The 72089-nt window shown below is 31.7% G+C and overlaps 2 protein-coding genes across 2 annotated transcripts; both read left to right on the top strand.

The window, feature by feature from the left end:
• The first annotated feature begins 3105 nt into the window (after window positions 1-3105).
• Window positions 3106-5306, top strand: LOC134721690 (uncharacterized). Its single transcript, XM_063584852.1, has 2 exons — window positions 3106-3866; window positions 4314-5306. Exons 1-2 carry the CDS (start codon window positions 3544-3546, stop codon window positions 5287-5289), a joined length of 1299 nt encoding a protein of 432 aa, XP_063440922.1. The 5' UTR covers window positions 3106-3543; the 3' UTR covers window positions 5290-5306.
• A 26885-nt stretch (window positions 5307-32191) lies between these two features.
• On the top strand, window positions 32192-50577 carry LOC134722920 (uncharacterized). The gene is made up of 9 exons (XM_063586553.1): window positions 32192-32489; window positions 33394-33705; window positions 34848-35126; window positions 39073-39186; window positions 39771-39810; window positions 40485-40561; window positions 41419-41443; window positions 43166-43231; window positions 50360-50577. Exons 1-9 carry the CDS (start codon window positions 32192-32194, stop codon window positions 50391-50393), a joined length of 1245 nt encoding a protein of 414 aa, XP_063442623.1. The 3' UTR covers window positions 50394-50577.
• The last annotated feature ends 21512 nt before the right edge of the window (window positions 50578-72089 follow it).

The raw sequence follows: 72089 nt of genomic DNA, 5'->3' as shown, positions 1-72089 counted from the left end.
TGTGTAACATAAAGAATCACACAGTGTGATTAGAAGTTGATGTATATAGATATGAAATATGTAAATATCTAAAGAAGTTTAATGTTTATCTGATTAAGATACATGTACATGTATATATGAAGTTTTGATTGTTTTCTTCTATTTACAGAATTAATGAAAACAGTTTGAGAAATTATCCAACGATTCAAGATTTGCAAAAGATTTGCCTGCATTACCATCTATTGCGGAAGCATCCGGTTCAGTATGTCGTATTTGACGTTCCGATTGTCGACTTGAAATTGATACCGGTCCAGTTTAGTGGTTAAAGATTTATCTTCAATTAGTAATATCTTAAAAGAATTTTTAATGTCGGCATCTTATTCTGAACTATTTCATTTCCTTTGTTTCGATGTTACTGCGAGCAACTTATCCTATATCTGTGTTTGTCTTGTTTATAGCTTATTGAATTGAGAGATTAAGGTGGTATGGGAGTCTTAAATAAAAATGATAGAATTTGTTCATACTTTGCCAAAACGTAGTATCTATTGATATATGTTGAAATATATAATAAAAATGATAGGTCACCGCGCATTTTCGCAAGCTACAGGAGGCGGGAAAATGACAAAATTTGTAAGGATTATACAGGAAAAAACACCATTTTTAGGTTACAAACTAAACAAAATGATAGAATTGTTAAATACTTAGGGAAAAGATAGCTTTCAGACAATGTTTTGAGAATTTAAAAGAAAAGATAGGGTCACCGTGAGTTTTTTCCGGTTAAAATACAAAATAGGAAAATTCCATGTAGAATCCTTCAGAAAATGCACTATTTTAGAGTTACCTCCTCTTAAAAAAGCAATCTAAAAAAAACCAAACAAACAAAAATAATAAATATTTGTAAAAATATTAATATTTATAAGTTATATTCTTATAAATTGGGTCTTTTAATTGAGAATTCATATTAAATATCCGCATACCTGCATCAAATTTTGCAAACTTGATAGAAAGTATGGACCTTTGGTTCAATGTTTTTTACAATCCAAGAAGGAGGAAGACACCCATACCACCTTAAATACTTTAAATTCGGACGAGCAGGGCGAGGGAGAACTTAAATGTATTTTATTTCGTTTGAAATAGGGTTTTTCCCATTAGGTATTTGTAGTTATTATTTATAGATGGGAACTAGTATAACTAGTTCGGATACTGGTTTTGTAACAATATGTACTATTTATAAGTTTGATGTTAGGTGCAGAAGGCAAAAGTTTTGGCGGTTTTTATGGGTGGGGTTTAATGGTACTATATAAAGTTTGGCATTTAAATATATTAGTATCAAAGGTGCCCGCAGTTACGTCGAATTGAAGTTGACCACATAGGTATATGCGCAGTTGCTGCTGTGTTTATTCTACATACAGGCGTTGGATGTATTAGCCGGGGGAAAAAACGATGCGAAAAAGGAACAATGGTATATGTCATGTATTTATATATTGTTTCAATCGAAGAAATATGTACAATAAAGTAAAATAAAATATTGTATCACAAGTGAAAATAATATGTTACTGCGAGCAACTAATCCTATATCTGTGTTTGTCTTGCTTATAGCCTATTGAATTTAGAGATTAAATACTTTAAATTCGGACGAGCAGGGCGAGGGAGAATTTAATTGATTTTCAAGTGATCACGTAGATCTATTTGGGTCTAAAAATTCACAATCTAAACATTTGAATAGATAATAATATTTCAGCGTATTCACAAATGGATTTACATTTATACCTAACCTTCTCCAGTCAAATTAAAATCAATTTTTTTCCCCCTTTTTTTAACAGTCATGAATAGACCAACACTAACTTTTAGAGCATTACGAGAAGCTCTTGTAGCCTTTGTTACATAATTTATTTACTGTAAAATCAGAGCACACAATTTTCTTACTTCATTAAATAGAATATCCATGTTATAACAAATTATAGTTGATCAAAAATTTATAATAAAAAAGACGAAACAAAGAATTCAACATCATAAATAATAGTTTTCTTCATCCTCAAAACAGGGTTAACATTTTTTTAAACAGTAAACGTAGTTCAGCATGCGCAAAATCCTCAGCTAGGGATACATACTTCTTGATTCCAGCGCTGTACTTTTTTTTAAATACGCCTCTAGTACCCATTCATATCATCATGTTTTGAGAATACGTTTAGTGCACTTTTCCTGCAAAGACATCCGAAAAAATTAAATGTTTGAACTGATCATAATTGCTGCATTGTTAAGTCTTCCCTTGGCTGAAAAGCTTACAGCCTTGAGTTAAGTAGAAAAATCACTACTTCGCTAATAATGTTCGATACTTCTGTTTCTAAAAAATTAAGATGTTAGGATGAAACCATTCATTATTATTGCAAACAGAACACATTTAGATGTACAATGAATATGCATAATTGGGCAACACCGCTTTTTTATTCTACAGAATCATGACCTCTTTCAGAGACCAGGTAGTTATTCAAAAGGTATATAATATCAGTTCATGTGGTAATGTTGCATGCAAAACAACTCTATTTTTTCACTGGCCAACTTTGTTCATATGATGAAATCATAATCTTTCAGTCAGTTTAAATGAAGCCTGGAGCTGGCATGTCAGTTAACTGCTAGTAGTCTGTTGTTATTTATGTATTATTGTCATTTTGTTTATTTTCTTTGGTTACATCTATTGACATCAGACTCGGACTTTTTTAACTGAATTTTAAGGTGCGTATTGTTATGCATTTACTTTTCTACATCGGGGGAGGGTTGATATCTCGCAAACATGTGTAACCCCGCCGCATTTTTGTGCCTGTCCCAAGTCAGGAGCATCTGGCCTTTGTTAGTCTGGTATTATTTTAATTTTAGTTTCTTGTGTACAATTTGGAAATAAGAATGGCGTTCATTATCACTGAACTAGTATGTATTTGTTTAGGGGCCAGCTGACGGCCTCCTCCGGTGCGAGAATTTCTCGCTACATTGAAGACCTGTTGGTGACCTTCTACTGTTGTTTTTCTATGGTCGGGTTGTTGTCTCTTTGACACATTCCCCATTTCCATTCTCAATTTTATTTAATTTCAAACTTTCTTCAAAAATTTATTTTTTGTATCTAGTTAATACCCCCTTCACATACACGAATGTTTCTTACGAATGCTAACGAATCACCAAAATTTACAAGATTCGTTAAACTTTAACGAATCTTTTGCGAATAAACCACTTTTACGAGTGATTTGCGAGTGCTTTACGATTGGTTACGATTTACTAAGAATGAATGCGATGCTTTTACGATAACAGTAGACGATTCATTGCGAATAGATACGAGCAATTAACGAATGCATACGAGTGTTTTGCGAGCACAATACGAATGGTAACGATCTGATCCAAGTTTTTACGATTGGTTAACGAATAGTTTACGATAGCCCACGAACATTTGCGATTGAGTTACGAGTGTTTTACGAATGTTTATTTTTTTTTGCAATGGGAAATGCATGCACTCATATAGATAGTAGGCCATACAGTCTCATTTATTATCCATGTAAACATTCGGAGTAACAAGACATGTCTTACGAGAGAAATAAATTATTACTCTTCCATAACTTCCTTCGACTTCTTCTTCCACTGGCACAGAGGGCAGAGGAAGAAAATCAACAACTGTTTCCTCTTTGTTTTAGGAGGAGGAGGAGGCGGACTCAACGTAGATTTTGGTGCAGGCCATGGCTCATCAGAAGAACTTTGTTTGGACAATATGACCAACTCCTGCATGAGCTTAACCGGGAAGATGCGTCTGGTTACAGAAACTTTTTAAGAGTTGATGCCGACTTGTTTGGGGAGATACTTGACAGAATTACCCCTGCAATCAGAAAAAGCTCTACCTCTTTCAGGTAAGTACTTCAATTTTCAAGCAAAATAAAACAGAAATGTACATTAAGTATAATAGTTAGTTTTATTTTGTATGCTGACTATATCATATGAATATCCGACGGTGCCGAAGGACGAGGCTTGGATTTTCCGCATGATATAGTCAGTTTAGAAAACCATACTAACTGTTTTTTCAGAAATTCATATCTAAGTAAAAAGGTCAGCAAAACAATCTTTTAAAAAATTTTCCTTAAGCACTTTGCTTCTAAATAATTCAATTTAATACAAAGTGAACAAAGTACGTGTTAGTAACGCCCCAAATAACGTTCGTATTCATATGGAAGTGGGTATATTAAACTGTCTTGTCTTTTGTTATTCTAATGTATGACACATTTCCAGTTTACCTTTTATGCGACAAAAAATATTCTTTTAATTGCATTGTAAGTTTAGATACATATTTCTCGTTACAGGGAACCACTTGAACCAGGACTGAAGTTAGCCGTTACACTCAGACATTTGGCTACCGGTTCCACGTATGCTGATCTTATGTATGCCTTTCGTGTTGCCCGGAACTCCATATCACTCTTTGTGCCTAAAGTCTGCGAAGCAATTTACTTAGCATACAAAGATGAAGTCATGCCGGATGAGATTACGACGGAAGATTGGATGCGTATAGCATCTGACTTTGAAAGAATATGGAACCTCCCACACGCTTGTGGTGCTTTGGATGGGAAGCACATTAGAATAAGAAAACCGCCTAACTCGGGGTCGTTATTTTTTAACTACAAACATTTCTTCTCTACAGTGATGATGGCTCTAGTTGATGCAGATTATAAGTTTATTTGGCTGAGTGTGGGCTCATACGGAAGTGCATCTGATAGCCAGATATTTAGGGACTCGGAACTACGACCAATGTTAGAAGATGGAACTTTGGATCTTCCGCCTCCCTTCCCTCTTCCAAATGGTGAAACAGATATTCCTTATTTTCTTATTGGCGATGACGCATTTCCTCTCCGATCATGGATGATGAAACCCTATTCAAGAAAACGTTTCGACCACGATGAGCGCATCTTTAACTATAGGTTGTCCCGTGCACGTAGAATTGTGGAGAATGCTTTTGGCATTCTTGCCATGAGATTTCAGATTTTGATTGGAACTATGCAACAACTGCCAGAAACAGTAGATTTAATCGTACTGTCTTGTACTACTCTTCATAACTTACTTCGGATAAGGAAACGTGCTGATCTACAACTGTTTGCTGACGAAGAAGACAACAATCATAATTTAATAGAGGGACAATGGCGACAAGGTGCGCAACTTACCGACGGAGACCAAGGGTATCAGAGAAATTTTGGTAACGCTGCTGGAATTGATCAAAGGAACTATCTTAAAAATTACTTCAACTCGGAAGCAGGCGCCGTAGATTGGCAAGAGAACATGATTTGACTGGTTCAGAAACATTGATTGTTTTCAATGCATCAGTATTGTGTTAATTGATGTAATGTTTAGAAATAAAAATTTAGATATAGATAGGACTATAAAAAATCTCAGAATGAGGTTCTATCATAATGAATAATTCACTCCAACTTTGTTTGACATACACTTTATAATACAAATTTGTTGCAATACTAGTACTTGGAATGGTATTTAAGGGATAGAATATGAGTGAAGACGGGGAATGTGTCAAAGAGGCAACGACCCAACACGCGCAAAAAAGAATAGGTTGAGTTTAAACACAAACTTTGATAAGCATCAATAAATGAGTTTCAGAATGATTTTGACATTTAAGCTAAACGACGGTTGTCACACTTGAAGCAGGAGCTACTAACCCTTCCAGGGTACTTGAGTTCACCACATTTTGTTTTTGTTTGGGGTCCATATTGCTTTGTTTTTAGTTTTTGTTATGTTGTTATTTGTGTTGCCTGTTGTGTATTTGCCATGGCATTGTCTTCTTTGTGGTTTATGATTATTGATTGCTCCTTAGTGTGTTCGAATTTGATTTACAACTAAATGTACATTGAAAAGGGCACAGGCGCCAAGTAATGGCAAAAGATTCCGTTTGCATATTACACTTTTCAGCGATGTCATTTTTTATTGGTTTTGTTTAAAAATTTTGGTTCCTAAAATAAACAACATAAACAAATGTGGATTAACCTATTTCTTTTCATTCTCAAAAAAAGCTACAAATTTTCTACAATCTACAAATAGTTATACATTTAAAGGTTCTCTATTCAAGATTTTCCTAAATCTTTTCTAAATGAAAATAAACAGTCATTCACGTCGAAGATCTATATGAAAGGTGTTTCTGGGTTTATTGTCTCATAAGCATCCGTCAGTACTGATGTTGTATCTGTCGCAGTTGATTCAATAGCACTTGGTGTCTGACTTGTAGTGTGAGTTGAGTATACTGTCTGTTGCTGTTGACCCATTAAGATAGGTTGCAAGTTAGTCGGTTGCAGTTCTGCCCATTGGTATCGACCATATTGTTGAAGGACGTCAGCTGGCGGATTCGAAGCTGCTAAGTTGCGTGCAATGATATAGTCGCGATCAGTAGACATTTGTTGCGGCTGACGATGCCTGAACGACATGGATGATGTTGTCGGTCTAATTGAAGGCCTGTTATTTCCTACTGCAGTTTGCTGTTGAGGTTGTAATTGGGTAAATTGAGGTAATGTTTGGCGATTTACTTGCTGGGAAGGGTCTGTGAATGTAGATGAAAGCTGGGATGGCTGTATAAAATCATCCCTTGGCGGTTGTTGTGTTTGACGCTGTTCCTGTTTAGACTGTTTAACATACTCCATTGCCTTGAAGATAGTTTCATTCGTAAAATCCTCCAGACAGGAAGGGGTCATCTTTGCCATTAGCGTACTAAGGAAATCGCAGGTCTTCTCTATGTCACTCTTTGGGACTGCTAACTGCTGAGAAACTTTTTCTAGGCAGTCAGATATCTTTGTTGTAGTTGACGATGTTGTCACTGACTGTGGTGTACTTTCCATGGTCGTTATTGATGGAACTGATGACTCACTGCAGTCTGAGTACCGGTCAGGTTTCTTGATCTGTGACCCCTTGGTTCCTCTTGCCTGACAGACAAAGGGTTTTACAAACTCGAATTTCTCCAACAACCAGCTAGTTCTAGATGTTAGCAAACCATCTCCGACACCGGCTCCGGATCGTGTGGTGTTTTCTCTTTTCTTTACTTCTTTCACATACGTGGTTCTTAAGGACGTATACCATCTTTGAAGATCACCGGGATTCACCTTCATCCTCTGTTCCATTTCATGCCATGTTCGCTCTTTTTTATCGCGATTTTTGTATCAATACTTGTCTTGTCGTATAGAAAACGATTTGACTTTAACCACTCAAGTACTTCGTCTTTCTCTTCGATCGTCAGTATTCTCGCACTTTTAGTTTTGGGTTTATTCTTCTTGCGAGTCTGAAAATACACAATGTCCATTTTCGTGATAACTATCAACGACTTTACTATAAAATACACTCATAAATATTTTTATAATGACCGGTCTTTCAAGAAGTTCATATGCTGATTGCAATTGTTTGAAAAGTATCATAAACATTGTTATCTTTTTTAATTACATTTTTTCCAATACGTTCAACAACAGTTATACACTGGCCTCTGGATATAGATTCCGTGTTATAATTATTTTAACTTTAATCTTATTATATTGCTATTCTGTCCAACTAATCTGATTTAAATAATGCAGATTTTCTTTGCATGTATCGTATTTTGATGATTTATTTGAAAAAAACGCAGTTCCTCAATTGCCAATTTCACTAAATATCTGTCTATGAAACTCATACATTTTTTATGTGCTTTATAAAGGTGATTTTCAAAGACATTGAATAAGCAAATCTCACTTACTGCTGCACTGGTTGTGGCAGTGGCTATCAAATCGTCCTCATCTGAGGCAAAGTTTGAGCCGGCTGTATCAACATTGTCAGTATCTGAAAGTTGCTGCTCAGGATATTCGATACCAACGGTTGGTGGGTTTGCCTCTGGTGGTGGTAATTCGGCGGGGTTTGGTGTTTCGGGCGATGGTGGTGGTGGTGTAGGGAATCTAGGTGAAGCAGGATTTGTCTTCCTTTTCCTTGCAGCAGGTCTTCTCTTTGGAGCCATGATTCAATAGTAAAATGCGACTTCCTTCTTCCACGATTTTATAACAACTGAAACGAACTATTAGAATAAAAACAAAACCCCAATTTTATCGTCAAATCATTTGTTAAATATTCCTATTTGTAAAACATTCGCAAAGCACTCGCAAAGCAGTCGCAAAGTATTCGTATACATTCGTAAAGCAATCGGATATATTCGTAAAGCACTCGCGTGAATTCGTATCAATTCGTTAATCCATCGCAAAGCGATCGTAAACTGCTCGCAACTATTCGTAAATGAATCGTTAAACATTCTTAAATCAAACTGTTCACGATTTCTTGCGAATGATTTACGAGTTGTTGCGATCGGTTAACGATGCATTAACGAATTGTTGCGAGTGATTTGCGAGCTCTTTACGAATGAAATGATTCGTGGACATTCGTGTAAAATTTTTGGCATGTCCAAAAATTTCCAAATAGTTTTACGAATCGATACGATTGTCTGCGAATGTCTACGATTTGTTTAAGAGTGGTTTACGATTGCTTGCGAGTGATTTACGATTGCTTGCGAATGGTTTACGATTGCTTGCGAATGCTTGCATTTGATAAAACAAAAACATTCGTAAGGAATCGTAAGACACATTCGTGTATGTGAAGGGGGTATAATACAGACTGATTGATGTGAGGTATCTAAGAAAAAAGCTTAAACCGTGATAATTAAAACAATGATTTTTACTGCGATTAAAACTTATTTCTTAAGTCAAATCAATTGATCTTTGTTGAGTAGATGAAAACTCTAGTTTACACTAAAAGTACAACGAATAAAACGAATATAGCATGCCAGTGTTACAGTTTTACCTTCACCAGGAACTAGAGAGACCAAATAATGTTGAATCCCAAAGAAATATAGAGAAAGCAGGTTTAATCCACCATTTTCTACATTTGAAAATGCCTGTACCAAGTCAGGAATATAACAGTTCTTGTCAATTCGATTTTTTAGTGCTTGCCATGTGATTATGGACTTTCCATTAGATTTCCCTCTGAGTTCAGTATTTTTGTGATATTACTTTTTGATAACATTAGTAACATTCCTGGTAACGTACTTTGTTATTGTCGCTACAAACAGTTTCGTTTTATCACATAAGGAGGAATGCATTTAAAATATGAAAAAAAGTGGAATTGTTTTACAGTGTGTTTTCCGCTAGAGTCTGATATGATAAGTCTTTATGATCATGTAGCTAGCAAGTATATGTTTTGACGATTATTATTTTAAATCAATGATTCTCACCTTCATTCATAAAATCTTCATCTTTAAAACTATTTCCGATTAATTTTTAGATAATTTGAGAAATTTGTAATTTTTGTGATCAAAATAATTGTGTATAAAAAAATATTCGTTGTACAAAGTTGCTTTTTTATTTGAAAATTTATCCTGTCAGCTTATTGTTTGGCTTTCTGACACAAGAGAAAAGGTATAGTTTTTTTTAAACCAGAAACAACAAGTTGATGCGATGTAAAAAGTAAAGTTTTATAAGCAAGAAACCTTAGTTTCGAGAATATTTTCTTGAGCTCAAATTACCAAAATTTTTTAAAAATAAAAATGAAATATCTTACTCTTTATGTGAGTCTTTTGAATCGTTTACTACAAAACGATATAATGACGTATGTCAGATATTATAAAGACTTACAAAAGTTCAATCACTGAAAAGAAAATAAGAAAAATACTGAACTCCTAGGAAAATTCAAAAGGTTTTACATAGTAGTGGGATCCCAACCCTCACCTAACCTTGGACAGTGGCGAACAGTAAAACATACGCACATGCTATTAAAGTCAGTCTTAAAAGGCTTAACTCATTTGATGGGAACTAAAAGAAATACATCTAAATAAAACAGAGTGAACGTGGCCGGGTACTGGTACATCCCAGCAACACACATGCCGTTTTATCATTCGATCAGAAATTTATGTTTATTTTTTATTGTATTTATACCTTTTCTTTTCAGAAATCAAGCGGAAGCGACCTTTTAACACAATGAAGATGTACACATAAAACGTCGTAAAACAGCATACTTACTTTCATGTGAAAATTATGATTTGTGATCTTTGTTGGTCCTATTTTAATGTCAGTTTCTTTACAATTGATCCTCCTTTAGAAATATTTAGAGGATAAAATCAGATAAAACATACAAACCCCACCCCTTTCTCGACATAGGAGAACGGAAATTAACAATACAATCCATCTATTTATTTTATATTGCTATCTTTAAAATGTTGGGGATATCCAATTTAACTTGATAATTTTATGACTTATCAAATGAAGTATATTTCACTTGTATGAAATAGACAAAGAGTCATTATTTTTTTTCTTCCGCTTACACTTAAGCATCTTAAACTTAATCAAATTTGTACATTAAACTTATTTCGTAACAGAAATTAAATAAAATCTCATGTTTGTGATACAAATGTCTCTCTTGTCTGTAGATAGTCAAACCACATACACGACATGCAATTTTATTTTGGGGAAACAGGACTTACAGAAACCTGTAAGTACTTCTACTTCTCTCAGATATGTGTGCTGTTTTATTTTTGTTATAATTTGTGTGTTTTGTTTAGAATCGCTGTATATAGGTCAAACCCTTCCCATTAAAAAACCCCAACGATACCTTACAACTTATTCAGTTTATTATTTTTTTATACTGAAACACTTTTGTTCGAGGTAAGAGAGTTGATATTAAATATGGATCAGAAATATTTATGACCCCGCATGATCCTTCAATGTGTCAGGAGCATGCCATCATAGTATCTAGCGTCGCTGACCTTCTGAAATATCTTTTTCATTATCTGTCGTTATTGCTTATATAAAAAAGAACATGTGGTTAATTGCCACAACATAAAAAACTAAAACATAAGTAACACAAAACCCATCAAAAAATGTAAAAACATGTATATCAGAATACCATCATTATACATCTTTAGACATGCAAATTAACGTTATAATTAATAAGTAAAAAAGTACAATTCAACTTGTATGAAACTGACGTATATTGAAAATAAAGTGTTTTTTTCCGTTTGCCCTTAAAAATCTTGAGCTGAAACAGATATGATTTTTAACATTTATCTCTAACAGGAAGTATTCTTAATTTTGAATATTTACATATATGAATGGAAAGGCATTGATTGCCTGTACATATTCAAATCTTATCACTGTCAACCATGCACTATATATGGTCACTTTCATGGAAAAAAAGCTTTAACATGTTTATAGGTTTGAGGTTAACTTGCTATTTATTTATATCTAGCTATCAAACTAAAAAAAGTTAAGTAGTTTGCTATTCGACCATTGTTTTGGTCATATGTTTAAAACTATAACATATATAAGGAACAGAGACAAAAGTCAAAATGGCAGCTATCGTCAAAACACAAGTACATAGTTATGAATTTTTGCCCGTTATTGACGAATTGTAACGTTTTGGGCATATTAAACTGACGGACTTTAAAAACGTTACACCATTCCTTTCAATTCTCATTTTCAAATAATTCGTTCTTGTAAAAAAAAAATATACATTTTGATCATAACTGTAAAAAGAATTGCAGTTGGAAAACTGATTACGTCATGTTTAATGTTCAAATAGTATATGTGAGCGTTAATTTCCTTAAAAAACTATTTTTTTACGTTTTATTTGGCATTTTGTGCAGAAATTATAGAAGATAGACAGAAAATATAAGCCGCTAAATTATAAGCACCATCAATTACCAAATAGGGGAAACCGAAACACAAGAATTGTTAATATACTTTTTGTATGTTCTGAATTAACTGCCTTTGAATGATGATTTGTACCTATTTTTGTGTTTATACTAAAATTTATTATAGATAAAGTTTAACCAAACAGAGGTATGTGTAGTGATTCACATTAATCTAGTCTATAGTGTTGTAGGGTGGACATTGTTGGAGATGCACACATATCCAGGAGAGAACCATATGCTCGTAAGAGCATATATTTTTATTTTTTCATTCTAGCCAAAATTCTGTTTGCGAAAAAATACATTGGTTCAAAATGGCCACCTGGCTTTTGAAAAAAAACAACAGAACACATATTTTGTGAACCAAAGACATTCTTGTTTTTTTATAAGTATGTTGAAAATCGTTATGTGAAGAAGAAACTGAAACTGTTTACATCCTGTCGATATTCAGGACATGAACACTTTTGTTTGATTGAAGTGTATTAATAGTGTTTCACTTGGTATTCATAAATCATAACTATGTTTGCAAGGTTTCATGATTGGTCGCCTTATAATTGATAAATTAACATAAAATCATATGTTATAGTTATAAGGAAATGTATTATGAAAGGACAAAAAGACTACTATTTACCAAAATTTAAATGAAAAGAATCTATGCAACTATAGCCTGCTGCTATTAAAATCTGTTTGCAACAATTCAATTAAATTTTAGAATTTAATCTATAATAAAGCAACAATTTCTGAAAATAAAAAAATATTTCAGACATACCACTGAGCTACAACTACGACAACTACTATACTACAGGGTTTCAATAGTTTGCTGAAGCGATATCCGCTCTTAACTAGGGACAGTGTTGTTTCTGATCTACATTAGAACAAATTAAAAAAAATCAGTTAGAAACGACTTCACTCATCAGGTTAATACAAAGCAGTAAACAGTTTACGAAAACATCTAACAACAATAACGACACTCATTAAATATTTGAGACTTCTAGCAGTTACTGAAACCTAGATAAAAGTTAATAGCAACTGTCAAAAACTATGTATCTTAGACCTTATTTGAATTTTGTTAATTTTCTTTAAATTGTTTTAAATACTATTGAATGTCTTTATTACGTCGTTTCAATGAGTGACCTCCAATTCGTTCATTGTTTAAAAAAGAAAGTTTAAAGTATGATTAAAAATGTGAAGCTTTGTCCTATAAATTCATGTTACATCCGATATATAATTATCTAAAGATGCAAGAAGAATTTGATTTAAGTATAAACTGTCTCAATTAATTACCAGTAAACACAATGTTTTTATATTCTTGACCTTTAAGTTTCAAGTACCTAGCTAGCTGTAGTTATATTTAGTATCGAATTTATAATGATAGTAGGAAGTCGGCAATTAGTATGCATTATAAATGTTAAGTTGAAGTCTAGTTACAAATTTTCTACTTATATTAGATGAAAGAATGTACATTATGAAAGGTGAATGAACCGATGGTGTGTTAAATAGAATAATCTGCAGCTCTTGCATTGTATTGATTGCTACTAATTCAGAGTTTGTGCCGAATAAGTGCATGTTAACCATTGGTTTATATTATTTGCATATAAGATAATCAAAATGCTTTTCTATTCTCTAAAACCATGGAATTTTTATGAATATGAATCATTTGTCTACACAAATCTACAGCATCATTATTTACAAGTATACGAAATATTGCTGATCATATGATATTACACGATTATAAACGATTACATGCATACAAGTTGTTTCTTACATAATGAATGCAAATAGTTTTTATCCTTTGAGCTGACATATCGAACTTTGTTTTCAATGAGTAATAACCAGCAGGTTTTAGAGAAAAAAAACATACTCGGAATACCTGTGTTACATTAGAATGATATGAATTTGCTTACAATTCTCAATCATTATATATAAATAATCTGCCTACACGGTGTATGTCCATCAGGACTTGTTCGTGCTTTCACACATACATTTTTTTTGCAGATTGCATGAACATTTTAATCAATGTTTTGTGTCAGCAACGTGTCGGACGGCTTTGAAAATTTTGTACCTATCAAAACAGTTGAATTGGTAGTGCAAGTCAAAAGCATAAGCAGTTGAATATATTTGATCATATTTCAAAAATAGTAACCTAGATGATTCATTATGATGAGTTTGTTTTACCAACACACTATGCTTGCACATTTATTCAGCACACAAAAGTGTTTCTAAAGTAGAGACTTTGGAAAGCAATGTGTATATCGTTTTTTTATATTTTTTTCTCGACATTATTATAATTAAATTCACTGATTATATCCAGTTGTCTAAATATATCTGCGTTTTTAATTGCAAATGTGAACAACAGGTTAACGTAAAGATCCGGAATTATCTGAGTGACGACGGATTATGCAATGATATTACGAATAAACGAAAGCAGTTGATAATCTTTTCATAATATCCCGCTGAGGACCATTTTTGGAAAGTATGAAGATTACGTGAATTGCATGTGGTACCAAACTGTAAAAGTGAACGTTATTAAAATTCAGACGCATCAAAAAAAGATAAACATTTTCCATTTAACTTCGGTGATATTCAATCAGCCTTAAATTTCTGTTGTAAGATAACATTAATATCAGTCTTATTTAACCACTTCATACTGAATAAATCATCCCTTGTATTACAACCTATTCTAGAAGTACCAAAGTTTTTTTTATGAACAACTTTTTTGTTGTATCCTTTTTTGGGGAAAACAATATTTACTTGAATACTGATGCTAAATGTTGTTCTTATTTTTATGCATTCTGGGAATAGTTAATAGCTATTATAGTTATAAAATTTGAATTTTCCTTTATTAAGCCTGTAAGCACCACTAAAGAGATATTATTATATCCTGCAATTGGGTTTTATGGTTGAATATACATACATACATATTTTAAAGCACCACGATGTTGTCGTCTTAGAATTAGCATTACATCTATAATCATTATCCTAATTTATCAATCAAGTTCAACGTATTATTTTTTGACTTCTTGGTGTTTCTTTTCACAATTAACGCAGATAATGACTCAACCAAGTTAAGGTTAAGGAAAGTAAATGGACTATGTCACAGATTTTGCTATAATGTTGCATACAAGTTTTTGCTCGTTGAACTAAATCTGAAAATTGGAACAGTAATGCATTTATCTCTTTTTTTATGTTAAATTTGACTTATTGGGTTCTTTATAAGGCGATGACCATTTGTATAGAAAGCTCATATAGTCGGCGAAACAACTTTAAAATCATTGAATATCTCGTTTCTAATACGTAGATTTAAAAAAAACAAACAAAAAAACAAACTATATAATATGTTTTTGATATACACATTTCAATTTATGGATAGATATACTTATAGGGTCAATGTTTTATTTATTTTGTTTAATATTAATCTGTTACCTTGCTTGTCGTGTTTTACGTCACACATCCACGTTTCACGGCCAATAACGCGATGAAGTCACAATTCATTTGACGTTTTGTTGTATTTCTGTTACATAAAACATCACTTTATATGATGTTTATTTAAGGAATAACTGTAATATTTTGTTCTGTCTATGATTAAATAACATCATAAATGTGCTGCACATAAATAAGTTACGTAGCGGGTTTTTACATAGTGTGCACCACATTTTTTTAAAATGTTTTTTCGAATAGTATGAAAAAATATTGCAGTCATTCCTTATTATTTAATTCTTAAATATATGAGCTGATAGACAAAACGCTGTCAGTCAAATAGAAGACGCGTTTCATCCACAATTAAATTATTGTAAAATTGAAGTCCGTGACCCTTTCATTGTTTTACATTCTCAAAAAGGAAATGTTTGCATCAACAACATAATTTTTTTTATTTTTTTCAATTTAAAGTTTTTGTATACCTCAAAATTTTCAATATTAAAATGTAAAACTGCCATAATTGTTACAAATCGATATGACAGAGCAATGACTCATACAAAGAGTCTTTTTGATGATATCAATCACCACATCTAAAATAACAGTTCACCTCGGTGTTGACATGAATATCAATATTGTGGTATTTTTTTTATAAATTTCCATGTATACACATTTTTTTTTTAAACTAAGGATTTTCTGATTCCAGGCATAGTTAACCTTAGCCGTATTTGGCACAACTTTTTTTTCGAATTTCGGATCCTCAATGGTCTTCAACTTTGTACTTGTTTGGCTTTTTAATATTTTGATTTGTAACTGATGAGACTTATGTAGACGAAACGCGCTTCTGGCGTACTAAATTATAATCCTGGTGTTTTGATAATTATTTTCAACAGGACGAAGCCAAAAAGGATAAAAATGACATCAATAATGGGTCGTCTGACACGTTGAAATTGTTACAGTTGATAGGTTGGTCTCAACATTTTAAACATTGTTGTCTCACCACAGCGACAAAGCGCTGATTATCAAAATCAATATTAATGGATACTCATCTGAAGATACCAATCATCATATGTTTTAAGCACGTTTTCGATAAAAAAAAAACAAAAAAAATGAGCTGATAATTTAAGTTTGAATATATATGAATTATCTTCAGTTTTCTGTGCTTCCTTTTGTATATAAAGTTTTTGTCTTTGTTTTTAATTTAGTACCTGTTTGGTTGTGCTTTAAAAACCGGTCTTCATCGATATAGATCGATCAACCTTTTTTTCAATAAAATAAAAATGAACAATGATATCAAGAATATACCGTTTGTAAACATCTGTTGGGAAATCAAAATTCAAATTATTACACGTACAAATTGGACATTTGCCAAGGCAATTGTGAACTTTGTTTTACATCAAAACACCTCCTCATGAAATCAAACGAAGAAGGAAGTAATCTTTACGAGGAAAATATTCGTGATAAAATCATTAAAACATTACATAAATGAGAGTTTTGATAATTAATCTGCATTTTGTACATGCCCTCCAAAAAGATTAACTCTGTGCGGCACATGTATCTATGAAAATATAGACAGCTAGTGTTTATCAAGGACACAATGGAGTTAATTTATGTTTTGATAATTCTGAGGGTTGATTTTTCGTATATTATGCTTGCGACTGGTAAGCATGGTAAGTACATTTTTTAATTTGCAAATAATTATCTTTAGATAGATGCTGCAGATCTTTCATTTCGATTGAGAATAGAAAAATACAATTAACAAACAAACACTGAGAGAATCGCCATATATTCAAATTATCCAAACCAAACAAAAATGTCGTTAAAAATGCACCATCAGTTCTATTTTCTTGTGTATAAATCAGTTTGTGTCAAGTTTTAATTCGTTCTTGTTTAAAACTAATGCCATTCACACACGTGCTTCACGCATTTAAAACAATCACCAATTGGAATTATTTTTTTTACTTTTTACGCATTTATGTATTAACATGCTGAATGACATGAATGATAAATAATTACAGTTCAATGTACAATGTATGCATTTAACTTAAAACAATATAAATGGTCTAGTGGTTAATATGTTTACCAACTTGACTGGAGGAATACAAATCCTGATCCACTTTGACTTTTGTTCTGAAATAAACAGCATGTCTTTAAAAGCTTGGCAATCTGGGATAGCAAAAAGCTTGTTGTGTCTTTAGTAAACTTATTTTGATTTGAAGAGGTAAGTTTGATCAACATAGTTGGTTAAAGACAAAACAAGAAAAATTATCAGGTCAATATGCAGAACTGAAATGACTACAAACACATTTCCTGAACAGATCTGAATAAACAACAGTACATAGGTATAACTATTAACTGAAAAGCATAACAAGACTACTTGCCGAACTTTTTTCACTTCCAGACGATCATTCAAAAGTGTAATGTTTATCTAATAATCGATGTTTTTAATTAACATATACGAATGCATTTTAGACTGATAATCTAAGTTGAACAAAAATATTGATTTAAAAAGAAAGTTATGATTTATACGATAATGATAATATCGGCAATTAAATGCAATAAAGAAGAAATATACAGAAAAGTAATTCTAGTGAATATATTGATATACCTTAAATTTGGGTGCTATAATATATATACATAAAGGGGCCTATTTACAAAGGAAACAATCAAAAATATTATCTCGGGAGAAACTGACAACGGCATGGCAAAAAAAAAAGGAAAACACCAAAAAAAGACTCTTATGTTTACATAAATTGCGTTGCAATTGCTTGGGAAGGATATATCTACTTAAATATGATACTTGAGTATACATCTATAATTACACTAAGTAGCAGGACCACGATGTTTAATTTGCAAATTTGCATATCATGTTTAGTATTTGAATGAGAGTTATGATAATTAATCTGCATTTTGTACATGCCCTCCAAAAAGATTAACTCTGAGTGGCACATGTATCTATGAAAAAATAGACAGCTAGTGTTTATCAAGGTCACAATGGAGTAAATTTATGTTTTCATATGAAAACGTTTATTATGCTTGCGACTGGTGAGTACATTTTTTAATTTGCAAATAATTAACTTTATTTGTATAATTAATCGATGTCTGAAGCTAAATGAATAATTATCGTATCACTAATAATTGTTTTCGAAACCCATATCTGGTTAAGATTTAAATATTTGTTCGGCATATAGTTGAATCAGGATCCCTAATGGACCTTGAGATGAGGAACTCAGATGACGTAATGAAAAAAATCTATCAGTCCGCCATACAATTGTGGATGCTGTGATTTTAAAAATAGACATAAATGAACAATTAGAGCTAATGCGATAAGAAAAGAAATATGTAGATTTGACCTAAAATAGATTATTAGAAAGGACCATTTTTTTTATTGAATTTTATGAACAGAATTTTGGGATTATTTCATGAGGAGAGTGACATTTTTCACCATCTTCCGGGGTCCAGCAATTTGCGAAAGAAGTAATCTCACGTGCCACCCCGAAAATTTAACCAGACATGTATAAATGCATCAGCTTCGATATGAGTCATTAAATATGTTCAAGTAAACGATATGGACTGAGCAACGAAGGAAAACGTTATCATTACCGCCTATGGAGAATTAACTGTAAAATTTAATGTTCTCCCAGTTGTTACACAGTACATAATTTATCAGACATGAAGATGACATTGATTGCATATTTGCAGCGTAAAGCAATTTGAGATAGAAGTTTAAAACGATAAATTTAACGAATCTTATGATGATTAAAACCAACAAATAAAATTGAGAATGGAAATGGGGAATGCGTCAAAGAGACAACAACCCGACCAAATAAATAAACACAACAGCAGAAGGTCACCGACAAGCTTAGTATGTTTATATGCAATAACATGCATTTGTACAGCGTAAAAGAATCCTCAACGGACCCTCTTTACCAATAGAACAGTTGATTTTGTAACGTAAGATGCATTTGCGTAGACATGTTTGTGTTACGCAATAATTAATTTTTTTTTGTATAAGAAGCAACACTTACTTCGTAAATTGCAGTTGCCAAAAAAAAAAGTCTTGAAACAATTTTAACTATCTCGGTAATGAATTTACCAATGTATAAACAAATGTTCCAATAGAATTGACAACGCGACATATTAACTTTCATGAGTACAACGTAAATTCCTCGTCATGATCGCAATAAAGCATTGCTTCCATTTCCTCATAGTCAATATAAAACACAATATCAAAATAAGTAAATAAACAATTCCGTTAATATCCTTATTGCAAATTAATGCACACAAATATCAGAAAAATATAAGATCCTGAAATTTATCTCATGCAGTATTGTATAATATAATGTACAATTGAATTCAAATATAATGATATTTATAAGAACATACATGTACATACTGCAATAAAATATTGTAATTCCAAACACATGCAGTATATTTCTATAGTTCAACATGTTATAAAATGTAAAAAGCGATATAGTTACACATTGCTTCTGACTACTTCAACTGATATTCAGTTTGACAATTACAGTTAAATCGACAGAGTGACGGATAAGTTGGAAACACACGACGTATTTTGTTTAACTTCGAAAGACGGATAAGGGTTGTAACAGTGCTTTCTACTTAGAAATTAGTAAATCGTATTATATTCCGAATTTGTTTTCTAGTTCACAAATATTTTCATGCTAATGTCTATTACGAATTCCGATTATTCGTAAAGTGCCAATATCGTACATAAGAACATATTATTCTAAATAAGAAAAAAGCAAGAGAAATCAAACCGTGAATGCAAGCAGTCGCTCAAAATATAATTTCCCTAAATTTATGTTTATTCGTTTTGAAAAATCCGAATCAAGTGACCAGTATTCTTAAAAACAATAAAGGATAAGTTATGCGTGCACGTCATCGTACATCTGCCCCATCTCTTGGCCACACACATTGCAGATGAAACCTAAGTTCATAGATGATTTAAAGTTCAAGTTGGTGTCAAGAAACCGGTTTCAGAGGAAGTTTTTGTTATATGCACATCATCTTCATTAAAAAACACCAGCCCTATAGTAACCTGATGTAAAATAATTTCAAAGCTCATTTCACATATTGTTCAAAACTACAACAACTTATTCGAATTTATAGAATGTGCTATTTAAATTTCATTTAGCAGATCGATTCAAAATCTATCATATAAGTGAAATGTTTAGCTGGCTATTAAACAAGGTTAAATCCACCATTTTCTACATGAGGAAATGCCTATACAAAGTTAAGAATATGACAGCTGTTATCCATTCGTTATATATGTTGGAGCTTTTGATTTTGCCATTTGATATTTTGTTTTGAATTTTCATCGGAGCTCGATCTTTTTGTGATTTGTACTTTTATTAATATCTTTTAGGTAAGAATGATCCACCAACAGATGTTCGAATAGATATTAATAATGATACAGCTATAATCTCATGGAAGATACCTTTTAACCAATGGAATTATTTTTCTCGAATTCGTCTACACAATTCAAAAGATGGTGACGTGTATTTAGATTCAAAACGACAACACAAAGATATACGAGTTCCACTTTCCAGCTTTAAGATTGCAAATTTATCGATGTGTTCAGAATATACTGTCAAAATACAACTTATAAACATGAGACATAGAAATTCAGAAATCACCACACAAAAGTTTTGGATGACAAGTGAGTTTAATAAATATGTCATTTTATAAGACTTTAAATAAAAGCTGCATTTTGTTCATTAAAATATGATTTTGCATTATTTTGTATTTCAGCTACAGTCTGTTGTCAATAATTTGTTGGTTATATATATTGCTTAATAAATATTCTTTAGTTGAATCACATCTTATATTTCTATAGTATCAAAATATAAACTGACTGATATTTTTCGAGTAGTTAATATTTATTCCTTTCAAAATGATATAAAGATAAGTACGTCTGAACCGGTTACAACTATATGACAGGCTGAAAACCCATTCTTTATAAATGATTCGTCTAAGTGTCATCCCAACCATTTTATTTTTATTTTTCCCTGGCCAGGATTCAAACTCATGATACTGATCATGAGATATCGTGGCACTTAGATATATATTTTTGATGAAAAATGAAATGCATATATCTTATATTTCATAAGTCATATATATTTCTCAAGTGCTAACAAACTAAATTTAATATAAGGCTACTGTTATTGGATCATGACACGGTTGTGTTTTTTGTTTGTGTATTTTTGAGTGTGACTTTTATTTCATTTTTAAGCTTGAGGAACTTCGGTTGCAGAGTGATCTTGGTATTCCAACTTGTGTATTACTAGCTTGTCAACACTGAGGTTGGATGTTCTCACCGAGCACGTACGATGTGCTTTTGATTTCAATCTAAATTAATTATAAAAATCGGTTTTTCTACCCTAGGTTGTTTGTTTTCTTCCCGGCATTCCAGTTCTCCCTACCAAGAAATTTTCAATAGTGCTGAAAATGGCTTTTAACCCTTACCATCCCATCAATCAATCAAAGTTGTATTGAAAGGTTTTGAATACAGCTTTGGAATTTTAAACTAAAATTGAAAATAAAAAAAAAAAATATATCTCTACAATTTAAAAAAACCCCACATTATTGAATGAAATCTCTTTAACAAGATAACAATTGGTGTAAAAAGTACATAAAATAGGAAGAAAACGCTGTTCAAGTTGTCTTAAATTCATCAAAAGGTCAGACCATTGCATGCCTATGACAAATTGATGATTGTGGTACACAGGGATCTATATGATCTATAATTGTACAATGATCAAAGGCACACATTCTTTTTATTTATCATTTATCAATCTGTTTCCTATTCAATCAATATTCTGTAACATTTACAAGGAAATACATAGGACAAAAACGTATTGAGTTTACGTAAAATATATGAATATGATGTTGATAGTTATCAAATGTACCAGGATTATAATTTAGTACGCCACACGCGCGTTTCGTCTACATAAGACTCATCAGTGACGCTCATATCAAAATAGTTATAAACCAAACAAAAACAAAGTTGAAGAGCAATTAGGATCCGAAATTTCAAAAATTTGTGCCAAATACGGCTAAGGTAATCTATGCTTGGGATAAGAAAATCCTTAGTTTTTCGAAAAATTCAAATTTTTGTTAACTGGAAATTTATGAAAATGACTACATAATTGATATTCATGTCAACACCAAAGTACTGACTACTGGAAAGAAAGAAGTTTAAAAGAAATATATAGTGTGAGTTGTTAGCTCTTGTTTGAACAGTCAGATTGATCTGTAATAGAACAGTTCAAAATTTAGACAACTAATTTTCTTATGATAATAAGATAATTTTTTTTTTTATGTTAAGCTATTTTTAGATTTTACAGCGCCATCTACTGGAAATGCCTGAATTTCCAAAAAAATCTATAAAAGATCACAAGTTTGTTTCTCTGAATATATAAGATTAGGTTATGTTGAACTTGTATTTGAATTAATTTTTATAACAAGCATCATTCGTCCTTCGAAACTTGACAAAATGTTAAAGCTTGATTATAGCTAAATTTTAGGGCTGAGGGCTCCAAAAAGGGCTTTTTGGGCATATTTTGGATACTTAGTAAAAAGATCAACAAAAGGACATGAAATCTTTTAAAGTACTTTGATTTTTTAAATGTTTTAAATATTTCTATAAAAGTTTACATAAGTATTACAAGTTCTATGATTTTTGACCTGGGGTCTCTTACACTATTACCATGGCAACGGAATAAAAATGGGTTATTTTCATATATTTTTCACAATAATCTGTGAAAACTTATTCATATAATGATGTTGCTATTTAGATTTATCTTTTAAAAAAGTTCAGAAACCAATCCGTTACCCATATTTAATCTTAATTGCCTTTCTATTTCATCATGAGGGTCACGCCCTGCTTCCTATATATAATTGATGGTTAAATATGTTCATAGTCCTACCTTAAATCATATGTAAATATTCAGACCTTAGAGTACACCAATGATGTTTTTGCTGAAGTTCGCGTCTCTATAAACACTGTTCATATACCCACCTATAAACTATAAACTTTAAAGAATATAGCATGACTAAACCAATTAAGTGTACCATAATAGTTATCAAAGTTACCAGGATTATAATTTAGTACGCCAGACGCGCGTTTGGTCTACATAAGACTCATCAGTGACGCTCATATAAAAATATTTATAATGCCAAACTAGTACAAAGTTTAAATTATGCACCATACATTCTTATTGCAATTGCAGTCTTTTTGTGACAAAAGTTCTTACGAGTTGTAGTTAAAATAAAAAAAAAATGGTAAAATTTTAGCTTAATGCAGAAACTTGAAATACTGCAAATTCAGTACTTAATGTTTGTAATATTATTATAATTGCATATTCATGGTGACCTTAAAAAATGAGATTAATCAAAGCAATTAAAAATTATACTGTAACAGAATAGTGTACAAAAATGAAAATGCAACTTTGTTTATATCGTTACCCTAAATTACTTAAAACCTTTACTGAATTTTTCCATGGATATAAAGATTTGGTTTTGAAGTTTGGTTTTACATGTAAAAATCTTATTTCAAACAGGATAACACATCCTAATTTTTACGGAAATGTTGTTAAATGTGACTTATCGCTCCTTTAGATAAACTTATTCTAAAAGGTTACCAATTCAACACTGTAATAAGATCATTAAATATTGTTTTTATTGGTATAAATATTGATTTTGTAATCAGTAAATTAAAAGCAAACTAAATATTACTAGTATGTTATACATATACACATTCATGGATCTACAATATGTCGATACCTGTAACTTGGTATTGCACAAGGTCATGTTTTTCTCTGGCTGTTTATGACGTCTTTAACTAAATCCATTGGATGTTGTATATATTGATAGTAAACTTAAGTCTTAGATGCATGATTTTTTTTTATTAGTTGTAAGTGGCTTTGAACTAGCTGTCAGATAACTGTGAGTACTCTCAGATCTGTTCCTATCGTCTTTTTGTTGTTGAATTGGGATGTAACAGGTAACCGGCCACATCTACTTGTAGTTTTGTCCATCTGATGAGTAAAACCTTTTTTAACAGATTTTTATATTTCGTTCTTATGTTGTACTGTTATACCACTGTTCCAGGTTATGGGATAGTTGGGATCCCGCTAACATGTTTAACTATGCCACGTTATTAAGTATGTGCCTGTAACTCAGTGGTTGTCGCTTTGTTTATGTGTTACATATTTATTTTTAGTTCATTTGTTCACATAAATAAGGCTGCTAGTTTTCTCTTTAGTATTGTTTTTCATTGTCTTATCAGGACCTTTTATAGCTGACTATGCGGTATATGCTTTGCTCATTGTTGAAGGCCGTACGGTGACATTTGTCTCATTGACAATCATTTTTTTATATGTAACAACCTGGGCCATATAGAGCTAACTATATGGTGTCGGGTTTCCCAGTTTGTTTCAGATCGTGAAACGACGTATGGGTGTACATTTTGTTTGGCTGGTAAACTTCTGAGATGAAATGCTGTATCCTTGACATATACCCAATGGCTATTCGTGTTGTCCCTCCAGCATCACATTGCAGCTGGGGATATATAAATGATGTTCGTTCGTCTGTCCGAGCATCGGTTCGTATTGAAAAGTATCTTGTTTATTTAATCGTTATCTAATTTTGATAAAATTTACGCCATTGCTTTCTAAAAATAAATGGTAATGGCTGAAGATGAGCCCAGTTCAAACTATTAGTAGTTTGGGGAACAAAATTGGTTGTTTTATTCATATTACTATTATTTTTGAATTTATAGAAGGTCTCTATAGTCAGTTTGTTAGATTTCCCAAATATAAACTAAGAAAACAACGAAGATTTGATAAATAAAGGCTGTGTTTTAAAAGTCCCAATAAAAATGAACTTAGTATAATACCACATCTTTTTACTTTTATATTGTATGCTTTTTTTACGACTGCAAACAATTTTTGGGTTTGTATAATGGTATGATGACGTCGCCTGCGTAAGCGTCATGGATCTATAAATTAAGAAAAAAAGGTTCAATACCACAAAAGGAAGGTAGGTATCGATTTAAGGGATGACGGTCCCAACCGTTTAGGGATAAGGGGCCACAAAGGGTCCGAAAACAAGCACATTTCTAGTTTCAGGTTAATTACTTGTGTAGTAGTATTTCCATTGCTCTGAAATTGGACCACAATGTTTAATATCACAAGTAGAAGGTTGGGATTCATTCTAGGGGTTATGGGGCCAACCATTTAGGAATAAAGGGTAAAAAAGGGACCAAAAACAAATAGTTTGCTAGTTGCCAGACAATTAATTGTGTGTTAGTGTATAAATATCTCTGACATTGTACCATAAGGTTCCGTATAACATAGGGAATCCTAGGATTGAGATTGAGGTTAATAACCAAAACATGGAGGAATTACAGGGCTAAAAAGAGTAAAAAACAAGCATTTTTCTTGTTTTTAAACAATAACTTCTGTTAACGTGTATTGATCTCTCTGGAAAGTACTACAATATTCCGTTATACCTAAAAGGATCGGAGAGACTGGGATTGTGTTTTGGGGTTGTTGCTCCAAAAGGGTTTCAAAAAGGTTAATTCACAGTGTTGCGCAATATAATTGTAAGATCTTTGACCACATTTATTTTGTGCCAGAAACCTACTGTGGATTCATTTATTTTCGTGGGTACCATTTTTCGTGGATAAGGGAAAAATTGTATGTTCGTGGATATTTAATTTCATGGTTTTGCCAATGTCTGCATACAAGCCGATAGAAAATTTGTCATTCGTTGAACATTTAATTTCGTGGTTTACCTGTACCCACGAAAATTGGTATCCAACGAATAATAATGAATCCACAGTATATTATGTCAAAAAAATTTGATTTCAATTCAAATTCAGACAGTATCAAATTGACCCAACTGTCCAATGTTCTGCAGTCTGCTGGAATGATTGTATGATGAGTACAGTGTGTAGTTGTTGTGTTTGTGCGTGTCACTTTCGCTTTCAGCCTCACCACTGGATAGTAGCTTGCTAGTACACTGGTATTTTGTAAGATCTATATATAATTTATTGAACTGATTAACACCAGTCAAGACTTCATTTGAAGGTTCAGATTAGTCTACAATGGTCGAAACTGGTGGAGACAGTCGAGACTAGTCGAGACAGGTCAAGACTGGTCTAGCCTTGGTTGAGACAACTTCAGACTACATTATCATCAAGTACTGAATCAGTCTAATTAAGTAAAGTCGAGACCTAGTCAAGTTCAATTAAGTACAGTTAAGAACTTTACTGGTCGAGCCCAAAAACTGTTGTTTTTTCAGAATCTGAGCAGATTGTAGTGATATCAATATCAAAGCTGCAAAAGAGTTGTCAAAAAGACAGTAATCGACGTTTTTCTGATAATAATTAGTATTAATATCAATACAATGAAAAGCAATTAATGTAAAATGACATAAGGAAAGATTGTCCGAATCTATCATGTGCTCGATTCTGTCTTCAATTCTAACATATCGATATCCAAGGAACACTGTAAGAACAACTAGATTAAGTACTCTCAGATATTTCCACGGAGACAGCAAAAACCGTCCACTTTCGGTCAACTAGGCGTAATTCTATAAAAAAAACAATTGGAAACCTCGTTATAACGTCGTACTTTTTTCGTACTTTATTTAGAATTTTTAACGTTTGGATTCGAGCGTCAATGGTTAATCTTTGGTAGACGAAACTCGCATCTGGCGTAAATACAAAATTTATTTCCATATCTTATACAGTTTATACACCTAACTGAGACCAAGCTTAGCTTATCGACCTCACACCTGCGAAAAAAGAACACACGAACTACATGTACTATAAAGTTGAATGAACTGATTAATGATCACGTAGCTGGTCAAGGTCGTTAAAAGTTTCCATCATGGTATTTGCGGTCATGATTGTGTTCTTGATTATACAATTTCAATTCTAGCTTTTATACATGTGCGTGCAAAATATATTGATTTTATAATTTTGAGCAGTAGTAAAATTTCATACACTTACATCTGAACTTTTTCCCCAACGAAATATTTCATTCAACTGTCTCCTCTTTGTATTAATGGACGTTATCAATAGTTCAATGTCGGATAAACAAAACTTTATTCACATAGTGTTTTTACTGACCACCCCTCCCCTCTTAGCTTAATTAGGGGGAAATTGAATGACCAATATGGATATATGTAAAATCGGTGTCAAATAAACCAAAAATGCATCAATTTTCACCTAAACCCCCAACTTATTCGAATTAAGCTCTTTTTTTATCTTATATTAATCTGTTCATGTCGTCAGTAAGGGAGCTACCATTTTATTTTGATTGCGGATAATGGGGGGGGGGCTTAAATGGGGGGGGGGGGGGCTTAAATGAAAGATTTGTCCTGTATTTTGTTAGTTGTAATCTCTATCCCTTCTTTTTAAAATTCAATATATTCCGTCCTGCCTTTTTTCTAGTTTATCTTGATTTTTTTCATCCTGCCTTTTTTCTAGTTTATCTTGATTTTTTTCATCCTGCCTTTTTTTGCAAAGTTGCTCGTCTTGTCTTTTCTTCAAGTACATGTATACTCAGTGGACTCGATGAATTACCGTAGTACTTGAAATGAGACCGTACTTAACTACACCAATAACCAAATTACATACTAAAGATATTGCTAAATTTTTTTTTAAGTGAATGGGTCTTTATAATAAACAAGCATGTTCTAAATAAATTCAGAACATGTTACCAACCATGCTTTGTTTGGAAAAAAGGAGATGGCAAACCATGGCACAGTGGAGAGAATATACGTTATAAACTCCAACAATATACTTTATGAACTTTATAATTAACCGTTTTGTTATTTTCAGTTGAAAAACGATCGTAAATGTTATACTGAAAATATCTAAATATCTCAATAAAAACATAGAACACAATCAGTTTAAAAAAGCTTGTTTATTCATTTAATGTATTGATACAAAGGTGAGTTCCTTCTTGTACATGCATTTAGACATCCTTAATTTCGTGATATTTCTGTTATCAGTTTGCATGTAATGATTTTGTATTTGATTTTAAGTACGCATGCTTACTACCATATATCACTCAAGTTAACGTCCTTAAATTCAAATTAGCAAGGTTGAGTCCGACTCGAACTATTGAATGCCTTGCAAGATAAAGTAATATGTAATATCATCATTGCCTACTTCCAGTTGAAAACAAGTGTTTCTAGTGTCTGCTTGCAAGCTTTAGGTCAAGGTCCACAAGTGGCGAATTTCTTCGATTGAATGTCTCAGTTTGTTTTATTTACTAGCTATACTACAAGTACATGTAGTACATACATATATTTATAAAAAAAAAGGTTTAATGTAATAAATTCCTTCCATGAATATATAGATATTAGAAGATGTGGTTTGAATGCTAATGTGACAACTATCCATCCATGTCAAAATTTGGAAAAGTAACCCATTAAAGTTCAAAGTACGGCCTTCAAAAGGAAGCCTTGGCTCATACATAAGCTATAACGAGTTCCAAAAATTGTCCATTGATTTGCTATATTAAAATGTTATAGTGTCAATTATATTTACAGATACTACATTTACTGCTGAAATTGACGAAAATGTTACTTTATCATGGAGGACAAGTTTTACCGCTTTTTATGATGTATGGGGGCCCACGACCATTTTATTTGAGGTACACTTTGGCACGATACTTGTTCCTAATTATTCTCAAAGAAAATACATAGCTGACAAATTTAAAGACACGACACTGGATGAAAGCACCCTCAACATTACCGTCATGAATGTGAAGAAGACAGATGCTGGGCTATACAGATCAGTTGACCTTCGAAATAGGAATATGAATATGAACAGATGCTGTCTTTTAGTTGTAACAAGTATGATTTCGATATAAATCTTCAAAACTATTATGTAAATAACACCTGTCGACACAATAATTTCCGGTTCTCCAGTTTTTGTATTAAACAAAATGGGCGATACCTTTTTACAAATCTATTGAATCATTGTGATTTTGAATAAGGCGGCGGTATGATAATAGCTATTAAAAAGTAAACTTATTGAGGAATTAAAATTATGTAAATTCTATTGTTTTAAATTACAAGCTTAAAATAATTATAACAATAATGACAAGAAGGTCATTGGTAATATGAAGTCATAAACATGTTAAAGAATTATTTAATCAGAAAGCTCATTTTGCATATAGGTTTTTAACGTTCTTACGGAAAACGGCTTCCTCCGCCTCATTTTTGACTTATATCTCGAATTTGACTTACACAGTCATATCAGTACCAGAATCTATGACAAAAGAAATAATTTTAATTTTGAAATTATAAATTTCCCCCACCTTAGTAGCAATATACCAACTTCACCTGCATATGGAATATATATTTCCCAACTTATTCGATATTTAAGAGCTTGCAGCTCCTACTCAGACTTTGTAAAACGTCATCAATATCTGAGAAGATAGTTGATGAACCAGCGGTATGTTAAAGAACGTCTTGTCCTTTTTCTAAAAAAAGTTTTCGGAAGGTACCAAGACCTTGTTGATAAATATTCCGTATCAACTTTTCAAATGATACACGATGGTCTTGATGTATAGATTCTGCGTACTGATGTTGTTTATCATCTTAACAACGTGTTTTATAGTTCTTACATTTGTCTTTGTTCTATTATTAATATTACTTTAACTGTTGAATGGTTTTATGAGGGTTAGCGCTATAGAACTATGTTATTGCACCATCTTCTTTTTTTAATATAAAATAGAGTTCAGTTGTTACCCTTCATTGTAAGACTCTTACTTTTTATATGTTTTCCAATTATTGTGATATTTTATTGTTATATTGCAAAATATAAATAATGAGAATAAATATGTAAACGAAGGAGAAATAGGAAATCAGGTACATAATATATTTTGACTTTTCTATTAGGATATCTTTCAGGAGGTTTTTCTTGCTATATGGCGTTCAGCTTTTTTTTTATTCACACCCTGTCCTTTTTTAAATCGTTTGGCAAAATGCTCTCTTTTTTTCCTATTTTGTAACTCCCTATCGTAATTTGAGATAGGTTCTTTGTTTCATTTGATACCATTCGAAATTAAAACGAAATGGACGACATATTATTTAAATATGTGATTGTTGGGTTTCACAGTTTTAAAGTAACAAATTACAACTGTATTTGATTTAATATTGACCTTGTACCGGTGAAAATTTTAAGTGATAGACAATTCAATTAAAAAGGAAGCTAAACATTTTTGTGCTTATAGATATAATATTTCCAAAAATACTGTTTTAACAGTAATTCAATTTTTACGAATATTTCAGCTAAACCAATAAATCCTATCTTAACCATTGCTCCTGAGCATCCATTTGTCAACGATAATATTACCTTAACATGTAACTCAACAGTACAACGGTGGCCTGTAGATATATCATCAAATCTGTCATATCAGTTTTATGGAAATCCAAGAGGATATACCAACAACAACATGAACAATACGCTTATATTAAACAAACTTTCAAAGTCAGATAAAGACATAAAAATATCATGCCAGGCAATAGATGAACTTGGAAAAGTATCAAACATGAGTCAAAGTATTATTTTGGATCCTTATTGTAAGTATTAAATAGTTGAATAAATATTTGATGTCAACTGTAGTGTGATAAACAAGTATGACTATACTTTATTTGACACTATAACTTACCTGCCCAGAGTGCCAAGTGATTTTTCCTCATTACTTGGCGTTCGTCGTCGTCGTTGTTGTGTTTTTACACTAATTTTCTCCACTGAACCAGCTGGACCAAATTGACCTTAACTTGCACTAAATCATCCGTATGGTATCTAGTAATACATATGTATCCGACAACCTCGCCAATGAACCAATAGGGATGCCATGTATAAAATAAAACATTGGGTAAAATGCAGTTTTTGGTCTTTATCTCTGAAAGCATTCAGAGCAAAAAAGAGAAGAACTAAAAATGTCAATCAGATGGATTTTTTTTGGGCTTAGAAATTTTCTAACGCATCAAACAAGATGTTGTTGGTTGGCAAAAATGTTCAGAATCATAGGCCCTACCAACTGTTTGTATATGGCAAGATTGTCTGACTTCTTCTTATAGGAGTTGTTGCCTTCAATAGTAAGTCTACTATTTTCTCTGTCTCTCTTAATAGGACTGATTGCTATCCCCTTAAATAAAGATTTGCCTACTCTCTTGTGTGTTTTAAGCAAGAACTGAAGTAAATAGAGAGAAACGAAACAGACTAAATAATCAACAATACAAGATCAACAAAAAGGGCTATTTCTTATGAATTCTATTCTTGTCTTCAATGTAAGAAAGTCCTTTGTTGAATATGCACATATATCAAGATGTGCAACACATGCTCTTAAGGCCTCTAGTTTATTCCAGCGTTACTAGTTAGTCTTTTGAAAATAAAACGAGTGGTGTACGAATTGGCAAGTCTTGCATTTATTTGTAGTTTATTTATACATCAACGTTATATGATATCATAAACTCAAGAGAGGTATAACTCATACTTATTAAAGAATATAAACATGGTATTTGCTTATAGAAGAAGTTTGTCTGGCAACCAGCTTACATGTGACAAAAAAATGTAAAATGCTGAAACGTAATTTTGATTGTTGTTAAAGCTACTAGAACAAAATAATCACAATTTTCAATGAAAACTTACAAAAAGCGTGAAAGCTAAACTACGGCAAGAATAAATTTAATGTCTTGTTTTGCTGTAATGCGATCAGTATATAATTTTTTTTACCGTTTAATGACATACATTGAACAAAGAGGTTATATAGCACACTAACCAATTAGTTTACTACAGAAGCATGAACATTTACCTTACTTCAGCACCGGTATTTACAGCCAATTTAGTATGCAAGCTTTGTGTATTGCTAATTTGTTTTCATTTGGTACTTGGTAATATAATTTGTAAATGTTTTTTTCCCTTTTACTTCAATTACCCATGGTGTTCGGTATATGTTTCATTTGGTCCATGGTATTTTCTTGCCGTTAATTTCAGTAAATGATACCTTTATAGCTTTTAATGAGAATAACAATATGCTTTTAATTGATATAGATGGTCCTGACATAGTTTTGGTGAATCCTGAATACACGGTAATCAATGTTACAGAAGGAACTGTATTAGGCCCTATACATTGCACTGCCGATTGTAAACCGAATTGTATATTCAATTGGAAATTTAGCACATCAAGGCATTTTGAACTCCTCCATACAAATCCGATTCTAACTGTAGCAGACATAGAGAAGAATCAGTCTGGTACCTACCGCTGCAGTGCTGTTCATCCTTATGATAAAACCATCATGAAAATGATAGATCTAGAAGTAAATGTACAATGTAAGTATCAATGTATCTGTGGAAATTTTCATTAAAGATTTCCAACTAACGTTAACAAAATAGTTTTTTCTCTTAAAAAGAAGACACCCCCGAAAAAAAACCGGGTTGAAAACTGCTTATCAAACAAGTATTATGTTTCAAAATGATTAAAAATAAAAATGTCCTTTCTAATTTAAACCGGTCGTCACTCACTACCTATCTTGAAATATAAAAGACAAAAAAAATCAGATATTTTACAAGGCAAGTTTTCATCCGTTGTAATGCATACATCATCAAATTAGGCCTTATAAAACTTAGTATGCTGGGTTTCAATCGCAAAACTAAGTGCACTAAAGTCTTAGTCCAAAAATATGGCTATGGTATTTGTACTTAAGTCTGCATTGTTAAAAATGACAACGCCTTATGATTAATAAATATAAACTGACTTGCAAAAGAGGGACCCGCTTCACTAGACAAACCTTTCAAGGAACCTTAAATTAAAGCAACCATATCAGATATGAATTCACGGCTTTTATTATCATAGAAGAGTTTGCCCATACTAACAAGTTTCAGATACTTTTCCAAATTGATAAACAACACTTAATAGTTGATTGAAAAGGAAGAGCGAATTCCTCGCAAAATTTTGGTTATTCCAGCTGACGCTAAGAAATAAAACTTGTATTTTTCTTCAAATTGCAACGTGGATTTTGAGGATTTGAAACATAAAACGAGGCGGTCTAACTCAGGTGACACAACAAACTGTATTAATATTTCAGTTTTATCGATAAAGGAAAATGTGGTATGAGTGCCAATGAGACAACTCCTCATCTCATATCTTGCTAAAACACATTTCGCAACTCTTATTGATTCAGCATAACATCAAGTTGATGCAAGTATTTATGAAGCATTGCATGTTTTGTTTTAGATTCCTCCCAAATTAGAGAACTTTGGTTAAGTGAAAAAATTGAAACAAATGAATGGAGTAACGCTACAATCTATAGTTTCAGTGAAGACGTCAATCTCAAGATAAGATTGAGTATTGACAGTAATCCAGATCCACAATTAGCATTAAGAACATCTCTGAAAACATTTCCACCATTACGTTATACGAAAAGCGGTCTTGAGTTTTTATCAGAACTGCCTGCTCTCCAATGTGAAGATTCAGGAAACTATACTATACAAGCTAGCAATGGGATTAAATATGGAGATACCAGAACAGTAAACTTGATAATATATTGTAAGTATAATGTCAGGAGAATATATCAATATAGACTCGTAACATATATAATAAAATTGTTTCAGGTCTGTTATTAGCCAAAAATCATAACCAATCATGGTTCCAAGTAATGCACCACCCTAACACCAACCTAACATGCGAATTAATCATATACAATTTAAAAGTATATCCTCTGTACTATTTGTTTTGGTATTTTTCGTCAAATGCTTGTACTATGCACATTCCGTCAATTTATTTTAAAACGTCAAGACCAGACAGCCTGGTACTTTTCGAATACAAACTATTTCATATAGTATGTTTCTTAATCGTCCAATAGTGTATGAAAACAAGATTTCTTTTTTAAAACAGGACTTAACAATCCCTTTTAAAATATTATTGACGACATTTAAATAATAAAAAACGACTGTTTACAGACATTTCAGTAACAATGTTTGTTAAAATGTTAATCTTCATGGAGACTTTAATTTGCGTATTTAGGTATTTTAAAGGATTTTACTTTACGTATAACAGGGGTAAGGTATGATTTAATAGCATAGATCAACCATGAAGAGTTGTGTTGGTTGTTGGTTACACCCAAATATGTGTTATACGACGCAAACATTTCGATCAATAAGATGTTGTTAACCATTATGCAATCTCAAACTATATCTAATGATGCAGGCATGATTGTAGGATTCAGTTATTTCATTCGTCTTTGAAGTCTTTTTTTTAAATTATGCATACCCTTGTTGGTAATCAAGCTCATCTTTATTATGTAGTTTATGTTTCTGTAATTCTAACAAGTATTGTAGTCCAATTTTTGTTGGGGTTTGTGCTGTTCAAATTTAAGTTTTTCTATGTTGTATATTTTGTACTGTTGTTTGTGTGGTTGTATTTTTCCTTTTAAGCCATGACGATGTCAGGTTGATTGCGACTTATAAGTTAGAATGTCTCTTTAGTATCTTTCGCATCTCTAAAAAAAACCACGTCATATCACTTAAATTCATCTTAATTCAAATGAGATACAAAACAGATATTTTTTACCAGTAATTCGAATTAAGAAACGTGCCGAACGTTAAAAAGACCAGAAAACACTTCACACGATTTCAGTTACCTTTAAAATCAAAAAGGAATTCATAATGATAATGAAAAACAAATTGTAGGTAAACCTCGGAATGTCACAGCAGATTTAAAAATAATTAAAACAAAAGTGAACACAACTGTAAATATAGTAATTCAAGTAGTTTCATTCCCGGAGCCAACTGTGCACTGGACTCGTTCGACTGAATTTGTCTGGATGGTTCAAAAAGATAGAAAGGATTTCAGATATAGAATGTATTCCTCTATACATATTGATTCGACAGATGACGTTGGTGACTATGGAATTCATCTTTGCAATAGATTCGGATGTATTTTAGAAAATATAACTGTAACACTTGAAGGTATTATAGTATTATGCATTTGTTTAATTATTGTTTTAGTATCTTTATTCACGCATATAATTTTTATTCTTCTTATTGCTCTGTTTTACTATTAATTTGCATAAACATTTAGTATTCAGTCTTATGTAGACGAAACGCGCGTCTGGCGTACTAAATTATAATCCTGGTACCTTTGATAACTATTTACACCACTGGGTCGATGCCACTGCTGGTAGACGTTTCGTCCCCGATGATATCACCAGCCCAGTAGTCAACACTTCGGTGTTGACATGAATATCAATAATGTGGTCATTTTTATAAATTTCCTGTATACAAAACTTTGAACTTTTTGAAAAACTAAGGATTTTCTTATCCCAGGCATAGATTACCTTAGCTGTATTTGGCACAACCTTTAGGAATTTTGGATTCGCAATGCTCATCAACTTTGTACTTAATTGGGTTTATAAATATTTTTGATTTGAGCGTCACTGATGAGTCTTATGTAGACGAAACGCGCGTCTGGTGTACTAAATTATAATCCTGGTACCTTTGATAACTATTATTATGGAATGTTAAGAATGTGTCAAAGAGACGACAACCTGAAAAAAGAGCAGAAAACACCCCAAGGTCATTCTTTATATTGGTTCTAGTCATGGATAAATGTTTTCCCAACAGAGAATTTACATAGTATTTGTTTATGATCTGAAGTTTGCAGATGTATCTATTGTTGGAAATCTAAAACGAAGTTTTGCGTTATTAGTAAATTTGCCCATCAAGGGGTAGAGGAGATAATGTTATACTTTCCCAAGCATTTTTTTCATTTACATAACAATGACAATTAAGATATTAATGACACTGCTGCTTCATCTGTTTAGTATTCATCGGTCTATTTCGTCACAATAATAATCGTGAAAGTTCCATAAACAAGTATCTTTTCATATTTTCATAAATGTTGATATTATTGCGTGTATCCGATTTCACATTTCCTTTGACCTAACCTGACCTAACAATTTTGCTTTCACTGTATTTTGTATCATTTTGGATAAAGTATAAGTTATATCTTTTCATACCACAGTATTTGCATTATAAGGTAAATCAACTTATCATATACTTAGACTCAATAACATATAATTTTACCGTATGATAATAGCATTAAATTGACGTAAATTTCATATTTTTCGAATTGATGCTTAGCGGGCTGATATGAAAAGTTTATCACATGCTTTGATTGTCATCACATGCCTTTCCGTAACGTTATCACATGGCATTCCGGTGATACTCGGGCAATTCCGGAAAATACACCTCAATGCTACGTTTTCAGTGAAAAACATTACAAAGTAGTGTACAAAACAATTATTTAAATACTGGAAATTATATTGTGTAAAATAATTTAATTGAATTAAAAAAAAATAATATTAAATAAATAATTTTTTTAAGCTTTTCTGAAACTTAATTTAGAAAGTTACATTAATGAAGTTGACTTTTCCAAACAATGTTCATTATGTATATTGTTGAATTATTTTTTTGTCGATTCGTCCATATAAAAATGTTTTTTTTTTCTCTGTTGAGGCATATGATAAAAAGATGTCATATTGAATGTATCAAACTTTGAGTCTGACGTCCGTGAACTTTTTACTCTTTCAACTTCTTTTCGGGAACCACGTAAAAGAATCAATATATGTTGAAGCATATGATTAAAAGATCATAACATGTCATTGATACTCGGGCAATTCCGGAAAATACACATCAATTCTACGTTTTTAGTGAAAAACATTTCAAAGTAGTGCACAAAACAATTATTTGAATACTGGAAAGTATATTGTGTAAAATGAAAAGAAAAATAATTAAAAACAAACAAACAAACAAATTATTAAATAAATGCATTTTTTATTTTTTTCTGAAACATAATTTAGAAAGTTTCTTTTAAAATAATGACTTTTCCAAACAATGTTTATAATTATGTACATGTATATTGTTGAATTATTTTTTGTGGATTCGTTCATATTAAACTGTTTTTTTTCTATTGAGGCATATGATAGAAAGATTTCATATTGAATGTATCCGGGGCAAATTTTGGGTCCGACGTCCGTGAACGTTTTTACTCTTTAAACCTTGGGAACCACGTAAAATGATCAACACATGAATCTGTTATTTTTCTTTACTGTTCAAGCAAATGATAAAAAGATCATAACATGTCATTTTTCATATCGCATGTATTATCAGCCCTAGGTCAATATCAGCCCTCGAGCCAGGCGGCTCTTGGACTGATATTGAACCAAGGGCTGATAATACATGCGATATGAAAAATGCCATGTAATAATCTGATAATATTATCTGGTTATGTTAAATTTTATACAAATAAAGAAATATTTTAGTTTAAGCCCTGGTCACAAAATATCGAACGTTTTTTTTTGTCGTGGAAGATCTATAAAATAGTCGTGGAACTGTCGGTCAAAATGTAAATAGAATATTTCGAATGGTCACATCAGCTACGACATGTCCACGTTGGATACACGAAAGTGAATATGAGATTGTAATTGTACTGCACGACAATCGTGAGTTTGGGTCTTTTTTCAGGTTTTCATGTCATTTGATTCGCTTATTACTGTCGTGTCACTGTCGTAGGACTATTAAGCAATTATCTTGAAAACTTTCAGGTTCTATCCGCATGATTCTAACTAAATCACCGGCAGATTGACGCTCAGACTCTTGCATCAGTATCAAAGCTAACAGGACCATTTTTTGCTCTTGCTGGAGTCCAACAAGGCGCATATTCAATAGTCCAAGCGTAATCTTTCTGAAGGAATAGACATCCTCTTTAAACGGCAGACGCTTTGTTTTCCAGATATTCAATCCCGCCGAAGTGTATTTTTTTTAAAAATAAAACAAAAAAATGTTGCACGACGAACGTACCATTGTCGTACGACATACAATCAATGTTGTGCGAGCATCGTACGAAATTTGATATTCATGGGACAATCGTGCGACTTTATCACGAGTGTCTTGAAATAGACGTAAGATATATGTCACGACAGTCGCACGACTGCGGTAAGAAACTCTCATGACAACGACAGTAACGCGATAATAAATTGAAGAGCAAAAAAGATGCATGTCCAAATTTCATCCCACACGACAGCGCCATGATGCTCAAAATATCGAACGACTGTCGTACGATGATAACAAAAGACCCGCAATTTGACCAATATTCATGTCGAGGCGCTGCATAGATGTGTCGTGGGTTCGTTGTGACCAAGGCTTTATATGTAAAAAAATAAAAACAACACGTTTGATAATTTCATGCTTGAATCGAAATTTGCTTATTGATTTTGAATTTACAAAATTAGTGATGACATCTATCGTATTCCATACTTTAAGGATTTGTGTTTATAATTTTGATTCTCAATTATGCAATTAATTTATTTGAAATAAATGATAGATATTTCAACACTTTAAATAACATGTTGCATTCCTTTCATCAGAAAAAAAAAAAAAAGCAGACAGCTTTCAGATTTTTCAGAACTTTCAGACGCAAAAAACCGCCTGAAATGTACATTAATGTGATATAATTTTGGCTTTACGCTAAACAAATGATTAACATATTTAGAAACGAATTGGAAAATGAAAGAAACGTCAAAATCTGACTCGAGCAAATACTTAATAATAATTACAATCACAATGGAAGTGTGCTACATGTATGTTAAGACAGCTAATAAAAATTAGTACACAAACACAAAGACGAAAATGTCACTGTATATAGCAAATGTAAATACTAGGTTACATTGTATATAAACGATTTATTTAGAAGTAAAGTATTAATTAATATCAAAGCAACGAAAACAAAAACATGGAAAATGATATTTTACTTATAATAAAAATACAAAAAGTTAGCAATGCACAGTAAAGTATACAATATATATTCAATTGAATCATTCTAACATGTATTTGTATCACATTGCATTTCCAAAAGATGATGTTATAGCTGTCACTAATAAATACCCAGGGATGTTTGTAGCAGGAATAACAACTTTGGTGGTTGGTTTGATCGTCTTAATTCCCGGAGCGATTTTCGTTATTCGCAAATGTGAGTTTTATGTATTTTTGTATACGTTGCACTGGAAGTCATATACTACGTATGATAAAGTATTTACGAATGTTTGCTCCTACATGTACCTCTGATGTTTAACTAAGCTTTCCAAATTGTTGTTTGTCTAAAGAAACTTAAACATCATATACAAATGTTTCAGATCAGTTAAGACTCATTGTCTAATAAGAATATTTCATTATTTACTTTGTTTTAGCTTTCATCTATACAAAATTTATACGATAAACACATCATTTATATAGTAAGTATTTGTTATTGCGATATAGAATATCAGATACAGACAAAAATCAATTGTTGGCATGATACAGGTTATATTATTCTTTTCTGTTTAATGGTATGATGCTAAACCCCTAACGGGAGAGATTGTGCTTAATATTTATCATGATTAAGACATAATCCTTCAATCAGTTTAATTGAGGTCCTAAGCTGGTATGTCAGTAACTGCTAGTAGTCCTTTAATACTATATGTACCATTGCCATTTTAATAAAAGTAATAAAAACAAAGTATGTTATTAGGTACATTGAATGTTTTAGTAGATTAAAGTATTCATTTATACTTCTAGGTATTTCAGGTTTGAGAACCAAGAAAACAATATCAGTTGAGTAGGTATTACAAATACATTATGTGTTGAAAGCCGTACATTGACCTATGATAGTTTACTTTTATAAATTGTTATTTGGATGGAGAGTTGACTGATTTGCACTAAAACCACATATTCCTATATCTATTTACTCATATTTCATATTCACACACAATATCGCTCAAACACAGTATAAACATGTAATTATGAATTATCACGGATAAGAAAAAAATGCCATCTTAAACATGGGCAAAACAAGTTAAAACGTGGTATTATATGTTTCATTGATGTTGAACAAGCTCACATCTATAGTAAAATTGAACAATTGAATGAATATAGAGAATAATTGTATCGTCTCGACTGTTATTACATTAACTTCTGTATTTAGTTAAAGAGAAGTTTTTGTGTTTCAATATTTTAATACAGTCACAATCATTGTTTAGCAAATCATGATTCTTAGTTGCAGTAGTGATAACACACTTACAATCCTGGTACTTTTGATAACTATTACAAGGCAGTGGGCAAGTAATTATTAAAGCATCAAATTGTAAAGTTACCACTAAAAAAATGAATGAATGTGAATGTACCATTGTGCATTCAGTGTCAAATAAGAGAAGTGACAATCATACTATGTGCCAAACATAATTCAAACTGAAAGGAAAACTTCTGTTATGAATTCTTCTTCCTTTCCTATAGATCGGATGAATATATAAAAGTACACAGAAGCAATCCGACGGTTTCAGAACCATATTCAACCTTGCAGCCTCAATCGGGTATGCCTCATAAATAAGATAAAATGAATAAATAAAAGACTAGATAATCATGTTGCCAGTTCATTGCAGAATTTATCAAATTTTCTAAATATATTTAGTGCAATCATCAAGTCACGGATAGATTGAATGCTCATACGGCTTACACAAATTTTGTTTATATGATCACGGACAAGTGTTCAGTTTATAAGACTTCACAATCTACCTACATGTATTTGAATAAAGAATCATTTTAGCATATTCAAACATTCACCCCAAGACGTCTGCAGTCGAATCGAAAATGAAAATTGTTTTTTTCCTAATTATCATACATAGGTTAATGTTGTTCACTTTAATATCATTTACGATAATCAGATACAGTAAACCCAGAAAATCAAATCTATCTTAAAATTGACAAAAAATTGTCAAATCTACTTATAGTTCAATTGAGTGGTTATCTTGAAATTAACGGTATGAAAATCAGAATTCGAAGTCTTTATTGACTCCACAATAAGGATATAGAGTAGGTATCCAAAATCATACTTCATCGGGTTGAGATAACGACTGATTGTTTTTTTAAAGCTACGAACAAGGATCTACCTCATCTCTTATCAATAAGAACCTGATTTTTTTATGTGAATTTTTCTATCAAAGACATTTGATATGAAATGCGTATTTCAATTGTCTATAAGGGCTTTGCAGTCCAATCTCTCGTTTTATGCAAGGGTTTTAATTTCAGCAAAAAGAGCACCGAATTTACATGCATTTGCTGCATGAAATCTTAGATTGACTTCTTTCACTATTATTTCAAAATTAAAACTTTTAGATCTTCAACGAGTATAAACTATTGGTGAATAAACGCTTATATCTTTATTCTACAGAGTCAAGACCTCTCCAAGAGCCCAGGTTAGTATCAAACAAATTACATAATATCAAACTTGCTAGAACCGTCATATGATGAAATTATCATACAAAACAATAACATGTGCGTCCAATAATAACCAGGTAATTTTAAACTTACTTCAAAAGGAAATTTTGTGTATCTGGTAAACATAGCTTAAGTGATTGTATGAAACGACAAACAACTAAGAATTTTAAACTCGGGAATATTTTTAAAGTAAAACAACAACAAAATCGAAATCCAAGGAAAGGTAAAAATGGAAAGACCTTCATCAAAAGGAAAAATCAAAAGCTGAAACATCAGTCAAAGAAATGGAAAACAACTGTCAAATGTTTTAGTTGGTAATATTGCGATATCTAATCATACGAAAAGTTAACTTTTTAAAAACAAGTTTTTACATGTTTCAAGTGAATTATTACCCAACATTAAGGAGTATATGGTTGATGTTCTTTTAAATAAATCTGTCTATTATTCAATTTTTCTTGAGGTTCTTGCGTCTGTCAATCCGACCATTAATTCCGTTCACAAAATGTAATCGTCCCTTTATGTAAGATTATTATTGTACCATTGTCTAGAATGATGAAATGCACAGTTGTATCGTGTTTAAAAGTTTCTGATCGGTCTTGAAAACCTTCTTTCGACGATGGTGATACGGGAATATATTTTTCGAGTAGGGACTATTTTGAGTCGGTTAGTCTATTCTTGACATAGTATAGGGGATTATATTATCATCTTGATCTTTAAAGCCATGATAACATTTTATATCCAATTATCTGCTAACATCATTATGGATGATTAGTGATTTTTTTTATCACACTTGCACAATCTGTTTTCTTCATATTCACATCAATTTACTATTATTATACCTTACATATATGTCAAATAATTCTATTGGATAACACCTCACCACGTGGCATTCATTTCATTTAATTGCAAGGGAGGACGAATAATCCTCGAGTTTTCTACTATCAAAATGACGTAACAGACGAAAATAAACAAATTGGCAGCGTTCACGTTACACTGACAGCCCATCGAGGTACGAGGCAATATGGCGTTGAAAATGAATAGAGTGCCAGCAGCCGATAATATCTCTTATAAAGTAACGATCCATTTCAGGGCCATCAGTATTTTACAAAAATATTCTACCTTTATTGTACATTCGAGAAACTCTAGAACACAAATGTGTATTTATTTTCAAACCATAATATACGGAACGGCAGCTTGTGTTTGTCATGTAATGTAAAAAATATATAAAAAACAAAGTAAGTGTTCAAAAGACCTTTCCACTGTTAGTTCGGTATAATAAAACAATTGTGGCCCCTTAGAATCGATGAATATCCATAATTGAATACTAACAAACATTCTTCTTTGATTTTTGGTCATTCACTTAAAGTTTGCAAATATGATTGTTTCATGATATTTCGGTTAAAATCTACCTGAGCGTCGCAATCTATGTAACGATACTTTAAACCGTACATGCATTTAATTCACTGAACTTGATGTTTTTTTAGTTTTATACCCCTTGTTTGTCTGCTATAGATTTATTCAATTTTTGCGCTTGCTTTTTACAAATGGTTAGTTGCTATTTGTAAGGAGTCCTGCTTCCATTCCTGTCCTGGTTGGTCATACTTTGAATTATCATTATTTCTTTTTAATGTCATTCTTTTTTTACTTCTTCTTCTTGATATTTAACTACATTGTTAACATAATATGAATATACTTAACAGTAATGATACATATGAAGAATGTGGAATGACCACTGCAGTGGATTTCTATCAAAACGTTGAAGAGGGGTGAGTTATAATATATCTTGCTTCGAAAAGAAAAGATATAAAGAAGAATACATAAAGAATTATACATGTATTCATTAAACATTTGTTATATTTTGAATTCTTGTTTTATTTATTTAGACGTTGTTTTTCTAATCAATAGAACAAGTCCGTTTTGTTATGTCATATTCGACACACTTTATGATAGCATTGTGATTTTTTTTTTTAAAGTAAACGGGTTTCACTTGTATATTTCGGACACAAAAATCTTACTTTTTTTAAAAACATATATACCAACCACTTACACAAAAATTCTAAAAACAAACCCATGCAAATGAACAAACGAAGACTTTCATCGAAGAACACATTGTTCAGGTAGTCAGACTTGCTACATGTATAAGCATTACATGGAGAAAAAGACAAACACAGTTTATGAGCGCACTACAACCCTTTTTAGCATGCAGTTAAAGTAAAACTTACAATGAAAATGTACTATCAAGTTACCAATTAAGGGCATGGTATACAGCTACAGGAGGAAGAGATAATGACATTGCCAACATACATGTTATGTTTTTCGACACCAAACTGTGAAATATCTGGAAAAGATATTTCGACTTACTTTAATCATTTCCTTGCAAATGAGTACATCGACCCTTTTGAGTACAGAAGTTGTACTGATTTTAAGGAATAACATCACCAGTGATTTTTTTTTAAACTTTGCAAAGAATTGATAGACAAAATTATACCATACTAGTGTAAAACCTATTTACATGAACCTGCGTATGTTTATCTTTGGAAACAAGTTATGTTTGTCTATCAAATAAAACAAATATGTCATCGAAAGTGAATATTTAATGGAAAGTAAAAAAATTCATCGATCCCAATTATCTCTAAATTTGGCACATGGAGGTGTAGTACTTTTATTATAATTTTGAATGACTTTGTTAGCACAGTTTACGTTTAAAGATACCGTACGCGAGGGATCAAAATTGTATAGTATGAAAGAGAGGAAAGAGAGATAGAGACAGAAACTTTTAATAGTAAATAAACCACAGGTATAAAAATGGCGGATACTAACATGACGGAGACAGAGAGCTCACTCGAACAAAACCTCGGTGAATACTCTGAGGATCAAACATTCAATAACAAACTTCTAAGTGGCATAGTAGGCATACAACAAACATTAAACAGTCTTATAATAAAATTTGAAAACCAAAATGAAGAAATACATGGTATTAAAAAATGACATATACGCCAAAGATGGCATTGAAGACAGACTTCAAGCTGTGGCAACAGAAACTGAAGACCAAACAACTATGATAGCCGAAGTCAGAAATCAAAATACAAAACTGACAACGGAATTAAATCTAATGAAGTCATACGTGGTACATTTAGAAACTAGACTCGATTGTCAACAAAGTCAAATAGCAAACCTGGTTGAACGCAGCATGAGGGAAAATGCTATAGTAATAGGGGTTCATGAACGAAATGACGAAAACGTAATAGCGGAATTAAAATTGATTTTCAAAAATGTTTTGAAAATAACTGAAAATATTAAAATTGACCGAGCCCACAGAATAGGGACCCAGACAAATAAAAACAGCACCCGTCCTATAGTTGTTAAATTCCATGACTACAATGACCGGGAGCATGTCATAAACACTGCACGAACAATAGGCAAACAAAACAAAGAGTTACTAAATGGCATATACATAACTCCACAGTTTCCAGACGATATGCGTGAAAACAGAAAAAGACTAGTACAAAAACAAAAGGAGTACAAAGAAGTAGATGTAGGCACTAAAATTAAAGGAAACAGTTTATTCTTCATCAAAAGTGGATCTAAATATGTGGAAAAAGTGTCAACACCAAAAGCTTTAGCTATTTTTGATGCCAGTAACAAGTCTAAATTTGGTACATTTGAGCAAACTTGTTCTAATGAAGTTAGTGACAATGGTCATACTTATTGTGTCACAGCTGCTGTCACCACAACATACGGAGAAGTTCGTGAAGCTGCCCGACAAATAATGCAGGGCCCAGTATCTGCATGTACATACAACACATTGGTATATCGGTTTACAGACAAAGACGGACATACACACGACGGGTACGATGACGACAGAGACTACGGAATTGGATCAAGGATACCTGACTATTTAAAAGAAATAGATGCACACAACATAACGATCATTTCCTCACGTACACCTCCATCTGGTACAGCAAAGATAGGTTCAAGAAAAAACAATATTATCTTGGAGGGAGTAAAATCGGCTCTCCGCAAAATGTAAACAATAAAAACTTTAAACTAATTTACTGTTGTTTGAACTCATCTTGATAGACAATAAACATGCAGTAAAGTATGTTGAATGTCTTTTTTTTCTTCTTCTTTCAGGTTTATAATTTGTTAGATATTATATATTTAGTTTCATGTATTCTCTTTTCAAATCCTATATGTTTACTATTTTCAAAGTATCTTAAGAGTTTCAATTCTCTATTTTATTTTTAAAAAGAGTATTCATTATTCCAGTGAGATATAAAGAAGCAAATTTCAAATGAATTACCTTAATAGGTAATCTGTAGATAAAACTACTTTTTATGAATTTTAAATTTACATACAACTTTATCCGAAATAATTTCACCATGAATTAAAATAAGTCAATAAAATACATGCAGCGTATATTGTAATTTTATATAACAAAATTTACTCACGGTACCGGCACGCAGACATCATGAAAGTAATCATCTTCCCTGTGTATTACTATAATCCCGGGAGAAAAAAATCCCACTTTTTTGTTGTTGTTGACACTATATTTACATAAATTGCACATACACACGTTAAAATAATCCAATATACTGGTATTCTATAAAATGAATTCTCATTTCCTTTTTTGTAAAGTGCGAATATCCTTTCGATCCCCAGCAATGTTGGCGAACAAAAATGTATATATTAAACATTTTTTATACGTTTTGCACCCAATGCAAATCTTAAAAAACTATCCGATATATATATATGCAAAAACATGAATCCAGTGATATGCAATGCAATCCACAGTTCTATCAAAATACATATATGCCATTATATAACTGTGTCCCATATTCGTACGTCGGCAAGAAAAGGTAAACAAAATTATCAACAAGAATGTCTGTGTACCTATGCACGTGTATTTCAATCTGTAATTGGGTCATTTATAGTAAAGGTTGTAAATTGTAATGTTGTTATGTATGAATGAAAGTTACATGTACTTTAAACCGTAACTGGTAAACCTATAGTGTATTGTTTTTATTAATGAATGATAGTTACATGCGTTTTATTGAGAATGAACAATGAATATAACAAACTTTAACATTAATTATATGGTTTAGGTCAGGCAGACCGAACAGAGAGAATTCTCTCTCTTTTTGTATTGTATTGTATATTTGATATGTTTTTCTGTATTTTGTTTCTACTTAGTTATATAATGTTCAACTACGTTAAGTGTATCACATATGAAATTAATAAGACTGTAAAGCCAAAACTAGATAATGGCTAATTATTGTATCAATTTAACTTCTCTTAATGTAAATGGCTTTGGAAACGATTTTAAACGCAAATCCATGTTTCTTTGGTTAAAAAAATTTCAAAGCGACATCATTTTCTTGCAAGAAACACACAGTACTGAATCGTATGAAACTATATGGAAAAGGGAATGGGGTGGAGATATTTATTTTTCGCACGGGGAAACGAACTCTAAAGGTGTTGCTATTTTGTTTAACAGCTCAACAAATTATATATTAAAGGAAAAAATTGCAGATGAAAACGGAAGGTATCTCATTCTAACTGTTGAAATTGATAACACAGATTTTGTTTTTGTGAATTATTATGCACCGACCAAAAACTTAGAAAATGACCAAATTGAATATATTGAAAAATTAAAAATTTTATTAAATGAAAAGTTAGAACAAAATCTCGTTTTGGGTGGAGATTTTAATACGATACTAAATCCATCTTTAGACAAAATGGGTGGTTCAAAATATAACACACCTGTCAAATATACGAGTAAATTAGAAGATTTTATAGAAGAATTTGACTTATGTGATATTTGGAGGACAAAAAATGTTGACTCTAGATTATATACTTGGCGTCAAAGAACCCCGCTTATACAATGTCGCTTAGATTTTTGGTTGATATCGAATTTTTTGTCAAGCAGTGTTACAAAAACATCCATTGTTCCGTCTATAAAATCTGATCATAGTCTTATCAAGTTGACACTGTCAGGCGAAAACTTTAGTGAGAGAGGTCCCGGTTTTTGGAAATTCAACTCGGGTTTATTGACAGACAAAGATTATGTGGATATAGTCAAAAATACTTTATCAGAATGTGATGATAAATATCAAAATTTAGAAAATAAAAATTTAAAATGGGATACCATTAAAAGTGAAATAAGGGGCGCAACCGTCAAATATTCCAAATATAAAAACATGAAATTGCGGGAAAGAGAGTCCAGTTTAAAAAAAACGACAAGACGAAATTCAGAAAAATCTCTCTCGTACATATTTAGATAAAGATATAAATACACTTTTAATTGAATTAGATATTGTTAAAGAAGATTTAGAGCAAATAGTAAATAATCAAACAAGAGGGGCTATTATACGATCACATGCCGAGCACTGCGAAGGCAATGAAAGAAATTCAAAATATTTCTGATCATTAGAAAAACGTAATTATAAAAATAAATGTATTAACAAATTAGTTGTAAACGACATTGAAATATTGTCACAAGAAAAAATTCTAAACGAAGAGAGAAATTTCTACGAAAATCTGTACTCATCAAAAGAAGACCCTGATAAATATTCAGGTGATTCTAACTTTTTTGATTTAAATTTTATTCCTAAGCTAACAGATCTGGAAAAGGATATATGCGATGCAGATATTTCAGAATCTGAGTGCGTTAAAGTTTTAAAAACATTTTAAAATAATAAAAGCCCTGGTACAGATGGGCTTACCGCTGAGTTTTACAAATTTTTCTGGATTGATGTAAAAAAATATGTTTTGGAAAGCTATGAATATTTCTTCGAGACCGGAACCCTCTCAATAGACCAAAGACGGGGTATTTTGACTCTTATTCCAAAGAAAGATAAAGATAGAACACTCTTGTCGAACTGGCGACCTCTTTCTCTCTTAAATTTTGATTACAAATTATTAGCCAAAGTTATTGCGGAAAGAATGAAATTATTTCTTCCGAAACTTATAGAACCGGATCAGACAGGATATGTGGCTGGTAGATATATTGGTGAAAATCTACGACTAATTGCTGATATTATATTGTTTACTACTTTAAAAAATTATCCAGGGCTTATATTACTAGTCGATTTCGAAAAGGCGTTTGATACGCTAGAATGGAAAATTATTCAAAAAGCATTGGCTTGTTTTAATTTTGGTAGCAAGTTCCGGAAATGGGTCTTAACTTTATACTCAAATATATCTAGTCTTGTCGTTAATAATGGATTTAGTTCTAGTCCGTTCAAAATTGAGAGAGGTGTTCGACAAGGGTGTCCTTTGTCTCCTTTTTTATTTATTTTGGCCGTTGAACTGCTGGCAATAAATATTCGTAAGAACAACCATATATCAGGTATAAAAATTGGGGATACTGAAATAAAAATTTCACAGTTGGCTGATGTCACCTAAGAGCAACTCTTTTGGATTCGTTTTTGAGCATGAGAATAAAAAAATGCCTATAAGCAAATTATATACTAAAGATGTATATTCACTTTTTATCGATCGGGTAAGTGTTTCTCCTATTTCACAACAAAGGTGGGAAGAAACTTTTAATATAGAAATTAGTGACGAAAAGTGGAACAATATTTATTCACTAGCTTTTAAATGTACTATTGAAAGCAAACTACAAGCTTTTCAATATAAAGTGTTACACAGAATAGTCTCACATAATTATCTCCTTGAAAAATATAAACTTTCTTTAACTAATGAGTGTGCCAGTTGTAACGAAATAGAAACTATAGAGCATAAATTTTTTAAATGTATAGAAATAAAACGATTTTGGAGAGAATTTTCTAATTGGTGGCATTTAGTTTTTGGAGTAAAATTTTTTTTAAATAAAGACAGTGTCATTTTTGGTATATTGAATTCTGATAACTTAGTGTTAAACTATTGTATTTTACAGGCAAAATATTACATTCATTATGTAAAGTACACACAATTAGACAGATTGTTTATATCTGTGCAAGCTTTTCTCAAATTTTTGAAAAGACGTCTGGAGATATTAGAATATTTATATCTTTCTAAAGACAAGCACGAGTCATTTGTCGACAGATGGGGGGAATTTATGGAAGTTATTAATTAAATTTTATTCTCGATATGATCATGTATATTTAATGTATTCCAAAGTATCTTTTACTTGTATCATATACCGATTATTCACATCATTTACTTGTATTTGTTTTTACTATGTCTTATTCGTAAAATATCAATAGTATATGACTATGCCATATGTCAATCACTTATATATTGTAAAAATGTATGTATGTATGTATGCACTGTAGCTTGAACACCAAAAAGATCAATAAAAAAAAAAAAAAAAATTGTATAGTATGACCTTATATGCAGCAAGGACCCAAAAGGATTCAAATGATCTTAAAAGTTGGATCATAATTAGCTAACTTTACGTTAGAGTTATACCAGCTACTGCATATACAATTGTTAAAAATACTACGTCTCCCGAATGCATCAACACGAAAACATAGGTTTGCATGGTTTTATTAAAGCATTGCCAAAGCATGGTCGATACAAGTAAGAATAAAAGCCATGATGGCGTTTAATTGCATGATATTGTCATGTCTATTACATTTAGACTAGCAACTATAAATGACAATGTAGTTATATCCCAACTCATGCAGACCACATGTACATTTTATCCAGTTTGAACTAAACTCATTCCCATATCTTGTTGATCTACATGAATTATCTAAACTTTTTCAAACTTCATCTTCTTAGAACACTTAAATAAATGCATAAGCGTTTCATTGACTGGCACAGAAACATAATAACAATAAATACTCTCAATTCTTACTTTTTAAATTAAATGTTAAAATGTTCATAACACTTTACCAATGAAGTGACTTGTATGGCTTAACCCCTATGGATCAAAATATTTTCAGACCAGGGAAAGAGCAAACAACAACAACCAATTGATGAATGCTGTTCACTACATATACTGAGTTTAGATCTGATAAATACATTTTACTTAATATGTCATAATTTAAAGTATGTTATGTGATCATATGTATCCTTCCAGGTGAATTGTATATAAGTGTGTGTGTGTTTATGTGTATAAAATGTCTCAGCGAAGATTGAATAGTTGAAATAGAATATAAAAATTATATCACATGGTGTAATAAGTCTTGTAAACGTTAAACCGTTTTTTCTTAAGCAAAAATGTTGAATTATGGTAGAAAAATAAAGATGAACAAAGATACATCAACAGATAAAGGCAAGTTATTTTAAAAACTTTTTTTTATGCTGATGATTGAAATCTTTTTATAAATAAGATTAACATATAATTTCCACTTTCAAGATACCTGTTGAGAGCCTCTTTATTGAGTCAAGATGAAGAGTTTTGATTGGATAGCTATTTTTGGAAATTTCATAATCAATTATTCAGACAGAAAGAGGATCGATACTATATGTAATTAATAAGTTATCTTTGAAAAAAAAGATTAAAAACAATTTGGAAAGTACTTATCAATAATAAGTATAATTTGATGTATGCTGAGTTTCTTATGATGTAAAACTTAACTGCTTGGACCGTTACATTTGTAAGTAATTTTAAGTTACATTTAACATTAGTATGCACCACATCTGTTTAAAATATAGTGACAATAGTTTTTGTTTTTATGTACAGTTTTCCTTGTTGTAACATATTATTTGTATTACAGTATTTTTGGAACTATAGTTTTCACTTTTGGTATGATTGATCGATGCATCAATTAAGCATATTTTCAGTGAACTGTAAATTCAAATACAAATATCATTACTACTTGCTTGGGCCAGTAGTTCTGCATTTTTGTTTGTGTTTGCGAATTTCTTTGCCTAGGTGGGGTAGGATAGATTTTATTACATATCATCTTTCCTGGTGGCATATGTGACCTCATTCTAGGCCAAGAGTTTATGTTGCATAATGGTAAGTGACAATTCTATTGTTATGTAATTTTCTTATGTTAATTAAGAACATTTTTCTCTTATCTTTTATATATTGTAAATAGTTTAAAAATTTGTAAAACTTTACCATGTTAACGTAATACTTTTTGTTTTGACAATTCTACTTTTAAAAAGTGACAATTCACTCATTTGTAAATAAATTGGCAAATATTTAACGGTATTTGGTAAAAAAAATATTTGGTGGAATGGTATCTTAAAATTCTCTTTGTAATGTTTTCCGAGCTTTTTCATTTATCCCCCTGGAAAGTACAATTCAATGCATTTTGTTAATATGAAATTAATTGAAAATTATACAAAGAGACACAAGAATTGATATAATTTTTGAATTTTACCCTGTATGAACATGTTTAATTAGTTATCAAAAGGTACCAGGACTATAATTTAGTACGCCAGACGCGCGTTTCGTCTATATAAGACTCATCAGTGACGCTCATATCAAAATAGTTATAAAGCCAAACAAATACAAAGTTGGAGAGCATTGAGGATCCAAAATTCTAAAAAAGTTGTGCCAATAATGATGAAATTCAAACGAAGTCCATTAGGTAAATATTTCGCTACATCTACATAAAAAGAAACGCCTTCTTAATTGGATGCACCATTTTATCATTCGTTTGTAATGGTGTGGGGAATTTTGTTAAATTTCATAATGTCTTTTAAAAAGATTTATTTTATCTAATGTAAATAGTGATATCCATTTGTACATTTGTAAATAAGATCAAAAATAGAGATTTGTTTGACTTATGTAAGAAGTATTTGGAATAATTAAAGAATATTTTTAAAGACAAATTGAACTCAACCTCAATTCTTTAAAATTGCGTTATTTACAAGACCAATAAGCATACCCCCTAAACGCTTACCCAACAACATGTTCAGTAAGAAGCATTTGTAATTTAATGCATCTTAGGATATCTTGAATCTGCATGCAAAAACTATTTGAAGTAGATTAAGAATAACAAACTATAGATATACATTAGTGTTGTCAACGGTTAATCGCAGGAAGGACCAAACGAATACCAAAAAAACGCTAACCAGTTAACCGGACTTTTTTTAAATTTTAATACATTTTATATAAATGTGTGTTGAAATCATTGAATAAATTCGTCATGGTATTTGATTTGATAGACGAATTGTCCAATATATTGATTGCTTTTGTTAATTAAAAATCACAAAATTAATTAGAACTTAGACAACTTACACAACGTTAACCGGTGAACAATATTTTTCAATTTTGATAGATCTAATATGAATGTGTATTGAAATCATTGAATAATGGTGTCCAATTAAAAAAAAAAGATATCGCCGTGGTAAATAATTCGGTAGATGCATTTTCCAGTATATTACTATTGTTGATAAAAAAAAACCCACATAACGTTAATTAGAACTTAAACAAAGTTTCTATCACCTCGGGCAAGATCTGAATTAAACATGATTAGTAACCATGGGTTTAATTTAAAGAGATTGCTAAACAGTAATCCGATTTAATTTTACAACTTACTTCATTGTATTTTTGATCTAACTATGTGTAGACATTCATCGGAATGTGCAACCCCCATCGTGCAAGGCTTTGCCATACTTTGAACAACGAAATGACTACTTACAAATTGTTATATTCAAATTATAATGAATGTAATTAGTGTATACTTGATAACATGAGTAACAAATCTTAATCATTTTAAATTAAAACAATCCACATTATATTTGTGACATCAAGAGGAAATGAAGGAGTCATCGGTTTCAGACATTTTCAAGAAGTTTGTTTATCTTTTCAACTAAAGTTATTGCCAAATCTATAGTATAACGGTAGTACTAGATTCTAAAAATGCAAACTTCACGAGGAATCCTCAAAGACAAGTGGTATAAAGCCAACGGTCAAACTTTAACTTATCGTATTATCAAAAATATTAGTGTAAAGTACTATAGACAAGGTCTTCAAACATCAACTTGAATTATCCGTTAACCGGTCGATTGGTCGAATGATTATCCGAGTAACCATTAAGTCAACACTGTTCGATTTGACTGAGTCGATGCCACTGCTGGTGGACGTTTCGTCCCCGAGGGTATCACCAGCCAAGTAGTCAACACTTTGGGGTTGACATGAATATCAATAACGTGGTCATTTTTATAAATTTCCTGTATACAAATCTTTGAACTTTTTGAAAAACTAAGGATTTTCTTATCCCAGGCTTAGATTACCTTCGCCGTATTGGCACAACTTTTTGGAATTTTGGATCCTTAATGCTCTTCAACTTTTTACTTGTTTGGGTTTATAAATATTTTTGATTTGAGCGTCACTGATGAGTCTTATGTAGACGAAACGCGCGTCTGGCGTACTAAATTATAATCCTGGTACCTTTGATAACTAATGACAACTTATAAATAAAAGAATTTGCCATAAACAGACTTACACAGTTCATCAAGTGATATATGTTATATATGACATCATCTAGAGCCAAGTTCATGTTTTACTCACTTGACTACTTGCTGATCGTACAAAATTGTGTTCTTCAAAATAATATCGATTAAAATCAAAACATAGCGAACACTTTGAAGCAAAATAGTTCATGTAGTTTGTATAGATGTTTATTTATCTACCAGTATAATTATATGTAAATGTTTAAGTTGAGAATCAGCAGCAACTATTTCAAAACATCTAAACTACAATCATACACTTATTGTATAGTTGATTCACATCTTCTTGAAATTAAAATACGCTTTTCTTGTCTTTAAATTCTATCTTCTAATTATGAAAATTATGTTTTCTTCTGGTGTGTTCTAAACTTCATCAATTGTCATAAAAATATAAGTGCTACAAAATAGAATTAAATAATTGATGCCAAAAAACTGACCTATTCCAAAGTGCTGATTGACGGTAATCTAGTTTTAGTCTTTACCACGTGCATCAATATTTACCTGCATGTAGTTTTACAAAAAAATGTTTAAATGAGAAATAGATAAATGATTAAAATTTGTATTGTATTAGTCATTTATCCTGAACAGATAAAAAGGCTTCAAAATTCATCATACTTAGTAGAGGAGGAATGGAAGATGCCAGAGGGACTTTCAAACTCAGATATCAAAACTAAACTGACAACGCCATGGATAAAAAAAAAGACAGACAGACAAACATTAGTACACTAAATATAACATTAACACTTAAGATAAGCAAAATGAACCCTTCAAAATTTGGGTATTTAAGGTTTTCCTATTAATGTTATAATTCTATCTTTGAATATTGTGTATATCGGTTTTGTCATCAACAAATTAAAACATGTCTTAAATTGAATTCTTGTCGAATTTTATCGGGATGTAGGAAACACATCCACGTTCATGTATAATTGTTATTCTCTTCTAGCACCATACGTCTGCCTAAGTTGTAATAAAATGTCTTGTCTTGTCTTGTCTTCACTTTTTATATATAGACTGCTTTAAAAACCCGTCCTACCGTGTTAAATTAACAAGTTGAGACAATTTGTAATACAGTTTTGTGATTCAATGTTTTCTTATCTTGTATTATATCTCGTGGTCTTACTATGCGTAATACTGACCTTCTTTGAAAAGTATGTAATATGACCATTTTTTTTCACTTTGTCTCGATCTGTAAACAATGAATTATTTATTTTATAAAACAAAATTCCGTACTCAATGTAAATAGCATATGTATCTGACGATATCGGGATATCGGTATTTGGTCGGATCTTAACATGTACTTTTGATTTGTTTCAAACCGTTTTTTTTTTAAGATAAACAAACAATGTCGAAATGAACAGGACTTAATCAAATCTGTATTTGGGCAAGATGATGCAAGCTACGAGTTTTATTGCGTCTATCAATTTAAGAAGCAAACAATCTTTTACTACCATTAAAATATTGTGTAAAAACGTTAGTTATCAGCAATGAAAGTTAAGTGGCTCGAGTATTTTTCTGAGGAAGTTTAAAACAAAATTTCAAAGAAATATATTTTACAGTGGATTAGCGTTCATTAGTCTTCACTATCCTATAGATTGACAACTTTTGGTTATGTTTATAATTTAGAATCTTCATTGAAGATTGAGCACGAGTGCACAGTTAATTAACATTATTGATGTCCATTTTTATGCAAGAGTGACATTTCTTTGTATTATGTGCCGAATCGAAAAAAAGTTATGTGAGTATTGTCTCCCTTTAACAGGTTCATTATTTTATAATTAAGTATAAGTATGTTATTTATGTATCAAAAACATTGATGTCCGAATATCATTTCATAAATTTGAAATGTTTAAAATTACTAAATACCAAAATAAAGAACCGTTTATCATTTTAGAAAAAAGACTATAAATGAAAGTCAAATTATTAATCACGATAGATTGATTGGGAAAATTACCCAAAGTTATATTGCAGATTATTTAACGTTTTAACAATTTTACACTATAAACGAATGTTACTTTAAGCAAATATAAGGACTTTGTCAACTTAATCTACAAATTTTATTAGATGTTATTAATTTTTATTACAAAAGATTAATATGCTACAGTTCTTACAATCAAATAAAATATATTGAAATTAACTGTGTCCCTTATATTATTTAACGCCCTTTCGTTCAATAGTTGTTTTTCTGATATTATTTTAAACCATCCTCTCCTTTTTTATATCTATTTTATATTTTTATTTGTATTATATCAAATTATTCGTTCAGTTTGTGTTTACAATGTTCTTGTTTTTGTTGATATGTCTTATCGTTTGAGTTAATTATTACTAAAATTACCAGGATTATAATAGAGTACCCCAGACTAGCGTTTCGTATACATTAGACCCATCAGTGACGTTCAGATCATAATTATCATTAGGCCAAACAAGAACAAAGTTGAAGAGCATTGAGGACCTAAAATTCCAAATACGGCAAAGGTTATATATTCCTGGGAGTAGAAAATCTTCGTTTTTCGAAAATTAAAAGTTTTGTTACAGGAAATTTATAAAATTACTATATAATTGATATTCTTGTCAACAACGAAGTGTTGACTCCTGGGCGCTGGTGATACCTTGGGGAACGAAACGTCAACCAGCAGTTGCATTGACCCAGCGATGTAAATAGTTATCAATACGAGGATTATGATTTAATACGCCAGACGCGCGTTTCGTCTACATAAGACTTATCAGTGACGCTCAGATAAAAAATATTTATAGAGCCGAACAAGTAGAAATGGGAGAACACTGAGGACACAAAATTCCAAAACAATGTGTCAAATGCATTTAATCTAATCTACTCATAGGGTCAGAAAATCCTTCGTTTTTCGAAAAATTTAAAGTTTTGTAACAGGAAATCACTATATAATTGATGTCCAAGTCATCACTTAAGTTTCACATTTATTTGTTCTTCCCTCGCCGGGATTCGAACCCATGCTACTGAGATATCGTGACACAAAATCGCCTGCACTGTAGCCGTCCCGCTAGACCACACGACCACCTGGGCTTCATGAAAATAAAGAGTTCGGTGGCCGGGTGTTACCTTTCCACGTCAGATTTAATCTAGCGTCGTACTACAGTACATGATATATAAGGCATGGATGTGTTAAATATATATGTATAAGCCCGTTGTGTTCCTGATTTAATTAGTTTACACTTAATGTAGTTATTTTGCGGTCCTTTATAACTTGTTGTTCGTTGTGAGCAAAATCCCCATCATGAAGGCCGCACTGTGACTATTAATTAATTAGTTTTTCAATTTCTAACTTGGATGAGGAGTTATCGTATTTTTGTAACCCGGATTTGTTTTCCCTCAATCGATTAATGACTTTCGAACAGCGGTATAATACTGTTGCCCTTATTCATTTACCAAACACTTGACATGAACAGTCCTGCAGTAGTAGTATTTCCAGATGGTGGTTAATTTAATATAAAAGTTTATCATTGTTGTATGCAACTTCGTCTTTTATTAAATACTTCTTAATTTAAATGAATAAAAGTGAGCAAAACTGACATAAATAGTTTTTATCACATTTGTTTTTCTTTTCGATTGGTATATAAATTATATTGACATAGAATATGGCAGTTCTTTTACATTTCGGACGCCATGGTTCATTTTATTATCTATTCCTTAATGTTTTGGTTTGTTCTATTCCCTACTTATATCAGAATAAGGATACTATATGAGGAAATATTTCAAATAGTAATTTTTCGCGTTTATTACATCCTAATAAAATTTTGTCCTAAGCATTATCATTTTTATCATCCGATCAGGTCTGAAAGTTCCCATTCGTTCACAAGAGATTTAACTTTCTTAATGAAAGTATTAAAATAGTTGACGGATTTTTTTCACAAACATTATATGGAGTAACTTTCTTCTCCATTTTTTATTATTTCATGTATATGTCGTTATCTATTTTTCATATCTGTCTTGGTGATACAAAACTTTATCACAGACTTGCCATTCAGTTTACATTATTGTTTATTCACTTATCAGGGGACTGCAGGAATGATTGTACCTACCAATGAACGTTTTCTATATCTTTTTTGAACTACTAGTAATCAATAGTAAATGTCTGTCATAACTATCATTGTGTTAAAAAGACATGCTCACTTCAAATAACAATTTATTATCTACATGTATATACAATATTTTCATTTAAACTACTTTTTGTTTTGCTGTGTTTATATATGGTTATACGTTGCTCAGTTTATATTTCTAGATATGATGGTGAGCAATTTTGCTCCACACTGTGCTGACTTTGCTGTTTCAAGGAAATTCTTCACAAGATCTGTGCCTTTTTGTATCGCACTATCTGATAGTCGCCATAAATCTAACATTCGTAGTGTCTGTCTGACTGCTAATGGTTGATTATTTTTTATTTCATTTATTTCATCATTTGAAAAACCAAGTTTTTTCGCCATTGATTCCCATTCACCAGCTATTGCGAATGCCATTTTCTCTAAGCTGTCGTTTGAAAATATCCCTACAGTTAGAATTAATTTACAAATTAGTAAAGGATAGTCTCTACCAATAATTTTACTACAACAATAGCTTAGAAAAAGTAACATATTTCAATATGTTGACGTTTGAAAGGCAATTTGATTTCATTTAAAATTTCCGAATCTAGATCAATATAAATAAATGAAGTCATTGTTCCTATATATAAATTAGCGAGTATAAAAGAACGAAACATTCATAAAGTGAACAATATAATAAATCTTGTTTCTGTTTCGTTAAGACCAACCGAAGCTCTTATGTGATAATTGTATGACATTTGAACATGCACACACAAGAGTATTCATTTTAGATAATCGCCTGAACGATTCCGATCATGAAAATAAGGTTCTTATTTGATGACATGATAGTTATACCTTTCCCAGGAAGGTATGGTTTGATGAACTGATGCGCATCTGATTCCATGTTTGGATCATGATGGGACTTGATTATCTTCTCAACCTTAAAACAAAACCACAATTGAACGCACTATAGTACAAACTGACCTAAGTGGTTATCCTAATCATATAAAGACAATGTGAGATGTAAATATAAATTTATTTCATTCTTTTTACTTTTCCTTAATACCTGTTTTTATTTAAGGAATGACTGTAATATTTTTTCTGTCTATGACGAAATAAAAAACAAAAACATTTTGGTGCATACTGAACAACGCGCGTACCAGGTTATTTAGCAGTGTACACCACATTTTTTTTAATGTTATTTCAAATAGACTGACAAAATATTACAGTTATTTCTAATAATTCAATTATAAATTCCATTTTAAATCGGCGTTAATCATGAAAAACGTCAATGACGTCATGAACACATGACAAAATTGTGTCTATGATATGATAAAACTAGAGGCTCGAAAGAGCCTGTGTCGCTCACCTTGGCCTATGTGAATATTAAACAAAGGACGCAGATGGATTCATGACAAAATTGTGTTTTGGTGATGGTGATGTGTTTGTACATCTTAATTTACTGAAGATTCTTGCTGCTTACAATTATGACGAGGTCACGCCACACATTTTTAAAACTAGATACCCAAATGGTGATTGTGGCCAAGTTTGGTTTAATTTTGGCCATGCAGTTTCAGAGGAGAAGATTTTCGGTCATGTTGATTTATTTATAAATCTTACTTTGCTGAACATTATTGCTGTTTACAGTTTATTTCCTTAAAATTACCAATTCAGGGGCAGCAACCCAACAACGGGTTGTCCGATTCATCTGAAAATTGTAGGGCAGATAGATCTTGACCTGATTAACAATTTTACCCCATGTCAGATTTGCTCTTAATGCTTTGGTTTTTTGAGTTATAAACCAAACACTGCATTTTACCCCTATGTTGTATTTTTAGCCGTGGCGGCCATCTTGGTTGTTTGACCGGGTTATCGGACACATTTCTAAACTAGATACCCCAATAATGATTGTGGCCAAGTCTGGTTAAATTTAGCCCAGTGGTTTCAGAGGAGAATATTTTTGTAAAAGTTAACGACGACGGACGACGACGGACGACGGACGATGACGGACGATGACGGATGACGGACGATGACGGACGACGGACGCAAAGTGATTGGAAAAGCTCACTTGATCCTTCGGGCCAGGTGAGCTAAAAACGACGTCAGGCATTCAGAAGACGCGTAACATCAAATTAAATTATTAATAAATGATTGTCTGAATGTCTTGCAAAATGCATTGCTCGTTTTAAAATGGAATGGATTGTTTTATCCTAATATAAAATAAAGTTGAATTAATTGACAAGCAGCATTGTAACCACTGACATGATGGTGGATGGACACATGTATTTATAAATGGAGTCTGAATATATCAGATAAAAATGTAGAATATTTTAACACACTTGGTAGTGAGTTGAAATAGATGGTTTTTAAAATATTTTGAAATAAAAATATGTTGCATGATTGCACCAGACTTTAATTTATCCTTTCTGATTGTACTTTATTGTTTGATTATCCTAAAAAGCAGATAAAAACATATTATATTTTAAAGTCTTAACATACTTTTGAACTTTTCAAAATTAAAGTCCCTCTACAATTGACAAAACCAAAGCTCAAACACAAAGCAATGAATAACAACTGTCATATTCCTGTCTTGGTACAGACGTTTTGTTATGTAGAAAATGGTAGAATAAACATGATTTAAAAGCTATCAACTCAACTTTGACGTTAAATGTTTTACTAAAGTGGCAGAAAAATAACTAGAAAAACTTTCAAGTTTTATATTCTAAGTTTTCTTTTTTATGATCAATATACTAGTACATGTAATACATTTATAATATTTCTTTTCTTTAAATATAAAAGTAAACTTTTGTCTATGTAATCTTGTCATGAAGTACCGATGTATATGAATATAGACGTACTAACATAAAAAGTCATATTTTTATTACCTTATCTGATTCTGTAGATGCATGATTATTTGCCCAATATAAAATGTATTGTTCGCATCGCTCTCGTTGAGGTGCTGTTGTTGCTTTTTTGTCAATAGTTTTACAGATGTGATGATACAGATGAGTGTCGCAGCCAGTGAGATACCCACCAAGTTTCACCCATTTTGTTGAATTAAAATTTGTGCATGTTAGCTGCCAAGCGATGAACTTAGCTAATGCCTTCACTATAAAACATAAATTGAAGAAACAATGTATTAAGCTTGTTTTATGAGTCACAAACCTTTCTATTGTTATTCATTTCTAAAGATGGTATTTAATACAAGATATAATATTATTGTAAAGAAAAGAGTAAAAAGAGTAAATAAAAATCAGATATCTGTCAAAATTGTCTGTTGATTCATTTATTTTTAATGTGAATTTACGGCGGGAATTGATGAAACATTAATTTTATTGTTGATATACGATTTTGTGGTATTGAAAAGTCTCAACTCTAGTGGAGGGGCATTCTACACACTTAAAAATATTTGTACTCGTTTCATAGTTTAAACTCTTAATTCGTATATAATAACGAAATCAATAAAAATTGGTACATGAAAATTTACATGAACATACCTGGAACATCAAGTGTATATTAAAAGTTGCGCACCATATCCTCCAAAGGCTAGCAGAATGATTAAAAAAACCGGATACATATCAATAATAATTATTGACAAATAGTTCACTCTAAAGTTATTGTATTACCAACATATAAAAGAACACTACTGTTTACACCAATCAAAATCCACTGGTTTCAATGAAAATATACATACTAATCTATTTGTATAAACTGTGTAGTTTGTGTTTGATAAATTGTTTTAGTATTTCCTATACAGCTCACAAAATCCCGACAAGAGCAATTGGTGTTATATATTATAGTTTTCTAAAGATGTGTTTAGGGTGGATGATGCGACAAAAGTTTGTATGCATGCCTTTCCCATTACACAAATACAATAACACAATTGAAAAATGGTGCTCCTATGATATTAGAATATGTGTCAAGAAAATAACAGGTTTAATTTTGAATGCCGGTTTGTATTGTTGATGCACACTGCTAAACTTTGTGTAAGTGTTTATTAATTGAACAACTAGTCCTTAAAATCTGCAGAAAGGGACGCACATATCATTTACGATTACATTCTTCTGTTCATGGTCTCATCTTTGTTAATAGATATAAGAAGATGTAGAATGAGTGCCAACTCAAGTCACAATTAATAAAAGTAAAACTCTACAGTTGAAAGTATGGCATTCAACACGGGTATCTGGCTCACACTGAATAGCAAGCTTTAAAGGGTCCAACAAATAACTCGTGTAAAACCATTCAAATAGAAAAACCAACGGTCTCACTGTATAAAACGAAGGGATTAAAACGTACGAACCATATCAACAAAGGACAACCACTGCACATCAAGTTTCCGACTTAGGACAGGAGCAAACAAAGACAATAACAATCAAAACCAAGGAAAAAACAAGGACTCACAAAACCAAAGGATATGTACATGAACAGTTATGAATAATAATTAAGAAACGACACGAACTCTACTAAAACTTGGGAGTGAAATCCGGTGCTTCGGTAGGGTAAGCATATTTCCTGCAACGTATACGGCACCCGTCGTGTTATTTCTTTGTTCAGTTCGGTAATGATGAAAGGTTAATATGAGGAAGAATATCAGTTATGATTTTTGACACACTTTTGTCATAATGGCCAATCAGCTCATGAAGACGACCGTAAAATGTCTTGAGTGATGACCTTAATTTGAATGATTCATAGCCCTGTCTTAGCAATTTTTGAGAAAGCAGTATTCCTCGTTCAACAAAATCAACGTACTTTGAGCTAGCTTTAGAGAAACGTATCAATTCAGTCACATATTCTAAACAATATAAAAAAGAAGATGTGATTTTATGAAAAATGCACCTACGAGTATTGATGATCAAGCAAAAACAATTAAAGAGAAGATACGCTTTCGATTGAGATATGATGTTTTTTAAAATATATTTATTTATAGTGGATTGGGAAACAAGTTTTACAACTTATATTAATCCCTTTCCACTTTGCGGGTGCGAGTGCTGCCTTGTAGCGGCATTAGCCTACTCTTTTTTTCGAAATCTACAAGGGTGTCTTTAACGTGCAAAAATATGGCGCTCTCTTAACACGGACAGCCATTTATCGTCCCCTTCCGACGGACTATCATCGTTTCATCAAGAATATACTCGCAAATGGTGTCAAGGGAGAGCCGAAAATTAAGTTCCTGAAATTTTCATCCCGAACGGGAATTGAAAAGGAATTATGTTAGTAGTCCGATGCACTAACCACTTCACCTAAACAACTGGGAACATTTAAACGAAATGTTATGGGTAATGTCATTTTCTTGGCCATAAATCAATTTCGTAAACAACTGTAAAAGTATAAATATAAATGCTTGATCACTATTTCAATTACTGTCAGTTTAAAACGCACAAAATAACTACCAATACCTTTGAAAGATTTCCCAGATTCATACTCCAGAAAAAAATAATTGATATTACTAATAATGCACTCACTGATAGTTATCATTTCCTGACGGAAGTTTCAGGAACCTTGCTTGATGTTCTGCAGATGCCTCTATTGGTACAACCTCACAACTCTTTCCTGAAAACTTTGAAACTACACGAATGGTACCTTCCTTTTTTTCAAAATCTGTTAAATTAGTAATGATTATACGATATGTTTCTTTATCGTTTTGTTCTTCAATTACCTTATAGAATGTATAAAGTATATCTCTTTATTTTCAAATTAATAACTGCTCCTCTAAAAATAAAGCCTCTTCTTCATCATGTTTGTGAATATTGTGAATTTTTAATGCGTCGTTACCGTATAAAAGAATTGAAATCACTATACCCAACAATGGTAACCGTTTTTTGTTTGTTCACGAAGGGTTAACATTGGTCCGATTTTTTTTAGTTTTATTTAACATCGGGCCAAACAATTAGAAATTTCGTAACTATAGAAATACTTTTGATAATACTATTAAGACAATTGATAATGTTTTATGATAAAGTTGACATTTTAGTCCATGTTGTACAAAAGGGAACCTTGTCCTTTAATTAGTTTTTGTTTTGAACTCATAAAAGGATTTCATTAAAGGATATATTCATAAACATTTGATGAGGGTTCTATTCTCCGTCTGCAATCATTATAACAACTGTGGAGATTTTCACAGGTCTATCTCGTCAATAATGTTTATTTGAATATATCCAAGAACATGTCAAGGAAAAGCATTTAAGCTAGAATAATTAATATAAAGGTATCATGTTGACACCAATAAATCTTAAAATGAAATATGTGTATGTAAAAATTACAGTCGAGCAAAATCATTTCATTTCAGATTTATTTGATATTAAGCTTATCCGTTGTTTTTAAGACGTCGACAACAAATGAATGCCCGTTGAAAGTTACAATGCTTCCACAACCTCGTAATTTTGGTCAACTACATGCACTTTTGATTTTTCATTACGACAAAACGTCAAGCAAGCTACTGAGGTAAGTTATTATGTATATTTTAGTATTTAACAAAAAAAAAAAACGTACAGTTATTGCGAATCTAGTATTATTGAATAGAAGCAAAAAGCTCGTAGGGGAAGTTTCAAGTATCGAATACAAAAAATGATAAAATGAAAGTCGCGGGTTCCTGCTAGCAGGTTGTTGTCTTCTTAAAGAAAAAAAAGTTTAGTGCGCCTCCACGGAAATTATAAATCAAAATTAGTCAATATTTGAATTATTTGGATTGTTTGCGTTGAAAAAGTCGTTTAAAATTTCCCCGGAAAGATCTAGGATAAGAACAAGTGCACCCTTTCACAGCATCCATTGTTAGCTTATCGTCTTTTTTTGTTATTATACCACATCTGTACCGTCGAAGCAAAAATTTTCATTAGCAGAACTATTAGTTAAGTGAGAAAGTTGTACTTGTCAACGAAAAAGGATAATATTACTATGTAAGAACAAAATCGTTGCTCCCTGTGTTAAAAATGGTTACAGTCATCAGTATACGTTTAATTGAGATCATAAAATGTGTAAATTTACGATCCACAAATTGTTGTTTGAGAAATCAGCTTTTTTGTCTATGGCATGACTATTGCAACTTTACATAATTAGTACATTTAATAAATTAGCCATTCATTTTTTAATAGAATTCTTGCGACTTTAATCTCTTTCGATTTGATAAAGTTGAGGGTTTACGTTCATACGACTAGTACCCATAAAACGTACAACTGGTGTGTTTTCTTTTTGAAGATGTTATCCAAACGAGCTCGAGAGTAGCGCTCTGTAAATTCAACGAGTACTCGATTGGTAGTTCTTCACCAAGTTGAATCCCTGGTTTAAACAAATATTTCAGTCGTTAATTCATTTAACAAACAAAAACGAATATTCAAAATCTATTTAAGAAAATCAGGTATTTGTAGAACATTTAAAATATGAAACAATTATGACATTTATATAATCTACTTTTTGAATGTGTAACTGTTTTACTATAAATCTTCATACCTGGATCAAATTCACATGCAAACTTGTCCTCGAAGTCGGTGTTTTCAGTTTTTCTAGACAGCTTGACTTGAGTTTTTACAGAATTTAATTTATGTGACACATTTGGCTGCGAAGAAATCATTTCGACTACAAATTTATCGAAGTCAACATCAGAATCAGATTCGTGCAAATGACGAAGTATTAAGCGATTCTTGTCCCCATCTGTCTCTTTAGTCTGCAAATGGAAAAATCATTAAGAATGTTACACACAAAATATTATGAACTAGTATAAACACAAATTTTTTATACCTTATAGATTACTTAAATCATACAGCCAGAGTTTGTTTATTTCTTTGGCAAGTTTTTGATGTTTATTTCTTTCGTCAAATCCTTACATGTCTCCAATATATGAGTAAATCACTAAGAAAGGATTTATTTCTATTCATCATCAATGATATGACTATTATTATCAGAACAGATTCTGTTCAATCTGCGGAACCCTTGAAGCCCGAATTTTTGTTTGGTAATTTTCTTGTGTATCGTTTTTTTTAATTATGTTTTTACGTTTTTCGATTTGGCAATGATACGCTTAATTTTTTTGAAGTATCCTTTTGATATTACTTGCTCTTGTTTTTTTTTTTTTTTTTTTTTTTTTTTTTTAACAAATAGTGAACTTTTACACTCTTGTTGATTAAACAGTTATTGTTTGAGTTAATCTGAACTTTTCAGATTGCCGTATGTAATTCATCATTTAACAAACCTTCAGGACTTTCATAAATTCACTACCAAAGACGTCTTTAAATTGCAATACATTTTCGTCAGGGTTTAGATTGTTGACCAACCATCTGCTACATCTGTTAAGAGTCTCTTGGTTAACGGACTGTTTGATTCGTATTGTTTTGTCAACTAGGTAATAAAGAAGAAATATATATCACTGTCCGTATATTGTTTCTGTAGTTATTAATATCTCAAAATAACTCATGTACGTGAAAGAAAAACAAAAACTTATTATTGCAAGCATTTTCAATAAATACTGTACCACTTACCAACACATCCAAAATCATACATCGAAAAATCAGAATCTTTCTTTGTTGAATTTTCGCATGCTATTTCTATACAAGAACCAGCTGGTTTGATATTGTGTAACTCCTTGTGCTTCTCTGATGCCTTTTTGAGTTCTGCATGAGTCCATAGCACTTCCTTGAATATACAAAATACAATTGATTAAACTAGTGTCATTTGATAAAAAAAAACTCATCATAGATACCAGGACTAAATATTGTATATACGCGAGACGCACGTTTCGTCTACAAAAGACTCATCAGTTTAAAAGGCAAAATAAAGTACGAAGTTGAAGAGCATTGAGGACTTTGACTGCTAAATACCAATACAAGAATGGTGCAAGTTTTACGTCCTGAAATATTTTCAAAGCCATCTCAATTTGTTAAACAATAAAAAAAAAAAAAAGAATCACCTGAGTAAAACTCCTTTATTCGGCAAATATGTGTTAGTACATTGAGTAATTTCACAGATCCGGGCAAATGCAGTTACTGCAAGTACAGAACATTCGTCTAATCTCTATCATATTACCACAACAAAAAAACTAGGATTCAGATTTTGTATACGAACAACGAACAATCATTTAAACAACAAAAAAACAAAACAAACACGCTCGATTAAAACAAAGTTGAAATGCAAAAATGCAAAAAACATACAAAATGTGAAGAGCAATGAGGACAGTCATGTCCATTTTCTTATAAAGTATGACAAGGAGAAACAAGGTCATCACAAAAAAGAGTCATTATAAAATCAGTGAACTGGACCTCGTATCCTTCATCTGAATCAATCAACGACGAAGTTATGGATGGTTCGTCATCAGCATGATTTATGTAGTTATTTTTTGTGTTTGCATACCTTATTTTACAGGATTAAAACTAAATGATGTTTTTGTTGTTACAAAAGTTTCCTAGCTACATGTATCTCAGCATTGCTTTGTGTCTTTGATACATTTCTCCTACTCACTGGTACCTTTTGTAAGCTATGTTGATTCTTTTGTTTTTTGTTCATGTCTGGGGAGTGTTAAGACAAAAAAATCCGAAAATAATCGTCAACGCTATGGTTAAAAAACGGACCAACAAACAACAGTACACAAAACACACCATAGGAAACTAAAGATTGACCAACTCGAACCAAACACCAAAAACCGCGGGTGTTCCGGAAGTGTTAGTAGTGATTGCTCCATATCAAGACATTTATTCACTTATCAATTTATTCACTTATCAATCATTGAAGTATCGTAGTTCTTCCCCATCAAAATAATGTTTTATAATTGTAATCTATTGTTTTAAGTTATTATTCATGTGTACTATGATTATGTTACCTTTGTCGCAATAGTAGTTTTCCCACCAAACGTTCCATGTGGAAACTTTATTTTGATATTTCTGTCATATGCTGGTTCTATAACTGTCCCTTCCACATCGACCTCTATTTCATGACGTTTGTGTCTCGCAACAGCAACGCACTGAATCTTCTCCATTTGGTTAATGGGTATTTCTACTCCAACAAAGGATACACCCTAGGTATTACATTAACATACAGATTAACTATATGAAAGGCTAAGTTATAGAATATATAAACTGTGATTGATCGATAGGTAGACACTTATTAATAGTGCTATATGGAGTACATTAGTTGGTTTACTGAATGTTTTTTTTATAGAACACGTAGAAGCAGACAACACTAGAAAAATCTTTAATCTCATCTGTTTTATTTCCTTTTGGCTTGAACTTTTTTGTTTTTGTTTTAATTTTTTACAACCTATCTTTGTTTTTAAAACAATTGTTTTTCCAAGTTTCAATCCACGATTCCAGCATCGGAGAGACGCTTATTGTCAAAGAGCGCATTTGACGCTTAAAAATTGGTACCGTTAATGTTATTCAAGAACCTGTAAAATAAATGTATTGGGGAAAAAACCAACATTGTGTCGTGTAATTGATGTCCAGTTGGGTTTGCTTTCAACATTACATATTGCTACATTGTACTAAGTACTAAATCCCGAAATTTTGTTTATTTAATGTAAATATTCTTTTCACAAGTCAGTTTCATCTACCTTGTATCGCGTACGCCGTATCGCATAGCAAAACCCGTATAGCATACTGCGTATCGCACCCTTTCTGAAACATCTGGAAATTGTTTCTGGAACTTTTTAGTTGTTATCCACTTTACATTTCAGAAAAGACCCACATGTGTCCATAATTTAATGTATGTCAACCCTTATTCATAATATCATCTTTACAAAAACACCAAAAATTATATTCTTATTTATTAAGTTGTCTTTTCGAGGCTTAAATAGGTATCCAAAGTTACGTCATCAGGACATGAAGTAAAGATCGAATAATGTTAAAGTTATACATGCGACGTCCAGATACCGTATCACTTTCCATGACACATGTACTAAATTAAACCCCCATTAAATAATCTTCATCAAGAGGACTAATCAGAAGTCTATAATGGGACGCCTATCTAATTGTAAAGGTGCTGACAAATATAATAATTAATTTTTACAACATAAAGGTTGCCAGATTATTTGCGTTGATTCAGAATATTTATTTTCTGCTTCCACCGGCCCCCCCCTCCCCGAAAAAAGCACCAAATCATTCCCTCTTCGTTGCACCTGATCATCAGTTTTTTACACCCTAACGTAATTTATCTTTTTTTTTTATACAAATCACCTTTCTATAAGATACACATACAACTTCAAATAAATAGAGCAGTCAAATAGAAGTTTCGTTATCAATATGAAAATATGATATCATTATAGTCGAGGGTGGATTCAAGAATATAGAAGTGTTAAAAAGATAAGTGTACAGTGTCAAAAAGGTGTGGTACGTTCACTGCGTATGTCTTAAAAAAATCTTTCTAGTCACTCTTTTTAAATTTGATACCTATGTAAATGGATATAAAAAATGCATCTTGGATATTTGTTTTTATGTATGATAAGACAAGATACTAAAATGGGGGCATGCATATTCATTTCTTAAATAGGCCAGGGTCCCACCTCCGAATCAATTGGTTGTCCTCCTATATATAACGTATCTGGTTTACGACAAACAGATCTATATAAATAGGAAGATGATGTGGTATGAGTGCCAATGAAACATTTATTCATCCAAATAAACCATTATAGGTTTATAAAGAATGGTCTTCAACACGGACATATGACTCACACCGAACAGCAAGCTATAACGAGCCCCACACATGACTAGTGTTAAATCATTTAAACAGGTCTAATTTATATAAAAAAAGCCTGTCAGAGGCGGAACGTACAGATAAGGTAATAGGTAACAGGTGAATATACTATTGGTAGCGTTATCGGATTCGACCTGGAACTTGTTAGTTATTGGCAATTAGAATTATGTGGTAAACAAAAGGGTCTGGAGTGGTGTTATTTTAAATCAATACAATTGTCCAATATCAACTATGTATAAAGTTGAATTCTTTGATTTGTCGTTTTTACCCAGTGACGGCTTACAAATTTTACCTCGTTATTTTAGTACTATACATATTTACAACTTTTGTAAATGATTTATTACTTATAGCTTGTCATGCATTTGATGGACAATTTTGTTTTGGTGTATTCGTATTAAAGAAAAAAATATGATTTAATGTTTTTGTTTCTGTTTGCCAAAAAAGATTTTTTTGCATTGACGGTAGTGTGGGTGTTTTACGCCATCTTGAAAAATTGTAAAATGCAGAGAACCTAAGGTGCAGATTTTCTATAAAGTTAACAAAATCTTATGCAGGAATGCAGCTATATAATATGAATTTTCATTTAAAGAACCACTCAAGAATATAACTTATACATATTGATATTTTTAAATGTGTTGATTGTTTTTGGTTGTTCATACATGTTTTTAAATTGACATTAAAGAAAGTTAACTCTAAAACAGTGCATGTTCTGACGGATTCTACATGGGATTTTCCTATTTTGTATTTTAGACAGGAAATACGTACGGTCACCCTATCTTTTATTTTGATATTCTCAAATCATTGTCTGAAAGCTATCTTTTCCTAATTATTTTTTACAATTCTATCATTTTGTTTAGTTTCTATTAACAAAATGTTTTTTTCCCCTGTATAATCTGTACAAAATGCGTCATTTTGTCGCGAAAATGCGCGGTGACCTATTTTTTTTAATTATACTTTTGAACATATATCAATAAATACTACGTTTTGTCAAAGTATGCACAAATTCTATCATTTGTATTCTAAACTCACATACCACCTTAAGAAGGTATTAAAAAAACTGATTCGTCATTTTAATAAACCTTAATAATAAATGAAACAAAAAAATAGGAAAAATTACATGATCTCTCTTTTTCTGTTCTTCCTCTTGTATTCTTCGTTTTTCTTCAGCTTCTCGTTCTTCTTGTTGTTTTAATAGTCTTTTCGCTTCTTCCTGTTCTCTCTTCCTGTGTTCTTCCTCTTGTATTCTTCGTTTTTCTCGAGCTTCTCGTTCTTCCTTTTGTTTTAATAACTTTTTTGCTTCTTCCTGTTCTCTCTTTTTCTGTTCTTCCTCTTGTTTTCTTTGTTTTTCCTCAGCTTCTCTTTTTTCTTGTTCTTTTTTTCGTTTTTTGGCTTCGTCTTGTTCTCTCTTCCCCTGTTATTCCTCTTCTTTTTTTCGTTTCTCCTTAGCCTCTCGTTCTTTTTGCTTTTTTATTTGTTTTTCTTCCTGTTCTCTTTTCTTCTGTTCTTCCTCTTCGTTTTTTTCCCGTTCTGCATCTTCCTTTTCCTTTTTAGTTCTTTCATATGTTTCTTCTTCTTCTCGTGTTCTTTTTTTCTTTTCCATTAATGTTTTTAAGCCATCACGCCAATGGTACATTTTACTATTAAAATCGGTTATTTCTTTTTTGGACAAAGCTGCGTTACTTTTAAGCTTCAAAACGTGTACTTCGGTAATTGCTGTGAACTCCATCAGTGCATGTTGTTGTTTTGCAAGTCTCTCCAAAGTCTTAACTTGTTCTAGTTTTTTCATATCAATATCCTTACTATTAGATGTAAATAATGCAAAACTATGAAACATTTATTATGAGCAATTATTAAGGTATAAGTTACAGTTGAATGTGAATTTGTTGTTTTGAAAGGCAGACGAGAAGGAATAGCTGCTTTAAACGTCAAGCAGTTATTGAAATGCATATTCAGCAACTGACGGAGTAAAGCAGGATTTTCAATATGCTAGTTTAAAGGTAATATTTCACAGGAAGACATATCACGCCATATTTTTTCTGATACTTGAACAAAAAAGTTTATTTTTATTTTAATCCGAAATGCCGTGTGGAGACCGGAGAAGCAAACAAAAACCCAAATTCCTTACATTTAGATTGATCTTTGAAGGAAATCACACTCCCAATATCTAACTCTAATGATGACCACGCTGCGAAAATATCAACGAGGCGTTTATGTCAGGAAAACAACTATTGTGATATCGATTTGATATGTAAGTACTTAACGAAATTCTCAACGTTAACGAATAATTGATTAAGAAACGTCTCAGGGCTGGTCTTTATAATGATCGTTTACCAGATTCTTAGATACATACGTTAAAGCCCCAGTCCCACTAGACCACGATCGCCCCACGCTCATCGTGGTGAGGTCGCGGTATGAGCGTCATGAAAATTGCTTTTTCGATGCTACTGCGTCCTCATTACGCTTCTACAACGAACCCTCTACGATTATACCACGTTCTGACAGCACTTATTCTGCGACCTCACTACGCTTATCAAGATCTGT

Source organism: Mytilus trossulus, chromosome 6, assembly GCF_036588685.1.
Source record: "Mytilus trossulus isolate FHL-02 chromosome 6, PNRI_Mtr1.1.1.hap1, whole genome shotgun sequence".
Classification (NCBI taxonomy): Eukaryota; Metazoa; Mollusca; class Bivalvia; order Mytilida; family Mytilidae; genus Mytilus; species Mytilus trossulus.
Note: the sequence above shows the minus strand (reverse complement) of the source record. Positions and strands in the feature narration are given on the sequence as shown.

Coding starts and splice junctions, on each gene's coding strand:
- LOC134722920 (XM_063586553.1), top strand. CDS start 32,192: ATGCTTTTAATTGATATAGATGGTCCTGACATAGTTTTGGTGAATCCT. Junction 39,811..40,484: donor AAGAAAACAATATCAGTTGA/GTAGGTATTACA, acceptor CCTTTCCTATAG/ATCGGATGAATATATAAAAG. Junction 40,562..41,418: donor AACCTTGCAGCCTCAATCGG/GTATGCCTCATA, acceptor TTTATTCTACAG/AGTCAAGACCTCTCCAAGAG.
- LOC134721690 (XM_063584852.1), top strand. CDS start 3,544: ATGTCTTACGAGAGAAATAAATTATTACTCTTCCATAACTTCCTTCGA. Junction 3,867..4,313: donor AAAAGCTCTACCTCTTTCAG/GTAAGTACTTCA, acceptor TTCTCGTTACAG/GGAACCACTTGAACCAGGAC.